At 38.5% G+C, this 72089-nt stretch overlaps 1 protein-coding gene across 1 annotated transcript; it reads left to right on the plus strand.

Moving 5' to 3' along the window:
- Window positions 1-11242: 11242 nt before the first annotated feature.
- Window positions 11243-55929, plus strand: LOC135710957 (uncharacterized). The gene is made up of 4 exons (XM_065233682.1): window positions 11243-11289; window positions 55310-55411; window positions 55485-55769; window positions 55853-55929. Exons 1-4 carry the CDS (start codon window positions 11253-11255, stop codon window positions 55882-55884), a joined length of 456 nt encoding a protein of 151 aa, XP_065089754.1. The 5' UTR covers window positions 11243-11252; the 3' UTR covers window positions 55885-55929.
- Window positions 55930-72089: the final 16160 nt, after the last annotated feature.

The raw sequence follows: 72089 nt of genomic DNA on the forward strand, positions 1-72089 counted from the left end.
ACCTTTTAACCAAATGGCGTTACACTTATTTCCTATGATAACTTTTTAAGATGTATGCGGTAAAAAGCAATCTTTGTGATCAACTGCTTGTTTTCACCATTCAAACTCATTTAAGTATCAGATCGATAGGTAAAATTTCTACATTAGGTACAGACAGATGTTTTTGGTGTTCACTACTACAGTGTTGAGTATTTGACTTATTATCGTATAGATCAATGATACAACTATGCAAAATCGAAGACAATGAATATAATGGATATAAAAGGTGGTATGAGATGTAATGAATCCTAACGGCGCCAGTGGTGTAGTGGTAAGCGTGATTACCTCTCATCCCAGCAGGCCTGGGTTCAATCCCAGTCGGCGCCACCGGGATGTTCTGAGGCATAACATCTCTGATCACGCCTTCCTTCGGATTGGTCCCCGGTCCCCGGTTCATGAGTTGATGGGTTGATAGGAAGGGTCCAGGTGTAGGAGCTGCCTTCCTGGCACGTCGGTAGCATTGGTGCTCAGCACGGAAAACAAGATCGACGGAAAAAACAAACCAAAGGAAAAAATGTAATGAATCCTTACTTTTCAATAGGGCCTGTGTAGAAAAACACTAATGAAATAAACATCCTATATTGCAAAAACGGCTTGCTTGATTGCAATGGTGTCTTGGGAAAAGTTGTGCAAAATTAAAATGCGATTCTTGAAGAAATATACACGGTTGAAAAATATGTGTTTTTAATGAAAATGTAAAAATCGTGAACATTTCAAAAAATCATAACTTTTTTTTGAGTTTACCATCACCAAACTTTGCCAGTTTGTAGCAAACATCATGAGCTTCAATGAGGCTTAAAACGAAAATTTTCAAAAATGTTTTTTTTGAGAAATTAACTTTTTTAATAACAAATGTATATTTTTTTTTTCATTGAAACGAACGAAAATTTTTACAGTGTATATTTTTAACATTGAAACCAAAATAATATCTACAACTTTGCTCAAGAAACCAAATAAATCCAACAAATCGTTTCAGCAATATATATTTTTTAACTCATTAGTACTATTTTTACACAGGCCCTGTTAGAAAAGTAGTCGTGATTCAATTTGAAGAATTGACCAAATCTTTCACCTGGGAAGAAAGAAAATGAGAATTGATTTTAGTTTTTCCTTTGTGGTCTACAACTCCATCTGACAAGTTGTTTGTTTCTGAACAACACTTCAAGTAGAGATCAACAATACTTGAAATTTGTTATCCATGGTCAAAAAATAACTTGCTTTTGCTCTGCTTGATCTGGCTCGACAGTTTGATTACGCATCGTAGAATCAAATTGAATATGAAAAATCGACGCGACAAGATGAAATTTGCAGATGTCTGCGGACGTGTGGATCTAGGCAAGCTTTTTCCGAGATGGCTTCTCCGATCAATATATTATGGTTGATACCTGCTAGTCGTATAACACCGCTTTTTTTTCTGTCAGGGGAAGGCTTATGTTTAGTTTGTTCGTCATCATTTGAAGAAGAAATCGTACGCATTTGTACTGTGTCGTCGGTACCAAGAGTTTTCTATCTTTCTAATGTATTCCAATAAGACCAGTTGGATTTTTCTCTTTAAATTTGGTAACAGGCCAATGAGATCAACCCAAATTTGAATTCATTTTATTCTTTAACGGAAAAAATCCCAAATCTGCCGGAAAATGTTGAAAATTGACGAAAAATTTACTCAGTTTAGGAGTAGTAAAAATAAACTGAGAGAATCCAATGTTTAATTTTCTCATGTTCGAGATTTTTTCCTGGAAAAACTTGAAAAAACATTCATCGCTGAGTTCCTTCACTTTTTGCGATTTATGAGAATACAAAACTCTAATTTGGGTTGATGTATTTGGTCGTGTACAGCGAGTTTTTTTTTTTCATTTTTATTCACACGTTATTACTACATAAACAATCTAAATTTAAGTAAGATCTACTCATTTCCATTAGTAGGGCTACCCAAAATTGATCCAACAAGGTTGTAGCTGACAAAATAACAAATTAACATTAGGATTCAGTTCGATGTTGTTCATTCTTCATTTTGTCAGTCCCAATTTTGTTTACTCAATTTTGGCGGATATGAGTAGATCCTACTCAAATTTGGATTGTTTAGAAATAGCGTGCATCCCGCGCTGTTTTTGCCCGTAAATTGAGCAATTTGCATAACCTTGGACTATACATCTAAAACGTACGTTACACAGGTCAACATATTCAATTTCAAAGTCTTCAATATTAGGAGATTGGCAATAATAATGACAGTTTATATCTATGTCATCAATATTTTTGACAATATATATCTCCTAATATTTTTATCAATATAAATGATAAGTGTAACAGGTACTTTACATCTTGGTATATACATCATCCTGGTACATCACGAATTGGATTGAAACATTCGGCTGAATATTGGATCCTGATTGGCCTTCAGTATCTAGTAGAAGATGGACGCTTATTCTGGAAAAGCATTTTTCCATTTGCCTCTGCTTTTATGGGCACTAACGATGTAACGAACATACTTTTGTCGGAAATAGTACCATCATCTCCTTCAAAGTTCAGTTTTGCCTAGACTCTTGTTCATTTAGTCTGTTATTGTCAAATGAACTTACTTTCGCAGTGCAGCGAAGATGTTCGATCCAAATTCGACTTTTGTTGATTGTTCACTCGGTTAATTTAAGCGCATGCACATAGATCTGCGCACGTGGATGTCAAATTTATCACTGTCGGATGTTTTGTTTACCCATCAATATGGGTATTTTGGGAATCGGGGTGACATCTAGAGGCTGGAAATTGCTATCCGACGACATTTAAAAAATCCATGATGGCAGCTTCCGATTTCCGAGAAAAAGCGGCAAACACTAATGCCGACTCATCAATATGGAATCGGGGTGACGTCTAGAGATAGAAAATATATATGCGACGCCATTCTTAAATCCAAGATGGTGGTCGCCATTTCAGAAAAGTGGAAAAAAAACTGTAAAATACCCTCAATATGGGTATTTTTGGAATCGGGATGACGTATAGAGAATGAAAATCGATATCCGACGCCATTTTGAAATCCATGATGGAGGCTTACGGTTTAAAAAAGTGGGAAATTCTATCAAATACCCATACATATGGTTTTTTAAGAATCAGGTGAATATGTCTTATGGTAAATGTGTCATGTGGTACCAATGTGGGTATTTTCAATCCCACTAACATCTAGAGACCAGCAACCGATGTTTGACGTCATTTTAAAATCTAAGATGGCGGATTTGGTTCAGAAAAAGTGTGAAATACTGTCAAATACCGTTTTCATCCACACGTCGTCTTTATTCCGAAAATAAACAGATCTTAGGGTATTTGACACTTGTTCTGAAACCCGATGGCCACCAGATTGGATTGAAAATTGGCTCACTTTCACTGAAAATGTGAATGAAACAGACAGTGTGTTTCCATCCTATCCATTCTTTTTATTCGAGAACACCCTCCCCCGGATGCAGTTTTAGCAACCGGTGGAAACTAACGATTTTAAATTGGCACTACTTGACTAGCCTATTGGCCCCAAGCAAATCGATTAACGTATCCCATTCTAGTTGAAATTCTAGTACTACACTATGTTTGTTTTGATTCGCTATGAAAGTTTGAAAGATTAAATGAGGGGCTCGTGGATTTTCCTATGTTTCGATTAGCTTGGGACCGAAGATAGTACCAGGGCTGAGCCAAAAAGTTCAGCACGTTTATTCGGTACCTTCTAGTTACCTCTATGGTTTAAGTGCTGAACGAAGCGGCCATTTTCGCCGATTTGTACCTGAATAAGGGTCATAAAAATGTGGAAAAAAGGGGAAAATTAAAGGGAACCCGAGAGGAAACCCCATAACGAACTTTTTCAAAGGATCAGGTAATCTATAAGTTAAGGAAAATCAATATAAACATCAATCTTTTGCGAATTCCCCAGTGGAATTTGGAATCCACATTTTTTTCGTATCACCTTGGTGTACGAGAAAGGCAAAAGGGTTGGTATCAGCAAATTCTGTTATATTTAGTTAAAAACTTGGTTAAATCAGGTGTGTAATTATTTTGAAAAATGTTATGAATATGTTGCTTATATATCTATTTTAAACTGCATTCGTAAAATCGTTACAAGAGTGTTCGTGTTTAGCGCCAATTCATCGTACTTGGCTTTGTTGTACAGTACTCTCCATTTCTCGATGATCTTTTTTTTTCGATATTCCTTCCTATCCCAATCGTTTCAGCAACCCTGATCCTGATTCATCAATACTTTTTTAGCACGAAGTGTTAAACGTGTAAATTGCTCTTTTGAATGTCGATTTTTCCATACTTAGGTGGTGTAAAGTTGAATCTCTCACTAAGATGTGGTCGTTCTCCGCTGCTGGCGTGAAAAAGGACCAGTATTATGAAACTAACGGATTTCCACACTATATGGCATATAAAATCTACTCAAATTTAAGTTTAAATTACTCAAACTCTATAAAACGTAGTTTATTTGTATACTGAGTAAAATTTTCCGAACCTCATAAATCTTCTCGAATATGACAAAATCGACAAAAATTTTACTCATTTTAGAAGTAAACTCTCAAAGAATAAATCAAATATCCAATGGAAAATATTCATTCCAATTTCACATAACTTTCATGGGTTATCATAATTGGGAATTTCACCACAAAATTACATGAACCTTAAGTGTCAAATGAAATTTAAGTGATTTATCATATAGAACTCAGCATGACATGAATTTTATTTGAAATATAGATAGATATCAATGGTTTTGTTAATGGAAAATTATTATGTTCATTCTCAATGGAAACTACATGAAAACTTCTTTTCCGTGATAAAATGTCATATGTGCATCGAGATGTTGCTCATATAAGAAAACAAATTGGATGCATTCCCATCTCCAATTAGGTTCAATTCGTTAAAGTCTTTTTTGTCGTCAGGTCTTTTTTGCTTGCTCAATTTCGAATTTCGCATCAATGTTCAATAGCGACCAAAAATATCCATTAGTACCGTCTTAATGATGCGTTCATCTAGATAAAATTGATAAATAGCAGATTTTTAGCGATGGGCCCAATTTTAGATCCATAGGTCAACATTAGAGCCATTTCCCCTATAATCCATCCAAAAAATGATGGGTTGCTATTGGAGATGAAAAAGATGAACAGAACACTGAAGAGCATTCAGACCCGGAAGTCGCCAGGAACGATCTAGATTTGGAGGAAAAGTTCGAACCACAAAATGAACAGGTCTGTGGTACAGCGTGTAACGAAGGAACTCATTCGGGCTCAAGGATTAGAGCTAGTGAGAAGAAAAATTCATTCAAGTTGCTCAGGTATAATAATAAACGCGTAGGTAATATCATGTACCGAAATGATGTGGGAATCCCAGAGTATGATGTTTTGAAAAAAACATAAAAATTTCAAGAACCCGAACCCGACCTGACCCCTGTAATTAATGGAATTAATTTAATTACGGCTACTTCCTGTGCCGGAGTTGAAGTTTTTGCGTGCTCCTCGATGCTACCCGTACCCAAATATACCCCTTACCCGATCCGAACTCAAAAATATTTTCTTCGTATACTCGTACCCGACACGAACCCGAAAATTTAGAGTAACCGTAGCTGAATATCTCTACAACCCCCTCCATTTTGAGAAAACTATCAAATTTACGATATAACATGCTTGATACACTACAATTTAGCTAAATTACAAACTGATTCCTGAACTGAAGAAACAAAAATTTTGCTGTGCAAATTGTTTTAAAGCAAGAAAATAATTTGTATTCGATATCAATACTTCCCATTGATTGATGTTTTGTACTGCTGGCTCCCACTGACAGTTTGTGACAGCTGATTTCTGGCTTCACTTGACATTCACATTTTCCGAGTCTGTTTCTCCCTCCCAGGTTGGTAGTAATTTTTGTATTCAAGCGTTACGGACACAACGGACGGGGGAATGGACACAACAAATAAATGCTAAATTAAAACTTACTATTGTTGGTTTAATAAAAGAATATTGTTATTTTTAAAATAGTTGCAATTAAAAAGTAGCTTATTATAACAAACATAATCTTATTTTGAATTTATATGAATAAGAATGGAATGGAACAATAAAATGCAATATAATTGCAACCAGAATAGTTTATTTAAATACAACTAAAGATTTTTTTTTTCAATGCAAACATTTTTCTGTCCTTGTATGTCGCTGGATGCGTACCTTACAGATGGCGGTTGCGCCGTGGTTTCTGTTGATTTACAAAAGGTGGGTAAAATATGATTGACAAATAAAATTATACATTTCAGTATACTATATTAACCACAGTATATGGTGTTTTCTAGGTGATACAACTACCAAGGCTTGATGGATAAAAATGCATTGTATTTTCTCAACGTTTGTTGGCTTACGAACTTTTGCACCGGTGAGAAAATACGTAAAGATTCTTCCTGTGATAACATGTCTATGGGATGAGTCGACTACAGGACGTCAAGCTACCGATATAACTAGCTGTTTCCATCAAGTAATCGAGCGATTCAACGACTATGAGGAAACTGCAGCGCCCAAAACAAAAATTGGAATATGTTCCAACACATGATACATGATAGCGTCCATGCTGCCATCGAAAAAAGCATGCGCAATAGCAAACCAGCTCAAACATTTCCAGATTTTTCAGCATTGGTCGAAAAGGCCAAGGAAAACGTGGAAGTAATGAACATGAAGTTCAGAGACTTTTTCTGCACGACCATAAACACCAGCCAGTACGTAATTAATCAATGCAAACCTCGACCGTATATTGAAACACACTATTTTCAAGAAAGGCTTTCTTACAGCAAAGCTGTCGACGGAAGCCCCGATGAATCGATGTACCCTATTTTCGAAAAAGCAAATGAAGCAGATTCAGTGTGACGGATTTCTTTTGGAAAACTCCTTTAAACGACAGGCTTCGCTCAAAGGAATAACTGAAAACAGAAAAGCTGCCGTGCTTAAAGTTATTACACCACTCATCAAATCGTACTGGACTGACATTCTTCTTAACCAGATATATGACAATTAGTCGTAAATGCATAGAAACGCTTCGAAAACTTTCAGTTGAAATGCTTTTTTAAATCAAATGTTATCGAACATTCTTATTACTTAATATACAAAGCTAAAAACAAAGTTATGACGTTGTTCTCTTGATTATTTCGTGAAATCCGTATTTTTTTTTCTAATGGGACTGACTTGCGATTACTTTCCCCTATGGGACAGTTTGACTTGGTGTTGTTTTCCACTTTTCTAGAACCAACTTACTTTTTTGAATAGCATAGCAAATACATGAGAAGTTAAGCTAAATGACGACCTTAACTTAAAATTGATAAAAATGCAGATGGGACTGACTTGCGTTGCCGGCAGTATATGTTTTAAAACAAATTAATTTTCATGTGTAAGCCGGCAACAGGAGAGTGCAATAAGCAAAGCAGAGCATCGCAGAATATAAACTATATCATACTATCCTTGTTCAGGTAAATGATCAGCATCAGCAGAGGAACCTATTTACCAGCTACACAGCAAAAAAATAATTTTGATATCACATCAAAGTGGATGCACTACAATCATGTCGAAAATTTCATGTAATTTTTATGACCACATAAATAAACAAATGCAGTAAAAGCAGCGTAATGTCAGTTCATGCATTGTATTAATGATAATTTTGTCCTTTTTAGCAAGTAATATTACACCATATTTTCGACATGATTGTAGTGCATCCACTTTGACGTGATATCAAAATTATTTTTTGCTGTATATATTATTACGTGTTAGAAAAATAATTCACTGCTAGCATCGCCGGCTGGGCGTATCCCATGGCTTGTCCGACCTACTAACAATATTCCACCCTACCCGTGACATTTATGAGAGGTCGTAGAGTTCTCTGCATCTCTTTTAAGTAAATGTAGGACTAAAATTCCTTCCCCATGCCCACCAGTTGCAAGGACATGGCCAGCACAGATCTGAGCTTTTGGAAGAAGACACATCCTTTATCTAAGAGGTATTGATTAATCCCTAATCACTTGCTTGCAGCAACGGATAAATGTGAGCCTTCTTTTTAACATCAGATTAAAACTCGTACCACCTACGATTGTGTGCAACTTGAATTATGCTATGCTATGCTATGATATGACTGTAAATTGTACATAATGGTCTACATCTGATTGACGACAATACATAAATTTGAAAATATTAAGTTATACTCAATACTTTCTTGGAATTAAATATTCAATTCATCAGCCTTCCAAGAATTATATTTCGGTTCTTTTTTCAGTTAACGATCATTTCGGATCAGTACTGCCTAAGAAAGCTCTCAATTAGCAGCTTTACTCAGCTAAAAGTAGTTCGGACATGTGGAAATGGTGAATAAGCTTTAGTGTTTAACAGATAATCTTACTTGAGCCATTGAGTCAGCATCTTGTAAAACCTCAGATTGAAAGGAACACATTTCTGACAAACAAAGACAATCTCCTTTGTAGGGTTAAGAGCAGGGCATGAAATCCAAACGACCGGATCGATAATTTTTTTACCATTTGAATCGTTGAGCATTCCAGAATAATCAAATTTAACTTGGCAACTGAAGCAAACTCCAAAATCAAAAGTCATGTATATAATTAAATAAATAAATAAATAAATAACACGTTTGAGAAAAGCTGAAAAATCATCCTACCTTCACCACGGACCGGCAAAAAATTAAACCTGTTGTTCCTCAAGAATACAATCCGCAAGCACTCAACAATGTAAAGAGTTGGCCTGGTCAGTTATTGTTAATCCAGAAAACCAGTTGCGCGGATAAAATCTCCATAAACAACAAACAAAAAATGCTTTCGAAAAGTTGACTTTTTCGTCTTATTTCCAAACACAAACCAGTGCAGAAGACAGCGGCAAAAAATCAGACTAATCTACACGGCCGTTATATTTCACTCAGAGAGGGAGTAACTGCTACTCAGATGAAAGAGAAATTTATAAAAACGTACGTCACTCAGTGCTGAGTAACCTACACTGAGGCAAATAAACTTAAGAATTCCATATGAGCTACTAATGATTATTCGCCACATGGATTGATTGTGGACATCATAAGTTTGACCTATGAAACATAATTCATAAGTATAAACAATGAAATTCATAAGTTGGCTTTTGAAACATAAATTTTTTTTAAGGATTCAAACCTTGAGCGTTGAGATTATTTAGTTCGTGATTAACGGTCACGTATATCAACACCTCATGTAGCATAGTAATCATGCATAAGTAACGCTTATTAAATCCATAAGTTGAAACTGTCCAGGTTCATTAGTCGTGCCTTATAGAATACTTAAATTGATTTGCCTAACTGTACGTTTTTAGAAATTTATCTTTGATCTGAGTAAAAGCTACTCCTTATCTGAGTGAGATTGAACGGCCGTGTATATTCGGTTGCTGGCATGGAAACAGTTTGGACCATTCCCATGTTCATCTCCGCTCACCCATAATTTATTATAACAAAAAGATCAACTTTCAATCGTTAATCGTTGCCACGTGCTGTCATTATTTGATATCCGATCTGCTTCTTGCTCTTCCAGGCTTTACATTCCGTCTGGGCATTAACGCCTGCTTTCAACATCCAGTTAATGAGCTTTTAGCACTTCCGCAGCAGTTGATTGAGAGTTGTAAAAATCCTAGGTCCAAAACGGGAATCGAACCCACCACTTCCAGCATGACGTTGATTAAAATCCTTGCCTATACTTCCTGAGCTAAGGGAGGTCCCCTCACCATATCCGATCCAGTCGCATAATAAGCCATCGATGATGATTGCACGCCGAAATCCAGTCGTTAGGGGCTTACCATAAACTACGTAGACCGTTTTTTGAAGTTTTAGATCCCCGTCCCCCTGCATTTACAATCGCCAACCCCCCTCCCCCTAATAAAGTGTCAGCGTGGTTTATGAGCACCCCCTTAGCGGATTGTCAAAGTTGACTTGGGGGAATCTTTTGCTGGACGCTTGATTTAACTTTACTGGAACACTTCGGAAGAAGTATAAAAATCATATCGAAAATACTGATGGACAACAATATGTTTTCACCATCGGGATTGCTAGGTGAATCCAATCGACTTTTTACTGAAATTCGACTATACTAAAAATAAACTCAACCTAGAGAGGTTGGTCAGTTACCAGGCGAAGCAAATTGAAATCATTCCAAGCGATTAACATCAACAACGCCTCTTGTGTTCGATGAAGAGAGCAACATAAGGGGCAGCAAAGTGGTCCAACTGCTAGCAGCGGGGCACTTCCAAATCAGTGTCAATGTTTCGAACAGCGGGATCAGCGTCGAATAAAAACATTGCACGCCAATTTGCATGGCATCAAACGTGCAATCACAGTGATGGCAGTTAATTAAGTTTTGGATGCCGTTGGGCGACCTAATGAATCGTTCTCAATGTTCCCGGATCTTTTCACAGAATGCATAAAAAAATTCTACAATCATTGAAAACTGGCAACCCTGTCAATCGGTTACGTATTGCTCTGTAAATCGCCTATACTGAAGTTGCTATTCAAATCTCTCAAGAACTTCCTGCTCAAGAAGCCTCCACGTGCGGCTATCATTGGCTGCGTTGTAAAACTGCACCAACACCCGGTCAGACAAAGCTCATAAACCACGCCATTCAGAAGCCGACGCCGAGTGCGGTGGTGGATCAGAACAATACCGTTGCCAATGGAATGGTATTGAGCTCGGGGAGCTTAGCCGCTTTGCTCCGGGGCTTTGATGGGAGGTCTTGCTCGACCAATTAACCAGTTCAGCAGAGTATTCAGCATCGCTTCGCATAAGTCATCATCGTCATCGTCAGCCAGCCAATTCAATCATTCAGTCTGACTAGTCATCAGCAAGTTGGCAGACTGGCTGACTTGCTACCTATCGGCTTGATACGTCATTACATGATCATTAGGAAGGAAGGAAGGAAGGCTTCTTGGTCACGTACGGAACGGATTAAAATTAGTTTACGCTGGTCCTTCGCTAGCGGTGGACGCGATCGGGTGATTTCGAAACCATTATTATTATTTTGATATAGTGGCTCGCCCAAAAACTCGTCAGAGTCCAGTGAGGTGTTAAGTGTTTGGGGTTCGACAAGGGCGGTGGTGAAAAAGTGAGAGTGCGATATACAGTGCAGCTAGTCGACGCCGCGCCACAAATTTTCACCCAACCGTCGGATTTGGACAACACAGCCTTTCATCGTGCAATCAGATCAAGCAAGATGAGACAAATCAATTTAGCCGCCGTGCTGGTGATGGGTGAGTAGAGAACGAAATAATTGCATATTCTTAACGAAGACAGGTGTTTGACGCTTAACCTGTCAAATGAACTTTAACAGCATGACGATCGAACGGCGTTCTTTTTGTGTGGACAAGCGTCGCCGGTAACGGGTAGACGTGATCTGTGGCACGCTTTGAGGCTGCTTCTGTATCGATCAATAAGGCGTGAACAAATTAGGTACATTGATCTGTAATTATCGATGGGAATGAGTTCACGTTGAACAATCCGCTCGTCGAAGAAATATTTCCACGGATTGGATTTCATGTCAAGCTCTGTAGCTGTTGCAGGAGGGAACGCTTATTAAGGATCCTTTGTTTTGATTTGTTTGATGTTTGATTGAAGGAAGTAGCTATCATGAATCAACGGTTTTGTGCTAATTATATGTATAGTTTTATAGTAGCGCAGCCTCATGATTACGTTTCAGTTTGAGTTTCATGGTGGTTGACGATTGCATAACACGACATTGTGTGCTTCCTGATTAATATCATCGTTTATTTTTTCTTTGAAACCAGCAAAAGCCAATCGCGTGGTTTATATCTTTTCTGCTTCATAAATGTAGTAAGTTCAATATTCGGCAATATTGAGGTCTCAGATAGCCTAGTCAGTAAAGGCACGGTATTAGCAAGCTGGCGGCGGCGGGTTCAATACTCGGTCTGGACCACAACAGGGCTGGCTAATGTCATTTTCAATGAAAGATCTCACGCGATCTGTCACTATCATTGGATGAGAAAACGATGCTAGAGATTTTCTTCAAAATCTCATCGATTTTTTGACATGACAGAACGTTGTGATCATCGTAATTACTGGCTCATTTAATGCTATTAAAGTTATTTGTACCGCACAAATCCTAAAAATATATTCGTTCTACCGATTACGAACTTTTGCTTGCCTAAGTTCATCTAAATCAGTTAGAAATGTAGATGTCAAAACCGCAGAAGCATTAGTCTCATGAGTTCTTGGTCATTGAGGAATTACAAGAAAGCTAATGATAGGTATTTCCATCTCGTGATAGTGAGAAGACCTGTTTTCTCATCGTCACATGACGGCCGTGATATATACCAGCTCTGGTCTACAACCTCGTTCGGATTGGAAGTGTTCCCGACTTCCCTGAGTAGAGTTAATTGTGCTTGCCACACAATATATTAAGTCATGCATTGGTTGCCAAAATAACAGTTGAAGTGCATCTAGAACACTTAGTTTGAGAATCCCCAAAACGCACGCTGCAGTAGCAGAAAAGTCCTAGAAGAACAAGAAAAAGAAGGAGAAGGAGAAGTCAATATTCGGCAAGTAGAAGAAGACTGTCGCCCTCTGGATTGTTAAAACAGTTAACTTTTGAAATAAAAATAAATCCTCAGCAGGTTTTTGTTAATTAACATTCATTTTAACTTGATAACATATGAAAAGTTAAAATCAATAACAGGACAAACCACGCAGATAAAAAAAACTCTAAAAATTAGAGCAGGTTTTTTTTTTTTAATTTAAAACTATACATTGAACAATCAATAATTCAATTAAATAAAGCCGAAATTTACCCACTCATGTACATTAATATAATTTTTCGATGAAAATTCATTAAATTTCTGTTGAACTTTTCACTGCTATGTAAAAACCCAGATGCATGTAAAATTCAATGCGAATGCATCTATTATTAAGTACTTAAGTTGATTATTAAGTACCACGTAAAATTAAAGTTTTATTGCTGCATGTTTCAACTACGACAAGAATATATATAAATCAGTGTTGTCATGGTAAAGTCAGATCTGGTTACCCACTGATTGTTCATATATGCACCCCCTTTATGGAGCGCCCATTATTTTAATTTCGAAATGTACACACAATTCATTTCTCTAGTGAAAACAAGGATACGGTTAAACTTGCCCGGTATCAGGTCGCCATAAAACTTAAAAAAAACATATTTTTTTCTGATTATGGCTTTTCAGTTTGGTGGATCAAAACGCTAGGATATTTTATGTCCAAAGATTTCGTCTTTTGACTTCGCCTTTATAGGATATATGAAAGTTGTGCCGTCTTTCGTTCAGCTCAAAAATCTTAAATTAATACTAGCTCTAATGAAGTTCCCCTAACCCCTAGACCCCTTGGACCCGTGGACCACTGGACCCCTGGAAACGTTGTAGATGTTAAAACTGTAAAAAGAAAATGACTTATTCTTAAACATCATCAAACTTCCTCGAAAACCTAGACTTTCTGAAGTTTTCGGAATTTTCCTAAAGTAATTGGAACTGCTCTACCCCTGAATTTCTAAGCGGACGCAATTTTCCTGGTGATAATCGAAATGCCCTACAGATCTATCCGGAGCTCCTACAATTTTTTGACGTAGGACTACGCCTGTGATTTCTATATGGGGGTACACTTTGTGAATACCGAAAATGGAACATGTAACAAAATTATGGAAGATTTTGAACATTAATAACTCAGCTGCCCCTGAACCAATTTCAATAATGTTGTCACCAATCGATCAGAAATATTTTTACGCATCAATAGCAATGCTAATGATGATTTTCAACAAGAAACTATTGAAAAAAAGTGGTAATGTCAAGCATTTTCCAATGTACAAATAAAAAGTGAAAATTGTATCATTTTTTTTCATAAAATAAACGTTCTTCCCAAACCCAGTCGTCAAAATCGAGTACCACTTGGTTGCACATCATTCTGCTTTATTCTGAAAAGATATAAAAGAGCACTGCTGATTAGCCTCAACTTATTTTCGCTTCGGACTAGGATTGGACAATCTTCAGAGAAAGATCGATCTTGACGGATCGATCTTATATTTAGCTCTAGAATCGATCCACTGATTAAATCGGTACCAAATAATCGATCTTTGAGAGATCGATCCTATGGTTTTTATTTTAATTGATCTTTCTGACGGTTATGACTCGCACACTTGCGTATTTTCAAGTGCTTAGTTTGCTATCCTCACTTTTGCTCTAGCCAAAAATGTTGGTTTGTTATTGCTATCCTCACTTTCGGACCATCAATACTCTTGGATATAGAATGAACTATACACTTGTTTACGTTGGTACCCCAAGAAATTCGGTAAGGAACAATGAGCACAGGAGGGAGGTAACAGATACCTTCAAATGTTGCTGTATTCGTAAATCTAGATATAGCTGGAATGAGGGCGTTACAGTTTTTGTAAACAATGACTTCTCTCGATGATTTCTCGTAAGTCATGGCTCTCCCTGGCAAATTGATATCACCATCAAGTAGAGGAAGACTTCTCCTACCCGATGGATATGTTGGTTTGTGTAGGCGTTTCTTGAATTCCGAGAAATCAACAAGAGAAGTAATTGTTTACAAAGGCTGTAACGCCCTAATTCCACCTATATCTAGAAATATAGGAAACGCAAATAGTGACGTCATTGTAGGGAGCGATGCTAATGTTGACTTTTTAGATCTTTTCGTGAACAAAGAATCGATTCGAAAAATCGGAAATCGGGATGAAAAAGATCGATCTTCCACAGATCGATCCAACATCGCCCAATCCTACTTCGGACGGCGTGGTGACCAGGCAGCAGAAGCAGCAATAGCAGCAGTAGGAAGGTGGTGGCAGTGACTGGTCGTGGCAAAGGAGGAAAAGGTCTTGGTAAAGAAGGCGCTAAGCGTCATCGCAAGGTTCTTCATGATAACCGCCATCCGTCGTATGGTTCGCCCGGGCGGTGTCAAACGTATCTTCGGTCTGATCTACAAGGTGTGCTGAAGGTGTTCCTGGAAAATGAGATCCGTGATGCTGTCGCCAAGCGTAAGCGGCCATGAATGTCATCTACGCTTTGAAGCGACATAGACGCACTCTGTACGGTTTCGGAGGTTAAAACATTACCAACTTTGGCAACAAAATGGCCCACAAGCCTATTACAGGAAAGAGTGGTAATTGAATTTATCTGTGCCTGTTTGTCTATATTCAGAACTACACATCCCAAACGACCACACAAAATGCTCTCCAGAGTTGTAATCTTGTAACCAAACTTGGAAGCAGGGGTGCAAGTTGTCGTGACTGGACCAAGATTTCCAGCCTCAGTAACGGTTTCACGAATCTGCTGCTCCCTCTGTTGGTCCACTAGTACCGCTATCCCTTCTGTTGGTGGTCCTTTGTTAGTCTTCCGCTCTCTCCACAGTCTGTCATAAGAATGCCGTCAACGAGCTACTACTAAAATAATGTTTATTTCTGTTTGTTTATGATTGGACATTGATTTCACAATTTTAATTGATAAGCCTACCCGGCTCATCATCTTTGTTTAATTTGTTATCCCAATTTAATATGTTTGTTTTGCAACTAGTTTACAGCATACCCTTTTAAGGGGTGTGTTTTGTTTGAATTGGAAAAAAAGTGATAACCTACCTAACTACAAGCATAACTTAACCTATCGTGCTAGATCACGTATGACCTGGTGACTTGATCTCAGACAGGTGTCTCTGAACCTTTCCAGGATGAAAACTCTCCGTTCTTCTAATGTTTGAATTCCAGCCAGAAGGTGGACCTCAGAATTTCTAGTTCGCGAGGGACTGAAAAAAAAGCATCCTAAGGATCTTGAGCCGTCAACGAGCTAAGGTATCTCATATTTATACCTCTAGCTGTATCAAAATTCCCGAACCAATCAGATTCTGTTTACATACGGTCTATCTTCACGCTCACTCGATTCTACTTTTTTTGCAATTCCACGCTTACTCTAACTACTACACAAGTGATTTTGATCGATTTTTTCTTTTTCTTTGAAAAAAATACTACAAATTTGGTACGCCTACAATTCAAAAACGGAAAGAGTTAAGATAATAGATGATCGATCAATGAAAAGAACTTAATGCTCATCACATTTGTTCCGTCCGCTAGCGGTCCTACGTCAAGCTTCCGTTCGTGCCCCTAGACACAGACCTTCTACTTTTCTGATGTTTTTGATATTTCCTTGATGCTCAAGCTTCCACTGAAATCTAAAAAAAAATCGCTGACGTTTCCTTAATTTTCAAGAAGTTCAAGAATTTTCTCTAACATTTCATAATTTTTCAAGTAGTTTTCGGAGCTTCTCTAGTTTTTCAAATGTTCTCCTTATAAAGGTTGAACACGAAAAAATCCGGACACGAAAATCTTGTTGAGGGATAAAAGTGCGTTTTATTTTCATAGTTCAATGTAACAGCTAAACATTAGTAGGTAGGCATTGCTTAAACTTTTCTTCGTACACGGCTCATCATCTTTTGCAACAGCCCTGTTCCCACTTGTTTGGCTGCCAAAGTCCATATCCGCTTGAAATCCTTCAGGTCAATTGCAGTTGCCCGATTTTGACGTAGGACTCCGTATGTGATTTCCATGGAAAAAAACCCGAATTTATCCACCTATGGTGTGATCAGACCCTTCTTACTTATTCAAGTTTATTTATTTTATTGTCATTATCAGTGACCAAGCCCCCCACCCCCGTGTCATCAAGTGACGCTACGCCACTGCCTGGGGGTACCCGGAATATATCCGGGTGTAGTCTATTTGGTGAGGCTACCAATCACCTTATCATCGTATTCTAATGTGATTTAATGGATTTTAATTCAATTCATATTCAAGCAACTTCCCCGGGGTACCCGGAACATGTCCAAGTGTGTCCAATGTGGTCTGGAACACTTAACACGACTTGCATTGATCTTATTTTTGAATTCTGTAGTAATTTGATGTGTCGCATGATGGTTTTGATACGTTTTCCGTTAAATCCAGCGTGAAGGCCCATATTCACCGGATCTTATTCCGGCCATATCTCCGGAACCGGTTCACCGATTCCAAAACCGTTCAATAGCGTTCAATGGGACCCCAAGACCTATCATTTGGCGCCGAGTTTGTCAAAATCGGTTGAGCGGTTGCTGAGAAACGTGAGCGCATTCATTTCGTTACATACACACACACATACACACATACACACATACACACATACACACGTACACACACACACAGACATGTTCCGATCTCGTCGAGCTGAGTCGAATGGTATATGACACTCGGCCCTCCGGGCTTCGGATCGATAGTCGGTTTTTCAAGTGATATCTATACCCTTCTTTGTAAGAAGGGTAAAAACGGATCATGTAATGAAATTATGAAAGATTTTGAACGTTTATAACTCAGCTGCCCTTGGACCAATATCAATAATTGTATCACCAATCGATCAGTAATATTTCTACGCATTGATAAAAGTGCTTTTTATTTTTAACAAGAAACTATTTAAAAAGTGGTAAATGTCAAGCATTGACCAAAAGTGTCGAAATAACTCAAAAAATCTACCAAATACTCACATGCATATGCTGCTTACCCAACACAGTCATCAGAGAATCGTTTCTAGACGAAACATGTCGATGTAGCATTGCTGTTTCCCTAACACTGTCATCAGAGAGTCGTTAGTAGCCGAAAAAAGTCGAAGTGGCATTCGCCTCCGATCTTCGGGCGTGTGCAAATAGGGAAGATGAAATTGTGTAACATTTTACACACTAATCGCCATGTTCAGAACCACACGCCCCAACGACCACACCAATGTTCTCCAGAGTTGTAATCTTGTAACCAAACTTCGTTAATAACTCGATGGCAAACACATTCATTGATACGTTTGTTGTTCTGCATGATAGAAGAGCATAACAGAAATAGTACGAAATATGTTAGTGAAGCCATGGTCATCAAAAGAGGAAATCGATGAAGACAATTGACTTTCACCTCTCTGCTTCTAAGCTCCTTAATTCAGTCGTCATCATAGTTGCTAGTTGCAATTCTGCTAGTTGCAATTCTGCTGTTCAATATTTTCAAAGAACCACAAAAAAACATGAAATCAAACTATTTTCTATGGATCCAATTATTCGAGTAACGATTAATCGTAAGGTTTTTTTTCCATCTGTTCGATTAAACATTTATCGAATTTTCAATTATTCGAGCGCGTAACCAACATTGCTTCTTATTTCTACTCGTTTGATTTAGCACAGTAGAGAAAATAAATAAGAGTAATAATTTATATGAAAAGGCATAGAGAAGGTCCATGACGTGGAACAGGATTATAAATTCACCGAAAAAAGTGTTAAGCGTCTTTCTGCTAAAGGCTAAAATTTACCAACTTGTTGAAAGAAGGAGTTTAACCAGAAAACATAAAAGGGGAGGAGCTTTAGCTGGGTTGACACTGATATTCTACCGGCTGTTTCTATTCAACGCACAATTTAGTGTAGAAAGGCACAGTAGATGAAGTGTATGATCAAATACCCAAAAAGAGTGGGGCATGATTTTCTAGCTTTCGAAAATGATTTTTTTTCATGTCCGATTGACAAGCGACAAAACCGTAAAAGAGGAGGAACTCCAGCTGATATGCCCTCGATTGTTGCTTTCGTCCATACAGTAGCTGACCGAAGCTCCTTCCATTTGGTGATGTCTTTAGCATCTGTGTTCGATGTCCAGTGCTGTATTATTTATTGAATCGTATCATAGGCTATCCCTGTAGTATCTTTGCATCTCTCAGGTGATTCACATTTCTTCGTCATTATTATCTTGAAAATTTTGAAGACGACAACTACGACTCGCCGATTGAGAGGAAGTCGTTCTCCTGTCAATTCTAGTTCCTGCATTTCCAGGAATCAAATTGCCGCTCTTTTGAAGTCTTTTGTGGACAACCGATCAAGAGGAAGCCGTCCGCATGCTATTTCTGGTTCATGCAATTGCAAACAGCAAACTGCTGCTCTAAACAAGGCTTTTGTGTATTACCAGGAAGCAAAAGACCAGCCGAACTCGCCAGAGAAAGCGGAGATCAGCAAACTATTCATGGACCGAAAAATTCGAGTGCTTGGTAACAAACTGTTTGTTACCTTCAGCGCGCCGCTCATTTCTGTTCACTTGTCACATGTGAACCGGTTGAATCACTGGTTGAATTAACACAAACGGCCTTTTTCAGGACCACCAATTTATCTTCAAGAGAGAGGATTGCCACCAATATTTTCCAAAAGAGTTAAATTTCTGAACATGTCCCAACTAAAATTCATGTCAGAAGATTTTTTTCGGAGCAATCATAGTCATACTAAAGAGTATAAACAGAGATAACCCCGCTCAAATACCTATTCCTACACAAAATGCAAGCTCCTGCTGTAAAATTTATTATGTAAGACCACGTAGTCCTACGTCACCGATGCGTACAACCCCATAGGGCTGTCCCTTGTAGTTTTTCTTCAGCACGTGGTTCACAATCGACCAGTATTCCTCAATTGGCCTTGGTTCCGGAGAATTGGCCGGATTCACCTCCTTGGGAACCACTGTGACGCGATTTTCGCTGTACCACTTTGGTGGAATTTGAGTAGTGGCAGCTTGCCAAGTCCGGCCAGGCAATCCACCTCATGCTGCTTTAGAAAAGGCAGTAGTCTCTTCCATAGGCACTCCTCCTGGTATATATGCAGGTTCATGGTTCCAGAAGTAATGAAAGTTTCGCTTTTCGCGTAATTTGTTCTCGAAACATCTGGAAAGTTCTTGCAATTAGTATGAAGTTGATTGAACGCACCTGCGTTCTCTAAATTCTCCAGAAGTTTTTGGAAGTTCCCCCAATTTTTCAATTCTTAGAGCTTTCCCGAAGTTCTCTGATTTTTTTAATAATATTTGATTTTACCTGAATTTTTTTGATGGTTTTGTTAAGTTCCTTAAATTTTCTTGAAGCTGATGTTGTGAAGTTTTCTGATGTTCATCTAAGCTCACGTAAATTTCCTAAAGTTCATAGAACTGAACTGAATTTCTCGGAACCATCCCGTAAAGGACGTTAATCTTCCCCAATGTTCTGGACTGCCTGTAGTTCTTGGAACTTTCTTGCAGTTTTTTAAACTTCTCTGAACGCTTCGGATATTCACTAAAGTTCTTGGAGTATCACTAAAGTATTCGAAACTAATTTGAAGAGCTTAGATCTTTTCTATTTTTTCTAAAGTTCCCTGAGATTATCAGAATTTCTTTAAATTTCCTGTTATTTTCCTGAAATTAACGGAACTGTCCTGAGATTCATTGATAAATGGTGTTACGGTCAAAATTTGATAAAACAAGAACGGGTGTAAATTATTTTTTTTTCAATTTATCTTATTTTTCTTTTTTAATAATCGATTAGTCTTAAATACAGCAACAAAAAAAATCAGCTATCCTTCCGGTTGACTGAATCCAAATTTCCAGTTCTTTCATTTAACTCCTGCCATCAAATTCTGTACAGCTACTTCGTCCACTTTGTTTGCCGCAGAACGCCAGTTTGTCTTAAACTGCTTTTCGCTTTCAACAGTTGGTTGGGTCTTCTTCAGGATCCGCTTGGCGATTGTCCAATATTTTTCGATTGGGTGGAGCTCTGGTGTGTTGGGAGGGTTCTTGTCCTTGGGCGTTGGCACGTTGTTGGCGGCATACCACTCCATGGCCTTTTTTCCGCAATGGAAGCAGACGGTTTCACGGTCATTTTCAAGCCACAGGTACAGATAGCCTGTCTAACCAGATATTTCATAGCGAGCTTCAACAGTTTCATACAGTGCTGTAAATTCTCAAAATCATTTGAACATTTTTGATGAAAATGAGAAAAGTAGCTATTCGCTATCAAAGGGGACCTCCTCCGAATGGGTGATATCAGTTGCTTAGTCATTTGACGAAGGCATGGATCATTCTCATTTGAGAAACGCTATATATCATTCGATTGAGTGTAACCTACACACAAACGGAGCTCTGGTCGACATTCCGGCGAAAAAGCTAAGCCAACCCGACACCAACCTGACTTCTATCAAACCCCAACCCGATGTTGACCTGACATTGACCCGACATAAACCCAAAATTGACCCGACATTAACACGACATTGGGTCGACATCGACCTTAAATTAGCCTTACATTGATCCGACATCGGGTCGACTTGTCTGTTCGGGACCATTTTCCTGGATTTCTTCCATACTCCACTGTCGTATATCAAATGATACTGAGTGACTCAATTGACAGTGACAATGAGCTTCGAATGAGAAAGGGGCTCATTAAAGTATGGTCATGTGAGAATTCGTTTACACAGAATTGATTGAATGGTTGTAGTGGTTCATCTTCAATCGAATGATATGAAAATTTACAGCACTGGATGCTTGAAAATGTCTGCCATCTTTCCCCTTCCGGTTGCCGTATAAATCTCCTGTCCAGGAAGCTGTTTGAAGTCTGCCTTGACGTAGGTTTCGTGCGAGTAGTTCGGATTTTCGCGATGCGTGTGCATAATTGCTCCTCTTGCTTGGACGTCATTTTGATAACTGAAAAGCAAATGTCAAAATCAAAACAGAGGCGTCATTTTGCACGCACACACACAAAATGAGGGGTGTTCAGGTTTTTTAAATCCTCGATTAAAATAAATGCGTCAAGGTTAAGTCAACCAAATTTCGATCATTTATTGGAGCACATTTTTACGATTTTAAGTCAAATTTTCAATGACGTTATACTGGTTAGAACTGGTAACATGCTTCTAAGTTTAATGATTATATCATGGAGATCGTTTCACTGATCAATCAATGTATTGAACTGGTTGATGAAGTGGACGAAATAAAACAACCGATTAATAGTAACTTTAGATTTGAATTACATTAGATGCACTTAAAAATATTTGAATGGTGTATTTACCCCCAGATCAACTCATTGGTTCACTTTTTTGGGTTGTATCCAAAATAAATGCGACTGACGAGATCGTGGTTGTTGGTGATTTCAATCTTGCTTCAGTCAATTGGTCATCGAATGAAGCAGGGTTCTTTTATCATCGCTCTAATAGCTCATATATTACACCTCTAGTAGCATCTCTCCTAGATGGCTACAATACTGCTTATCTTCTGCAACGGAACGTGATCTCCAATGAAAATCATAGACTGCTTGATCCGCCTCTAATTGCTCGGTTCAAGAGGCACCCAAACCACTGGTTAAACGTTGTACACACCATTTACCTCTGCAGTTATCATTACGCTTACATACATCAGGCTTGTTCTTTTCGGGTTACCGTGGACAGCGTTTCGTATGACTATCGAAGGACTGACTTCGAGGGAATGGCAACCTTTTTCGAAAACATCAGCTGGAACGATGAACTCCGAGATCATGACGCGAATGCTACATCTTCTGTTTTCTCGAATGTTATCGTTTATGCGATCGATCAGTTTGTACCCATGACAACTCCACCCATATCTAGTAACCAACGTTGAACCAACCACCGACTCAAGCAACTAAAGTCATCCAAACGAGCTGCCTTGAAGAAATGTTGTAAACTTCGAACGGAGGCATCCAAGAGGAAGTACAACCTCATTAACAAACAGTATAAGCAGTTCAACAAAAAACTTTATCAAGCCCATCAGCGTCATTTACAAACTAAACTCAAAGCTAAGAGCTTCTGAAATCATGTGAACGATCAAATGTTTTCAAAATTTTCTGTTCTTGACTTGGATCGCAAAAGTTCGGATTTGACAACATTCATGACGCCATTTGGGCGATACCGATGGAATCGAGTTCCATTTGGTTTGAATAACGCACCTGAACTGTTTCAGCGCAGGATGGTGCAAATTTTTGGCGATATTCTGGGTATTGTAGTTTATTTCAACGATGTGTTGATTGCACGTGAGGATGAAAATGAGCATGACAGAGCCTCAGCTCAAGTCATTGCGCGAGCTCGAGGAAATAACAATAAGTTCAATGTTGATAAACTTCAATATCGTCAAAATAAGGTAAAGCTTATGGGAAGTATTATTGGTTATGGGGAAATGCATCCCATAGATAAGAATATTAGGGCAACTACGAAAATGCCTAAGCCTTCGTGTATTGCAGATGTCGCCAGGTTGTTGGAACTTTTCAAGTATCTTGCTAAATATATCCATAACTTATCAAAACACACAACCCATTTGCGTAAACTAACTCAGCATGGTGCTAAATGGGAACACGAGATGCAGCTGAATGATTTGCTCTCAGCCATCAATTTTACACCAACGCTGATAATCTATAATGCCTTGTTTTGTTCAGATAGCTCAAAGGATGGACTTGGATATGTTTTGCTGCAGGATCACAGACCGGTAGCATATGCCTCACGAACTCTGACCAATTGTGAGCAGTGTCAACGGTTCCAGTATTTTTTGTATGGGCGAGAGTTTGCAGTACAGTCGGATTAAAAACCCATAGAGACACTCGTTAAGCGCGATATTGACGATGTCACTTCTCGTTTGGAGCGAATGTTTTTGATTCTGCTCAAATATCCGGGACTATCGATCTTGTATACTCCTGGAAAAAGCGTGCCTGTTGCTGATTGTTTTTCTCGAGCACCACTACCTAAAGTCGATGAATCAAATGCAGAACTTGAAGGTGTTGTGCATTCTTTGACTAGGAATGCCTGTATGTCAAAGGAAAACTATGATCGAGATTTGCAAACTCTTGCTTTGGATGAACGTTACATGCGTATGGTGATATATGTAGAAGATGGTTGGCCACAATTTCACAACCTTGATGATCTCAGTCAACTCTTTTACAAATACCGTTATGAGCTTCATTGCGAGAATGGTTTGTTGTTCAAAAATCATCGATTGAGTCTTCCAACTGCATTGCAAAGACTGATTTGTAAATGGTTACACGCTCCACATCTGGGGATCAAAAAACGCTCGCTTTGGCGAAAACTTCCTCTTTTATTCAACGTGTGTTCAGTAGTGAAGACGTTACTTTCGTCCGTTTACTACCCAACCCAAAATTTGAGCTAAGTGGCGTAAGAAGCGTATGCGAAGGCTGAAGCGTAAGCGCAGGAAGATGCGAGCGAGGTAGTTACATGAATACAAATACTATCTGTCTTTGGCTGGAGTTCAATTTTTATGGCCTGGAATGAAAAATGACTTGACGCAAATTGTTTCTACATGTGCAACATGTGAAAAATTTCGGCATAGGGTAGATAACTACTTCGGCCTAATCGCCCATTTTGGGTCTATCGAACAGAAAACTTCAAATAAATCCATAATTTCAGAGTTAACAAGTCAATCATGCACAGCAAAAAAATAATTTTGATATCACGTCAAAGTGGATGCACTACAATCATGTCGAAAATATGGTGTAATATTACTTGCTAAAAAGGACAAAATTATCATTAATACAATGCATGAACTGACATTACGCTGCTTTTACTGCATTTGTTTATTTATGTGGTCATAAAAATTACATGAAATTTTCGACATGATTGTAGTGCATCCACTTTGATGTGATATCAAAATTATTTTTTTGCTGTGTGCGTTTGGTACGATGCTTTAGTTAATAAGCTACGGAACGAACTCAATGAGAACGCGTGATATGAAGGTTTGCACCCATTATTCCCAAAAACAAAAGAAGCGCTCCGACCCAATCAATTTTTATCTACATCCTATAGGCCGAAGTGAATTCATTGGCGTTTCAATGCGTTAGGCTGAGTTTAGAATCCGTAGGCTGAGTTTGGCGTCAAGAAGCAGCGTTAGACTTTTGACAATATCTCAACGATTGGTTTCTGTTTATCAAATCTTACGGAAAGGTAAATAAATTTGGAAGCCATCAGTCATAATAACATTCCGTTTGGTGCTAAGCTGCGCTAGGTTAAGAAAGACTAAGTGCGGGTTGTGCTTAATAGGCCGGAAATGGGGTAGTTAACCCTATTAATTGCAAAGAGCCATTGGTATAAATCGAAATTCCAGATTATCCTTTTCAAAGAGTTTCAACCGACATCTGTGGCGGTCATGACTGGTTGATGATAACAGACTCTTATTCTGGGTTTATTTGCTCAGATCGGTTGCAAGATAAGACCATGTCCAGTGTAAGCAAGTTGTTCGAAAAATTCTATAACTTTCTTTCGCTATGGATATCCAAATGTGGTCCATAGTGACAATGTATCGTTTAACTCCCTTGAATACGAAAAGTATGCAAACAGGAATAACATCAGATTCGAGTTCTCTAGCCCTCTTTATCCACAAAGCAATGGTCTTGCTAAGAAGGCAGTAGTCATAGCCAAAAACATACTGAAGCGATGCTATGAAGTTGAGGAAGTCGATCAGTTCCAGTATCGTTTGCTCGAGTATAACACCACTCCAGTCGCTAGCATGAAACTTTCACCCGGTCAGCTGTTTTTCGGAAGGTAGATCAAAACTCGCTTGCCAATGGATAAATCGCTTCAAATTTGCAAGTCACTTGATCAACGTATTGTTCGAGATAGAATAGATAAGAAGCAAAATCCTCAAAAACAATACTATCATCGGTCCTCAAAACAACTTCCACTAGTGAAAGTTGGTGATCGAATTTTTTTCAAGAAAAAAATTCCAAAGAATGGCACTATGGCGAGATTGTACGTGAGTACGGTAGTTTTTATGTGGTTAAAGATAACTTTAGAAATCACACACCGATTTATGACCCAAACTGCGAATAATGAGTTCAATAGCAGTGATTTACCTCTAGAAGATGATCCAGTGAAACATGAACATGTCACTGCACGAAAATCATCAGACTCTGGACATTTAATTCGAATGAAGGATGATCTCAGAGTTCTTCAAAGCACTCAGGCTCTGGTGAGATATTGGATAGTTGTCGGTCTCCGAATGGCTTCGGTGTGTTGGATGAAACGGTACTTGGACTCTTCGAGCTCCCCACAAGTTATCCATGATGCTTTGCATTGCCATCATTTTTCTCAAAGTAGTTCGTCCCTTTTAGTATGTGCTCGTGTAACACGTAGTGGTCGTTCTGTGGTTCCCCCAAAACGTTATGGTGAATGGGTAGTTTAATAGCTCACTAACTCCGAGTAGACTGCGGGTAAATGGTCTATAAAATACTAACATTAGTCTGAGACTCAATAAAACAAGAAGAAAGCGTGTAATAATATGCTATTTTTAAAACACTATTCCATATGGTCTCATTCTTATATAAACCTTGACACCACCATGCATTTGTCTTAAGCAGCGTTGCCAGATATACCGATTTATCGATTTTAAGATTTTATACCAATTTATACCGTTTTTTTAAATAATCAAAATTGTTATTGCCTGCCCGCGCTCCAATTTTGGAGAAATTTTTTGTAAGAGACTTGTATCTTTTTGAATACCTCATATTTTTTGAACCTTCAAAATTCTAAATAAATATCTCTAAAGATGCCTTATGCTGGATACTCTTTCGACTAATGTTTGCATTTCCTCACCGTTTTTGGCTACCCATCAATCAAGAAATAGTAGATGGCTCTTTCCAGTAATTCCAAGGGAATCGAGAAATATTTCTTAAACATTATTTAACTTCCGGAAGTTTTTATTCATTTTTTAACTTTCTGAAGTTTATCCAACTTTCCCTGGAATTTTCTTCCACCTTACCTTGGAAGCTTCTTCAGCATTCGCTCGAATGATTCTTTCATCTTCTCCCGCCAGTTTTTTTAACTTCCCTGGAACTTCAAGGATGCTATCAGATTTTTATTGCGGATCCACACTAGTTGCAGGCACATTAAAGACGTTCTGTAACTTCAGAAAAGTTCAGAATTTTGTGTAAGTTTCGATAAATTAAAGACAGTTTAATTAAATTCTGTTGAAATTCAAAAACCTGGGAATTTCAGAAAGTCCTGCGAACTCCAGTGAACGTAAGGTAACATCAAACATATTTTGGAAACTTCACAAGTCCAAAGAACTTCAGGGAAATTTAATGGTTTTCAGGAACTTTAGTGAAGCTCAGAGAACATCAGGACAGATCAATTAATTAATAAAATTGCTTAAATTATAAAGAAGTTCCGAGAAATTCAGGCAATTTCCGAAAACTTCAGCAATGTCCTGAGGGGCTCAAGCAAATTAAGAAAGCGTAAGGGAAGTAACATGAACATTAGAACATTGTGAGAACATTTTATGAGAAGTTATTTGCTTTTAATGGCAGTGTCGATAACCTTTAAAAATTAAAAAAATTGGGAGGATCAGCGAACTTCAATGCTTATTTTACTATAAATTCAACAAAATTGTGAGAGCACTTAAGAGATTTCGTAATCTTCAAGAAAGTCCAGAGACCTTCAAAGATGTTTAGAGCTATTCCGGTAGTCTTATTATTATCAGGGAAGTTCCGAGCCCCTAATTTCAGGAAAATTACAAGAACTTTTAAGGAATTTTGAGGAAATATGGAATATTTCTAAGTGCATTTCAGGAATGTTTCAAGAACTTCAGGGAAATTGCAGAGTCTTCAGAGATGTTTCATGAATATTAAGAAAATTTTCTGGATCATTAGAATATCCCCCAGGAATCTCTTTTTTCCGGAATTATGTCCTTGTTTCTTTCGACTGTTCCGTAAGTGCTCCGGCTTTCGACTTTCTTCAGATGTTTCTTCCAATCTACTTTAGGAAGTTTCTGCCAGCGTCTCCAGGAAGTTTCTTTCGTCTTCTACAGGAAGTTTAACTAATTCTCCTTGAAATTTCTTTCGTGTTTTTCTTGAAGTTTGATTAAAAGCCAAAGGTTTTTTTTTATTCGACTTCTATTGAATGGTTTTTCCGAGCTTCGTCTAACTTTCCCTGGAAATGACTACTTTTAAAAAATTACCTCTGGTTTCCGAAAGTTTGCTGGCTTCCTTTAGATGTGACATCCGATTTTTTTCCCGATAGTTTATTTGAATTTTCGCCACAAGTTTCTCAATTCGTGTCTTGGAAGTTTCCCGGATGTTTTTTTCCAATTTTTCTTAGAACTTTCTTCGAACTTCATGCAGGAGAGCTTCTTTCGTCTTTCTCTGGATGTTTTTTCGGCTTTGCATTCCCCGGATTTTTTTCTGGAATTTTCCGATCATTGTACAGAAGCTAAAATTTTGCTATGATTAACATCTTTCTCAGAGTTGGTTGGAAATGCTAACATGAAGCTTTAGTGTGATGATTTATTAGCTAGAAAATGATCTTTAGAAGAGGGTAGGTGGATAGTTCCGTTAGAGTACGGCAGTATGAAAATTGAATAGAATTTGAAAATGAGCGAAGGGCCTTTCTTTCTCAGTCTTAAAACACTGCAATGACTACGATGTAATCTGCTCAACATTTCGGCCATGAGTTGTGGCCTTTTTCAAGTGAAAATATTGTTTGTCGTTATTGTCAATAGTTTAGTCGTTGTTGTGGCTGATTTCCATATTTTGGTTTCATTTAAAGATATTTAATTGAATAAAAAAAATACTTTCTCACTATTTTCTCCACTTGAGGACAACGATAATTGTAAAAATTAAATTAAAAAAATTAAACACTGTTTTAAGACTGAGAAAGCCGTTAAACAACGCAAATCCCCTCAAGTCCCTGTCGTCCAAAATTTAAAATTAATTAAATAGTAAATACCGATAATACCGATTTTTTAATAAATTTGATACCGATAAGCTGGCAACGCTGGTCTTAGGGGCAGCATTAATTAAGCCTCACATCTAGCTAGCAGGTAGGCAGCGTTGTAGTAAATTTAGTGCTGTACACTAGTTCGGATGACTAAATACTATCTTTTAACAAGAACACCGCATCAAATTTTTCTATTAAGGCAGAGATATATCCAAAATTATAACTACTTTACCCTACCAGAATCTTAAAAACTTTTGAAGTATCAGTATCTGAAAATTTCTTAAAGTCAAACAGGCACACATTTTGCTTTCGTTATACTCTTTTAAGTAAGCTATTCTAGTTTCTTTAACACTATTAGTATTTCAACTTGCGAGCAAAGCTGATGGTGGCTGAAACGAATACTACTGAATTGGGTGCCATACGATGATGTAGCACGCTATGCTACATAGAAATACGACAAGTCTTCATGTGGTTACACCAATCAAGTTTGTAATCGCTTCGAATCCCTGAATGAAACCAGGGGCCACATTATGGAACCAAGTCGAAACGACTGTTTTCATACAAACGTTCATACGGAAAACGCTTTGCTTCGACTTCTCCAAAACGATTGAATGCTGAGGTTGAAAAGCATGCATTTTCAAATCTTAGATCAGTGGGGATGCTCTTCAACGACTGCTTTTCATCATTATTCGGCCAAAAAGTCCATACTCCACTACAACTTGGTCCGTCCAGTCTGAGTGATCTTGCACTGTTAATCGTGGTAAAATGAGAAACCTACACCGGTCAGCTTTACCAGCCTTGAAATAACGGAATTTCCTCCTAACGCCGAAATGTCCTTGAACCTGACCACATAGCCCCGCGGTAGAAATACGGTAGTAACATCATCAACAACAGCTACAACTACTACGACCAATCGACCGGCTCGAAGTTATGAATGAATTCAACGATGCCGGGCGCACGCATGTTGATTGCTCGTCAAAGCGTGACGGCACCGGAGTTACAACACCACGAAGGCAACTTATTCACGGCAAAGGCAAAAGGAAAGAACCTCGAAACAAATAGCGCATCATGAAAATGGTGTCCTACATTCTGTTTTTGTTTGTAATGTTAATTATTCTCATGACAAACCAGATAAAGCTCATGCAGTCTATTTAAATCGTGGTGGAATGCTTTGATGGATATTCCAGTAAAATGTAGGAAATGGTAAAGTTGAAACTTAACTAAATTGAACTGATCGGTACCTTATGGTTTCGTAATTTCACTTAACAGTTATGCGATATCAATACGTCTATGAACGTCTGTTATGATGCACAATGAACACTGATACGATAAACGGCAGCATCCGTCTACGCTTTCCACAATAAATTATCAAAAACTCTTCTGGGAAATCCGAACCCATCGACCAATGTGCACTTCGGAAGCTTTTACCAGCAGATAAGTACTTTCCACATATCAATTAACCCCATGTATCGTAAATCACTCGGACCATGGCAAGCCCCTCGGATCAAAACGGACGGTGGTGCACCCCAATTGAAGGAGAGATTTCATTTTCATCGGCAAATCACCAATTTCACCTTCGATGGTGCAAATTAGCCACCAAGTGAAGTGACTGATAGTCGCCCGGCCGATGCTACCATACACCATCCGACTATGTAGTTTTCCAAAAAACCGTAGCCGCTTCGGTTCATGATCCCCCCCTGCTTGACGTTGGCCATGCTTTCTAGCGATGGGGCTGATTTTTTCTTTCCCGAACCGATGAATAGTGCAAGTGGCAAGTGGCGCGCGATCTGCTTTTTCTTTCGATTGTACTGCCCAAAAATAGCAGAAAAGCAGTGGCTTTTCGACTGCAAATAGTGATTAACTGCGGCTGCGAAGCCACTTGTGATAAGGTGAAACTTCCAATCTCATTTCACGCTGCTATCAAGTGGATCCGGTGTGGTGGCTCTGATAAAGAAGAGCAAAGTGAGAGCGAGAGTTTTATGGCACTTTGCTTTGCTTCGTTCGTCTCGATTGTTCCTGGGTGTGGTTGGCTGCTGCACCCGGATCGAAACCGGAGCGTGTTCGATAATTATTTTCCGTCATTATCACCGAAAATCGGGTAGGTTTGTGCATTGTTATTATTTGCAACGATTTTAGCAATGCTTTGATCATCAAAAATCGAGTTAATTGGATACTTGGTGCCTAAATATTTGAAGCATGAACTTGTTACTTTCCAGGGTTGATAATGATTGCGTGATCGAATGGTGTTATTACCAAGCAGGGTTGCTTCCACTCACTTGCTTTAAAATATTGTTTTCGGAATTATGAAATCATTAGATGTTATAGACGCATTTCGCGCCAAATCGCAAAAAGCACCCTCTCAGATTTCAATGAAACTTTCTGGATGTGTGGACCTTGACTAAATAAGCCAGTTTGCATATACTTAGTTTTTTTTTTATTTATCTAGACTAGCCTTTGAGAAGTGCCCAACTTGTTTTGCCGATTTGTTCAATAAAATATTATGGAAAAATGACAACTCCTACAAAAATTTATTGTATGAAAAACTAAACCAGTGAAGCTCAAAATCATCTCAGAATCCAATGAAGCTCAATTTGCGATTGAATTTTGTCAAATCAGCACTTTGATTAATCGAAAATTTCATATGAAAAGGGTTAATGGTGTATTTCTCGCCAAATCGTATTCGGAATTGGCAGCACCCTCTCAGAGTTCAATAAAACTTTCTGGAAATGTAAACCTTGTCGAAAAAATATCATCCCCTTATTCTGTTGTCTACTACAAAGGCAAAATCATATAATATGTGAGAGAAAAAAGACAAGATTTTTCAACTATCATTTATTCTTATAAAACAGCAAAAGGGTTTATCTTCCATTTAATTCCACTTAATTAATTTTTGTATCCATGACAGATACGTATTTCGACTACAATGTGCAGTCTTCATCAGTGTCATTCCCACTAAAGAACTTATCAAAATCTAACCCCCTTAAGTACTCATCCCCTAGGTAAAAAAGTCAAGATCATAGGTATAAAAATGAAACTACAATGTGTTGAATCGGAACCTACCTAACTAATAAAAACCAAAGATTTAAGTAAGCTAAAGGAGAAAAATCTATACAAATCTCTAATAAGGAAAATCCCCAAAGGCTTGGTAGCCATCATAATGAAGTAATGAAATTGGGTTGTTAGCGGAATGCTAAATAAAACAGCAAAAGGGTTTATCTTCCATTTAATTCCACTTAATTAATTTTTGTATCCATGACAGATACGTATTTCGACTACAATGTGCAGTCTTCATCAGTGTCATTCCCACTAAAGAACTTATCAAAATCTAACCCCCTTAAGTACTCATCCCCTAGGTAAAAAAGTCAAGATCATAGGTATAAAAATGAAACTACAATGTGTTGAATCGGAACCTACCTAACTAATAAAAACCAAAGATTTAAGTAAGCTAAAGGAGAAAAATCTATACAAATCTCTAATAAGGAAAATCCCCAAAGGCTTGGTAGCCATCATAATGAAGTAATGAAATTGGGTTGTTAGCGGAATGCTAAATAAAACAGCAAAAGGGTTTATCTTCCATTTAATTCCACTTAATTAATTTTTGTATCCATGACAGATACGTATTTCGACTACAATGTGCAGTCTTCATCAGTGTCATTCCCACTAAAGAACTTATCAAAATCTAACCCCCTTAAGTACTCATCCCCTAGGTAGGTTAGGTAGGTTCCGATTCAACACATTGTAGTTTCATTTTTATACCTATGATCTTGACTTTTTTACCTAGGGGATGAGTACTTAAGGGGGTTAGATTTTGATAAGTTCTTTAGTGGGAATGACACTGATGAAGACTGCACATTGTAGTCGAAATACGTATCTGTCATGGATACAAAAATTAATTAAGTGGAATTAAATGGAAGATAAACCCTTTTGCTGTTTTATTTAGCATTCCGCTAACAACCCAATTTCATTACTTCATTATGATGGCTACCAAGCCTTTGGGGATTTTCCTTATTAGAGATTTGTATAGATTTTTCTCCTTTAGCTTACTTAAATCTTTGGTTTTTATTAGTTAGGTAGGTTCCGATTCAACACATTGTAGTTTCATTTTTATACCTATGATCTTGACTTTTTTACCTAGGGGATGAGTACTTAAGGGGGTTAGATTTTGATAAGTTCTTTAGTGGGAATGACACTGATGAAGACTGCACATTGTAGTCGAAATACGTATCTGTCATGGATACAAAAAATAATTAAGTGGAATTAAATGGAAGATCAGAAATGGTTTAATTTACACCAAATTGAGGAATTAGAACGAAATCACATATGTCATATGATAGTTATTTGATAATTTTCTTTTTGCTCGAATGTTGTTCAACCGTTTGCGTTATGTAAGAGAGACGACGCTCTCTTCCCTGTCAGCTCAATGATGATCAGGCCTTCAACGTGTTCATCAAAAAGCACGTAATCCATAAGTCGTCGTACTGGTCTGGCTTTATAAAGGAAACTACGGTTAAAGCGCGGCTTTCTTATTAGATTACGACACCACTGTACCACCGCTACGGGATCACAATTGATCAGATCGCCAAAGATGGTCTTGAAACCTCTGCAGTGGATCCTCAAATTGAGCTGGAAACCATTGCCGTGAATAATGAGACAGAATTGCTGCTTGGGCAACAGGAAACGCTCCTTTGGAATGAGGACAAATGCCTGGAGATCGCTCCCGCGCAAAACAGGGCTCCTCTGTCATTAATATATGACGAGCACGAACTACGATGTTTCTCACACTCAGTGCAAATGAGATGAAGTGGTCCCATTTGTTGAATCTCCTACATCGATTGTCAGAAGGACACAATGGCAATGACTTAACAGATCAAATCCAGGAATTGACTGCACTACAAAGAGCAACTCTGGTCAATGATGATCCAGTCACGTGCTGTGTGTACTTCATCAAGCTGGTTGACAAGATTCAATTTCAGCACCGTGGATTAACTATGGATTAACTAGGATCCCCGGGAAGCAATCAGTGAAAGTTTGCCCAAAACTACAGGTGCAACGGTATCATGATAGTCATGCCTGTACTATCATCGGCCTTTTCAGGGCCACCAAGATTTTCCAAAAGAGTTAAATTTCTGAACCTGTCCCAACTAAAATTTATATCAAAAGCTTCTTTTCAGGGCAATCATATTTAGTCATACTAAAGAGTACAAAAAGAGAGAACCCCACTCAAATTCCTATTCCTACACAAAACACAAGCTCCTGCTGCAGTTAACAAATAACATTTATTATATAAACCCACGTAGTCCGACGTCACCATTGCGTACAACCCCAGAGGGCTGTTTCTAGTAGTTTTTCAAATGTTCTTTCCTCGATTTATCATTTAACGTAAAATAACACCTTAGAACTAAAAATATAACCATCGACTAAAAAAAAACCGTAGAAATCCGTAGATTTGAATAAGTCTACGGAATTGCATAGACAAAAATCTGGCATCTCTGGTGCGTAGTCCACTGCAACAGCCGAACGTACGAACGAATAGGGTGACTATAGCGCATTTTATGAAAACGTCACAAGTTTTTATGGCTGTTTCAAATCAATAATTACGAAGAAACCATAAAACCTACAAGGTTACTACCAAACGCACAAATCTAGGGAACTGCATGGAAAAATTTTTGTAGAACAACTAAATAAACAGAAATGAAAATTTTCAACTTAAAAACACTAAAATGTATGAAATTTCACCAGTTTTTTCGGTACTTTCAACATACTTTTTAATTAATCGAGTTTTTTTTCTAGAAAGCATTGATAGCTAAGACATTAATCTTTCATTTAGTATGTTGAAATCAGAAAACCACATTAACATTAAAAAAATATAGCTAACCAAAGTTGGCAATACAAAAAAAAACATAAAATGTTGAATAACTCACTTAGCAGTCATTTCCGACCCTATGTTTCAAGGGGATTTTTTCATAACTTTAGGAGCCCTATCTACCCTAAAAATATGTAAAACCCGGAACCAAACACCCTGTATAGTTCTTCGAGTTCTTCTGACATTTCGATGTACTGTTCAGTGGATATGTAGCCGAAACGTAGTTTTGTGATATTTTTATTTGTTTGTACAACAGCCCAGTTATAAAATTCACGTGGAGTTGTTATGGTGTATCCATGAGGAACCTGTCGTTTGTTTTTTTCCGTGGAGTTTTTTTTTTCTATAATCGGTTGCTGATCTGGCCAAATCCAAGCCCAGGAGACAATTTCTAGTTTCTCAGTGAGTTCGCTTAGACAGAAAAAGCCCTGCGAGAGCTGCATCTCATTGTATCAAGTTCTACGACCCTGTTATTTCCCGCTGATAAGCTGTTCCGAAGACAAGTAGAACCTCCATGAGGCGTTCCATTTTTTTTTCCTTTATTTAACGTCGATCTCTGTTCCGCAATCTAGTGCCAATCACCGACGGAAAGGCGTTCCATGTCAAGCAGCCTTTAGGTTCAATTGGCTAAACTTGGTGAGTTCGTTCCATTTTGTAAATTTTTATCTTTTCAAACCAGTAACGTTGGGAGATCACCTTTTTGTGGTGCGTTACTAGTAAACATAAGATCTACCACCGAACCCTAGTCGTGACAAATTCAAACTAGGGAATTGTTACTTATTATGACTTGATAATAGTGACAAGACTCGGATAGTGACCACCACCGATATGCCTTTCTATATTGTATATTTCAAATCAAAAATATTGTTTATGTTCATAGAGTTTACATAATCCTTTTCCCTTTGTCCTTCTCCTTTTCCTTTCCCTCTTCTCTTTTCAGAAAGCGAGTAATGGCGCTATAGCCATAAGCCATAAAAGGTTAGGACAAGAGTTAGTGCTCATGTCCCAACCATCAGAAGAAAATGGAGCATCACTTAACCTTTTCTAGCTTTGATGCTTCCAACGACCAACCAATCATATAATTACGAAAATCGGAACGTACGGTACGAGATGTCCACGTTTCATCCATGTATTGAATTCTGAAGCATCGTGTTTAAATCTTCGATTCAAACAGGCCCGATGTTTTCTGTATTATCTTGCCCCTTAAATGCTGCACAGTAGGCCTGGCCGTTTTGATGTGTGTGACGTATCTTCGATGTGAAACATTTATCAAATAGACAAGAAAAATGATGGGTGTATATCCATCATTTTCCAGGATGCTTTCAAGAACTGGCTGTGTTGGTTTTAGATTAGATAAGATTAGAGTTGTTATGGTGTATCCATAATCTCGATCAATACTAGTTATCTTTGCCATTCGCTTGAGAGTGCCACTAATGGCATCACAGGGACCTTTCCATGAGACGTTAAATTAAAAAAAATTAATAGGTGCAATTAGGAGGATGCACTTAAAAGTTGATAGAATCATCAGGATGACTATTCTTACCTAGCTCATCTACGGATTGATGGCCACTCATTGATGGACCTCGATCATCACTATGCTGCTGCCCACTAGCTGACGGTTGGATATTTACTTCATTTCCAACCGATCGGCGTTTTTTAATAACTGGACTTCTATTATGAGATATCACGCTACGGCATGACTCGCAAATTCTCATCGTTTAATCAATGTTGTGGTTATATCCCATAGAATGTATTTTTTCAACCATCGTTGACGATATGGCCCGTAACTTATTTCGGTTGCATCTCAGATTATTTATATTTGCTCAACATTTCAATCCTTTGAGCCTTAATTTACTACTTTGGTCCATGATAATAATTTAACTAAAACTTGTCGTCACAACTTCCTTCATCAGATTGACTGCTGCTTGTATAAAATCAACCTAAGTTTTATACTGCTCATAGGTAGAATCAAGTGGTAGGTATATAATGTTAATGGTATAGGTATTAATAACAGAAGAGCATGTAGAATTATGATGCGATAGGTTGACTTCTCAAATCGTTGTTGATATGAAAGAAGATCTCAATTTAAATTTTATTCATACCTAATTCTTTATGGAAAATTTAAGCTAAGAATGGTAAGTTGCTATAGAAGTATCGGATTTGGCCTCAGTAGTAGACAATATAATCAATTATATAATTTCTAATGATATAAGCCCTTTTCATATGGAATTCTCGATAAATTCAAGTGATTAGTTGCTGATTAAACAAAACTGAATCAAAAATCGAGCTTCATTGGGTTCGGAGATGATTTTGAGCTGCACTGGTTTAGTTTTGTGTGAAAATCAGTTCAGACATGAAAAAAAATTTGTAAGAAAAACTTTTTTCCCTTAAAAGTGCCCATCTCGCAATTTATGGACGGATGGTTGTAAACATTATTACCTATCCTGAGGCAAAGTTGCATCAAAATCAAACATGGCCTTTTTTTTTTCATTGAATTTAAATTTTAATAATCGTTTTTTTTTCAGTGTAGGTCTCAAATTAAATTTTTTTTTTGGTATTTTTTTTTTAACCTTAGACAATTTCCTAAAAGTTATCCATACAACACATTTTTTGTAGGAGTTGTCATTTTTCAATAACATTTTTTTGGCGGAAAAGTTTGGCCTTTCTCAAATGTTAAACTAGATGAGTTTTGGAAAAACTGAGTATGAAAAAGTGCTTATTTAGTCAAAGTTCACACATCCAGAAAATTGCATTGAAATCTGAGAGGGTGTTGCCAGCTTCGATTCGATTTGGCGTGAAATGCGTCATAATGATATGTTGTACTTGTAAGTTACAATAAGGGGTTGTGAAGTATTAGTTACTCATAAAACCTGTCAATTTTGCTTTCAGAGCGTCACAATAAGCGATTTTATGATTCGTGAGCGTTCACTCAGTGTGAGCACTCATGAATCGTAAAATCGGCAATTGTGACCAGGCATGGAAAAAATCATTCACGTAACGTTCAATTTTAAATCACAAATGAACATTTTTCTGCTGTGATAAACAATCTCTGCGACCCTGCCTGTGAAGAGTTACGTGTTCACTCAACAGGAGAAGATAGAACTCAAACATGAAAAGGTTTACAGCGTTCATTGATGTTTATGTTTATCAATTGATTCATTCCCACGTTACTTGCTTCGCATTCTGAATGATTGTTAAAAGGATGGCAAATGAATGCATTCTTTCGTTCGCAAAGATTAACGGGTGGCAACTAAAATTTTGGAATTTTTTCGAGGCCTCTATGCTCAACAACAAACGAGCTCAGAGAGAAATAAGTGTGTGTATGTGTTAGCTCTCTCTCTCCTCTTTCTGCTAGTATTTTCTGTTTTGTTTATGCTTGCTCAGTTTTGCTCAAAATGCCGTCGAAACAAGAAGTATTTCGCGAGCGCGTTGTACAGTTCTACGAACTGCACAGAAATCTCGGCAAAAAGTATACGGTACAACATTTTAAAAGCGAAAATGTTGCGGCTTCGACTGTTTACCATATCCTTAGATCCCCAACAACTGCTCGCAAGCAAGGTAGTGGAAGACCAGCCAAAATTATGGACGAAAAAGGACAGAGAAAGGCATTTCTAAGCCATGGTTCAAGCCCTCTGGTTTGGCAATCAATCAATATGTTTGAAGAAAATTTTGATCCCGTTTCTACAAAAACATCATGCTGATGGACAATACGTGTTTTGGCCGTCATCGCATTACGCCAACAAAACACAATCGTTCCTGAATACCCATTAGATCCCATTTGTACCCAAAAACCACAACCCGACAAATCTGCCTCAGTGTCGCCCAATCGAAGATTTCTTCGGGGTTTTGAGCTCCTTGGTGTACAAAAATAACTGGAGAGCCACGAATTGCAAACAGTTGATTGGTAGAATCAAGAGATGCATTCGCAAAGTTGACATGAAGGCCATACAACGCTCCTGTTCCGACATCGAACCGAAGCTTCGCTGAACATCCGATTACGGACCGTTTTCAAATGCGCACTAATTTTTTTTCAACAATGGACAATGTATCTTTAATTTCAATAAATCAGATCTTCTTCAAGTATGTTTGTCTTTTTTTGACAGCTTGAGAAAGAAATTCCAAAATTTTAGTTGCCATCCGTTATTTGCGAAACATTCGGATTGCATAACGTGGCTGTGTTTTATTTAGCTAAAATTGTACTTTTACTATTTTGATTTTACTAAATTATCAACACGTGATCACAAAAGCCAAAAAAAGTAAAAGATGATAGATCTCTGCCATTAATATATACCATTGCTGACATTTCTAGAATGAAACGACGTCGCACGCAGAAAAAACATCCTACTGCAGGTTATCCAGGTGGATAACGGGAAGTTCTTCTGCAAAGCTCGTGAAAACTGCAGTTACAACAAGCAAGATACGCTTATGTCGGGGAATTTTAAAAGTCATGATTTTAAAATGCACCGGGATGTTTACATGGCAATAACTTTGCCTGCCCTGCCAACTGAGGAAGCAGCTGAACCGGCTAAGAAAAAATCTAGAAAGCTACCGAAGGTACAAATAGATAAACCGTCCTGCTTATCACCTTGCAGGTCAATCATCTCCCACATTTGTTCCCGGAAATGGATGGATTCAAAACATTGGTAGGTCATCTTTATGATGCCATCGAAAACACTGCCAATCGTAAAACTATAGCCAGTTTAGTGGACAACTCAGCATGTACAGCTCGATAGCTCATATCAGCAGGAAAATCTCTTCAAAAAAATCTAGAAATTTTCCAAGAAATTGTCTTGGAACATCACTAAACACTAAGCACTGACTTTCCAATTATCATCAGAATTGGACAATTTTACAATTCATAATATTTCAAAGTGTCATTTTTTTTTTCCTTTGGTTTGTTTTTTCCGTCGATCTTGTTTTCCGTGCTGAGCACCAATGCTACCGACGTGCCAGAAAGGCAGCTCCCATACCTGGACCCTACCTATCGACCCATCAACTCATGAACCGGGGACCAACGGCTTTACTTCTCATCCGAAGGAAGGCGTGATCAGAGATGTTATGCCTCAGAACATCCCGGCTTCGCCGACTGGGATTGAACCCAGGCCTGCTGGGGTGAGAGGTAATCACGCTTACCACTACACTACCGGCGCCGTTCAAAGTGTCAATATCAATGCTAATATTCATAATCTTGAAAATTGCTACCCCAGAATGTAATGATAAAAGTTCTCATAAGAATTATGAATACTTCCTTCATCTAAAAGTTATGATGAACATTCCCCTCCCTATCTTCAAGTAACACCTAGAGGCGACTACGGACTTTAACGGCGCCGGTGGTGTAGTGGTAAGCGTGATTACCTCTCACCCCAGTAGGCCTGGGTTCAATCCCAGTCGGCGCCGCCGGGATATTCTGAGGCATAACATCTCTGATCACGCCTTCCTTCGGATGGGAAGTAAATCCGTTGGTCCCCGGTTCATGAGTTTGATGGGTCGATAGGTAGGGTCCAGGTATGAGAGCTGCCTTCCTGGCACGTCGGTAGCATTGGTGCTCAGCACGGAAAACAAGATCGACGGAAAAAAACAAACCAAAGGAAAAAAAAAGACTACGGACTTTCTGTTAGGTTTCACAATATCTTGAACAATTTTGTTAAATCTGAAAAATATTTTTTAAGATGCGTTCGTTTAACTGTTAAAATATTTTTTTAAACACAAGTACAGAGCCCAAATTGGTTACGGTAAAACTGGTACTTCCATACGTACACGGGAAAAAAAGAGTTCCCATATTCGTGAACCACAGCCGTGAACCATAGTTCACGGTGTATATTTGAGAAAATTTTGTTCTGGATAGCTGGCCGTGATTTTTAGTTCACGGTCCGTTCCCGTTTTCGGGAACGGATTTTTTTCCGAGTAGGAATCACCGGTTGAATGATGGCCTACAAGAAATGGGCTTTCGTCCGTATGCAGCTGATCCCTATTTGTACCATGAATGCATTCGTAAAACGGTGCAATAGCTGATCTCTCCAACACAAGCTCAAGAATGCAATCGTGCATTCATAGATAACAAAAAATCGATTCACGTGTGAACGTTCACGAAACAATCCTGTGAATCCCATCCCGGCGTAAGAATAACAATCATGCGCAATAATCTGCTTTGATGTCATTCATTTTCTTGACTCATTCCTTTGGGGGTTCATCTGTATCGACGTTCAGGTTGGTTCATTTGGAAAGATTTCATCAGTTTGTAAGTGAACGGAAATAAGCTGCCAAAACAATGAACTGAGTTACTTCATAGTGAGTTAGTTAAAGAGTAATGGGAGTGAATGTCTATTTCCATCCTTGATTGTGACTATCTGAAATTAATATTGACCGGTTTTATGAGTTAAGCACATACTTTACAACCTCTGCTTGTAACTTACGTGAACTTATTATCATTTTAGCGTCTCATGGTTTAATATTTACACAAAATCATTTTTTACAGCAAGTGAGTGGAAGAAACCCTGTTTCCAAGTGCCATTTACATTTATTCCACAATCGTTCTCAAAGTTGGCAGCAGATCTGCTACACTAGAATTAGCAGGAATTGTATCCATTGACACAGTAATACAGGCTGACGTTAATATAGCCCAAAGTGTATTAAAGCACAGATAAAATTCACTATAATACAAGGAATTGCATCCAGCAGGAAAAAAAATAATATCGCTTTAAGATTGCATCCAGGTTGATAGTTCCGCTGGAGTACGTTTTGATAGTGATTGAAAGTTACTAGAACTATTCCACAACCGCAGATAGTATATGAGCCAGTAAAACGCGCACTTTTTTGCCCGTAGATTCGAAGAAATACTTCAAGTCTCCTCATCCATTAATGTATGAGTGTATTGTATGTATTCCATGTATAATGGAGTGTGAGTTTGACTGGTACTGTCGCATTAATGGCCCTGCGCTCATTTTCAACTTCTATTCAATTTGCATACTGCCATACTCTAGCGGAACTATCAACCTACTCTCTTCAGAACCTTCTCTAGCTTATAAATTATCACACTAAAACTGCATGTTAGATAGCATTTCCAACCAACTCTAATTATTAACTTTCCAACAGAAAGCGAAAGTAACTTCGTTACTATAGCAGAAACATACGCCATCAATAATTCTTAAAGTTTCTAGAACAAACTTTCTGCGAGAAATCAATGTATAGAAAGTTATGAAAAAAATAAATGATTTTTTTAGGCGTCACCTTAAGTAACCTTTTTGAAATCAGTATAAAACGAGAATCATTACAGTTAAAAAATGTGTATGTTGTGCAAATTTGCTTCAAATGAATTGTTCTACAACTTTGCAGGAAATTTCGCTGGTCTGTCTCAAATAACTAAAAAAATGATATTTTGAGCTCTGTAACCACTGTAAGGGACCACCCATATTGATCCACCGGGCAGCTGAATAGTACTTTTATTATACAGTACTATCTCGTTTTTGGTATTATCCATAGATATACGAGGTCTTAATGGATGTGTTTATTTTTATTGGTCTAAGTTTCTGCACTACTCAATGGAACAGCAATTGCTAGTTTGAATTGGAGTCCAAATCATAATTAAATAATTAATTGCTTTATGTCTTCACGCTTATTTCCTAACATGACAATAATTTCAAGATATAATTGTGGCTTATCTATGTGGAACTGATATAAGATTTACGTAGTGCGAAGTGTATATAAATCACTGTCTTTTTCTTGGCTTTATGACTTTATACTTAATCTGTTCTATTGTGCTCTACATACTTTAAGCACAATCTTATTATATAAAATATTATTTTTTTCCATTCGATCTTGTTTTTCGTGCTGAGCACCAATGCTACCGACGCCAGGGAGGCAGCTCCCACATCTGGACCCTACCTATCGACCATCCTCATCTCATGAACCTGGGACCAATGGCTTTACTTCCCTTGATTCCCGTGATCAGAGATGTTATGCCTCAGATTGAACCCAGGTCTGCTGAGGTGAGAGGTGATCACGCATACCACTACACCACCGGCGCCGCTGTTAGTTTGCGTATCTTAGGAAAATGGGTTCCGCAAGTTTAGTTCGTAATACCTGATATGCTCTTTTCTGTTGGTGGTCGTGATTTGCTCGATTGGTTCCGCTATTTGACAGCTCAATTGTTTCCCGAGATTCTCTCCGCTAGACTATGAATATGGCGACTATGAAGCTAACATCATCTTCTGTCGAACTGTGTGCCGCACAGTGGGACGAATTCAAAAATAGTGGGACATGGCTATTTGTGACGAAACTATTGAGTATAGCTTTTTGTTGTCTTCTAGAATGTTTCTTTATTTTTTAAGTACTTTATTTTAGTAGTGAAAATTTTTGGTTAAGGAGGGTATACACTCAGATAAAAAAAAATAACTTTTTTATGTCTTGTTATATTTGATGAACACCTATGAAAACATTGAAGATGAAGTCTTTTTAAGAAACTTTGTCCAAGGTGTAAACTTTCTATCTCTCAAGTGGACGAAGTTATAGGGTGAAAATAGACTACAAACGGTACACAGCAATAAAATAATTTTGATATCACGTCAAAGTGGATGCACTACAATCATGTCGAAAATATGGTGTAATATTACTTGCTAAAAAGGACAAAATTATCATTAATACAATGCATGAACTGACATTACGCTGCTTTTACTGCATTTGTTTATTTATGTGGTCATAAAAATTACATGAAATTTTCGACATGATTGTAGTGCATCCACTTTGATGTGATATCAAAATTATTTTTTTGCTGTGTAGTTCTCCCTTAAAAAACGTTTTTTTACCATAACTTTTTTCCATGAATTTTTTCGATTTTTAAATATTCTACAAAGTTGTAGGTGCTTAGAAAATGCACAATTTTGCAGAAAGCAAAAAAATCGTTATCTCTTTGTTGAAAGGATTTACGTCAGTTTTTACAATTTTTTTACACTATCTTTAAGGGGGTCACCTTGCAGGTTAGCAGGTATTAGCAGCTAATGACAACGTCATTTCATTCAGCAACTTATACCCTACTGTTTCATATACAATTCATAGGGGGATCCAAGGGGATGGTTAATAAATTTTCACAAAATTTACCTCAATGTTTTGTTACGTTTTGCTGTTTTCATGAAGATTTTTCCAAGTATGTACATACATGAAGACAAAAAACGTGTTTTTTACCGTTAATTATGACAAAAGAAATCATTATGATGAACATTTGCACTAGCTATCAATATTAAATGGCAATACAGTAGGTGGTAACACATTTATTTGAACTTATTTGCGTTTAAATCCCGTAATTGATGTTGACACTAACGAATCCTGGAATTTTCCTGATTCACGGCGCAGACATTATAAGAGCTTCTATTCTTCCTGTTGGTACTCTATCAGAAGAACCTCAAGAATGCCGAAATAAGGACATCAAAAACTTTCGAGAACATCAGGCAAGGAAATGTTCACGGTACAGATATGTGCTTTTTATATTTTCTAATCATAGTTATGCTTTATGTTTTGTTTTTGTATTCAACAGTGTAGCCACCAATCAAGACATTTTAAGCCGACTGATGGTGTCTTCAGACCCATTGATTTCATCAATGCGAAAGATTCCAAGAAGGCAAAGCATTCCATTCAGAGGGATGCATTGAAATTTTTGAAAGAACCGAGTATTTTAAAGAACGAGATGCCATGTTCATCCAGCGATGAAGATTAGGAGGAGAACGATCAACTATAATAAAAATTGTAACCAAACAAGAATCAAAAGAGTTTGAATAAATGTTTTGTCACCTACTTAATTGCCGTTTACTTTTAATAGCTAGTGCAAATGTTCACCATAACGATTTCTTTTGTCATAATTAACAGTAAGCAACACGTTTTTTGTCTTCATGTATGTACATACTTGGAAAAATCTTCATGAAAACAGCAAAACGTAACAAAACGTTGAGGTACATTTTTTAAAAAAATATTAAGCATCCTCTTGGATCCCCCTATGAATTGTATATGAAACAGTAGGGTATAAGTTGCTGAATGAAATGACGTTGTCATTAGCTGCTAATACCTGCTAACCTGCAAAGATAGTGTAAAAAAAAAAAATGTAAAAACAGGCGTAAATCGTTTCAACAAAGAGATAACGATTTACTGTCTTCTGCAAAAATGTGCATTTTCTAAGCACTTACAACTTTGTAGAATATTTAAAATTCGAAAAAATTCAAAGAAAAAAGTTATGGTGAAAAAACGTTTTTTAAGGGGGAACTACCGTTTGTAGTCCATTTTCACCCTATAACTTCGTCCACTTGAGAGATAGAAAGTTTACACCTTGGACAAAGTTTCTTAAAAAGACCTAATCTTCAATGTTTTCATAGGTGTTCATCGAATTTAACAAGACATAAAAAAGTTATTTTTTTTATTTGAGTGTATACCCTCCTTAACCAAAAAATTTCACTACTAAAATAAAGTACTTGAAAAATAAAGAAACATTTTACAAGACAACGAAAAGCTATACTCAATAGTTTCGTTGCAAATAGCCATGTCCCACTTTTTTTTAATTCGTCCCACTGTGTGCCGTGGTAAATCAAAGAGAAAGTCGATAAAGAGAATCGATCAACGAGGATAGGCCCTTTTCAAATGTTACACGAGATTACATATTGAAATTCGAAAAAAGGTGGCATCACTGCTTAAGGAACCCCCATAAGCTACGCCAACGGGATTGATTGGTTTTTTTTACTTTAAATGATCTTTATTTCTTGTGTTTGTGTGGTTTACATGTATGAATTTTTCAAGTGACACAGATGCGTCTTTTCAACTTTAGTACAGTGAGATTTTAATTATTATTTACAGTTTCTAGTCCTATCAGGCCTATTTTAAAGTATGACCACCTTGGTGGGGTTGGTTTGAGGGATTTATTGGTTAGACAGCTTCCAGATTTCTTTCACGATGTACCAGTTCTAATAGCGATTGAAAGAATGAGGGTGATGTATAGACCAAGATTTAAAGCGCTGGTTACACTTGTGAATATATTGACATGTGTAACGTCCATTTTAGATGTATAGATGTTTAGATTTATGGGCAAAAACAGCGCAGGGTGCAAGCTATTTCTTAACTACCCAAACATGAGTAGGATGATCCTACTAGGATCTACTCATATCCACCAAAATTGAGTAAACAAAGTTGGGACTGACAATATGACGAATGAACAACATCAACCTGAATCGGAATGTTAATTTGTTGTGTTGTCAGTTACAACCTTGTTTGCTCAATATTGGTAAGCCGTAGGGCTTTTGATCTAATATCCGTCCTACTAAGCACAACCCGCGCTTTACCTCTCTTTTCTGAACGAGTTTAAACAAAAAATGGAATATTTCTGTCCAAGATAACTTCTAAATTTATTCACCTTTCCATACGTACCGTTGGATTTCATAAATATTCACAAATTGTTGAGATATTGTTCGAAATCTAATACTGCTTCTTGATTCTAAATTCGTTCTACGAGTTTCAATTCCGTCCTAACGCATTGAAACGCCATTAGATTTTCTTCGTCCTACGGATGAACGTAGAAAAAGGGGATTCGCTAGGAGCGCTTCTTTTGTTTTGAGAACAATGAGCGTAAATATTCATACAATGCGCTGTAAAAGGATTTATGTTGTAGCTAATGAACTAACGCATCGGAACAAATCTATTTTTGATTTGTGCACGGTGAAGTCATTGATATTATTGGTCTTTACTGATCGATAGAACGGAAATGGGCGTTTACGACGAAGTAGCGCTCTACCCTATGTTGTAGCTAATGAACTAACGCATAGGAAAAAACCTAATATTGCTTTGTGCACGTTGAAATCATTAATATTATTGATCTTTTCTGATCGATAGAACGGAAATGGGCGATTACGACGAAGTAGCGCTCTACCCTACTGCTGATGGAAATGAATAAATCTGAATGAAATTTGGATTGTTTAGAAATAACGTGTGCCGATTGGTGGAATAATTCGCTGTTTACGGCCAATGAGATCAACCTAAATTTGATTTTACTTTACAGGTGCAGTAATTCAGAACGATTTGCTTCATATTTTCTCAGTTTTTTCGCGCTTATTCATGGAAAAAAATACCAGAATATGATAACACAAACTATTGGATTTTCTCGGTCGATTGGCACTACTACTAAACTTAGTAAAATTTTCCGTAAATTTGTCGATTTTCCAGCAGTTTATTGAGATTTTTATTTTGGTTGTTCTCATCGGATGTGCACAAATTTGAAGGGACAAAATCCAACGATTTTGCGTACGATTTCTTCTGCAGAAGAACTAAACATTAAACCTTCACCTGAAAAAGGGGGTATCAACGCAGGTATCAACCATATTGATCGGATAATCCATCTCGAAAAAAGCTTGCATAGATTTAACGCGTCCACTGACGCACATACAGGCATCAGCAAATTTCATCTTGCCGGGTCGATTTTTCATATTCAATTTGTTTCTAGTTAAGATGTCGTAATCAAACTGTCGAGCTAGATCGAGCAGAGTTCTATCGATTGGGAATGTTTTATACCTAGATGAAATAGCTTGTGTGCATGGCTTTCGGTCACAGACGGCAATACGTGTGAAATCCGATTATAATATCTATGTTACGGTAGTAACAAAGGTAATACGACTTTAGGACCAGTTTGCAATGGTTTCATGATTGATCTGAATCAGTGAAATTTCACATGGGACTTAAATGGGACTGGAAGTGGCTGCCCTTTCTCATCCCTCTAGTATCAGTGACCCCATACATTATTAATGAATATTCTGCTTGGTAATCAAAAATGGTCACCACTAGGCCACCGAGCTCCATTCATCGCAAAACACCTGTTAGCGTAGCAAGCGTTGGTTTATTTAAGACAAATGCTTATAATTATTATAATTATTATTTTTATTACTGTGATGATTTTTTTTTATATTGATAATAATTAAAAATAATAATAATAAAAGACGAATAAGAGCACGATACCTATAGTGGTGGCCATTAAAATAGGACAAAAGGCCGATTTTCATACAAAGTAGCCAACTTTGGCATGTTACTATGTTTTGTTATGATCAATTGAGCTGAAATTTTCACACAGAACTACAAATATGCTGAATTTTGCGTGTACGTAATATCAAATTATTGGAAGCGCTTGCCGGAAATTGACGGGCTGGTTGAAAATGACCAATAAAATGCACATTTATAATTAGAAATTTCCGAAGTGTTATACTTTTTAGATTTTCAACTATATTGCCAATAAACAATGGCGTGCTTAAGAAAGTTATTCACGAAATGTTCAAAAATTTTCGGCAAGGGCTTCTAATAATTTGATATTACGTAGCATAGCATAGCATATGCGGTTGTACAAATCGTGGGTGGCTATATAATGGTCAACTAATACGTTTTGCAGAAAATATCGAGTGTTGACGCAGAAAATATCACTTGGGATTAGTGATTTTCCCCACACGAAAATAAAATCTACAATACAAGCATCGCATTATACACCTGGCCACATCCTTACAATCGCAGGGGAAGGGAGGGAAAGTTAATCCAACATCTACTTAAGAAGGTGCAGGGAACCCATACTACCTTCATAGGTGTCACAGGAAGGAAAGAGTTCTGTTAGTGGGAGGGTGAATGATTTGGCAACTCTATTCGTCAATATAGAGCATTTGATAAATCAGTGACAAAAAATAAAATATAAATAGATAAAATGGAAAGATCTCACCCGATTGGCCTAGAGACTTTGCAGCGTCATGTTTTCAGAAATGCTTTATTTAATTTTCTTTGAACCACCGCAATCACTGATAACGCTCTTCTAGCTCGTACGTACAAACTTCTAATAATTTGATATTACGTACACGCAAAATTCAGCATATTTGTAGTTCTATGTCAAAATTTCAGCTCAATTGATTATAACAAAACATAGTTGCAATATGCCAAAGTTGGCTAGTTTGTATGAAAATCGACCTATTGTCCTATTTTAATGGCCACCACTGTAGCTATTTAGCACTGTAATGGAGGAAATACCATTAATAAACCCGTAGCTTCCGCGAAAGAAGCAACACCAACATGGAGTTGAGGACAAGAAGATTAAGACCAATACGATCGCCCGAAGAGGGATCCCCTACTGCAGCTGGTTCTGGGACGGGGCACAGAGCGAGCGGCCAGTGGCTGGAGGAAGATGAGGTGCAAGATCGGCCCTTCAGTCAACGGACTCAGCCCGTAACTCACACGGCGAGAACGAACAGGCAGCAACAGACAACACCAAGGTAATGCTGCGCCTGCTAAGGATACTGTGGTTGACCGGCGTCAATCACTCACTTTGGCAGGCCGCCAAAGGTAGCCGATCATGTGGACGAGGGAGATGAACCAGTACGTGATGCGCTGCTACTACGCTTGCACGACGTTCGAGACGGATATGTCCGGCAGATCAAGGATGCTGGATATGTTCAATGAGCGGTTCCCTCGATTTGCCAACCAGCTTGACCGGAACAAGTTGTACACTAGGCAGCGAGCAATCATGTCACACAACTTGCTCGCACCTGCCGAGGTAGAATGCATCAAGCTAGAAGTGCGAAAGGAAACTGTGGAGGGCAGGGAATGGATAGAGCGATACGTCGAGAAAGAGTTCTGTTGGGCTGAATGCATCACTTGCGAGTGAACACGTCAACGGAGGAGCTAACCGCTTCTGGACAAGAAGTGGACTAGCAACGACACACAACGGGATGAGCTAGCTTTTCGTATGGACGCAGTGGCTACACAGTTACAAAGGACATACACCATGTCCCGGCACAAGATAGCAAAACTGCAGTATTCCTACCGGCTAACGAGTGCAGTAAGTATTCTCAACGAGGATATTTTGCCACAGCACTTGGAAGCTGTTGAAAACCTTGGGATTTCAAACGTACCCGCAAGGAGACGTCGAAAGTCGTACATGTCCCAACGTTCATAAACCCGCATGGATGCGACGCTTGGAGGGCCGAATCGTCACGCTTCGGACTAAGGTTGGTCTATTGACAAAGTACAAGAGGGGAAACCGATCATCGAAGCTAGTTCGTCACGTTGCTGAAATTGTCAAGCCTGCAAGTCTCATTGAAGCCGATATTAGTGACGTCCTCGACACCCATGTACAACGGTTGAGTGCTCTTGCTAAACGGATGCGACGTTATGGAGAAAGTTCGAAGCGGAAGAAGGAAAATCGAATGTTCAACACTAACGAAAAGGAGTTCTACAACCACATCCGTAACAACAAAACCGACTTTAGGAAAGGACTTCCGGAGATTGGCAATGTAACACAGTTTTGGGCCGATCTGTGGGAGAATCCTGTTCAGCATAAGAGTCATGGGATGTGGTTGGCAGAGGAAGAGGATAGGAATAAGGGAATTGTAAGCATGCCGACGATGGTTGTAACCACCCTGGATATTTGGGAGGCTACGCGGTACACCAGGGGGCTGCACCAGGGCCAGATTTTGTATAAAAAGTACACCTCAATCCATGGACGGAAGCCAGAATGCTTCAATATGGTACTAAAAGAGCCCCAACACTAACCAGAATTTATTACCAGAGGAGTAATCTTCTGCTCATGGACCAAAACACGGCTAATCCAGCCAAGTACAGGCCAATAACATGTCTCTCGAGCTTGTACAAAGTGCTCTTATCATTAATAGATCGGAATATACAGAACCATTGCAATGTAAACAACGTTATGACCGAAGAACAGAAGAGCTGCTGGCGAAACAATCAAGGCTGCAAAGATCAAGTCCAGGCATACCAAAAGTACCGCCTCATGACAATATTCCAACGGCTGTCGCTTTCTTTTTCCTACGACAGCCTTGAGAATGAGCTATAAGCGACAGCCCACAGTGAGGCTGTTATACGACATGCAACGTTGCCGTCTTGTGCAGTACACGACAGCTCGTTCTTAAGCAAACCCCACACGTATCAATATATTGACGCGAAGGGGAATTATTAACATTAATATTGATGATGTGAATACAGAAATATTGTCAATACCGATGCATTGACGACAATATTGAATGTATTGACAATACGATTATTGTCAATAAAAGCAATGGTGTACGGTCCACATTAGTCATGTATTTTGTTCGTTCGGCTATGACAGCCTCGGATGGTCATTCGTAACGTTCCTCGTACATACAAAAAGCAGTCCGTCAAACTGCCGATTCGTTGCTGCTGGCTTTGAAATTTTGTTTGTGTGTCGTAAGACTGCTACTACACTACCAGTGTGGCGCCGGAGCTCGTTCGGTTGCTAGGCAAACAACGGTTGCTTAAAGCAAACCCCACACGCATCAATATATTGACGCGAAGGGGAATTATTGACAATAATATTGATGATGTGAATTCAGAAATATTGTCAATCTCGATACATTGACGTCAATATAGAATGCATTGACAATAGGATTATTGTCAATACAAGCAATCGTGTAGGGTCCACATAATACAGCTTTCATTCGTTGGTGCGTGCGCTGTTACCAATACACTTCGAATTCAGATCTGAACGTACGGTAGCAAGCGGTTGTAAAGCACACAAAGCAACAGTCAATTCAGATATAAACCAACTGTCGTGAGGAGGCTGTACTTTTTGGAAGCCTATCAGGTCATCATCGATGCAGTTATTGCCAGTCAGGCGAGCCAGAAACAGAGAAACCTGAGCATGGCGTACATCGACTACAAGAAGGCGTACGACTCAGTACTGCATTCGTACCTTCTGAAGGTCTGCAAGGTGGACGGTGAAGTCATCAACCTTATGCAGCACGCAATAGGAATGTGGAGTACATCTCTTCACGTTACTGACAGAGCCGTGGTGTTACGGTCCAGAACTCTCAGCATAAGAAGTGGGATTGTCCAAGGCCTACCTTTAGTCCTCTGTGGTTCTGCCTTGCGATGAATCCCTTGAGCAGAGCACTCAACCAATGCAACTATGGTACCATCCATACCAAATGTGGAGGAAGAAGCACAAATGTTACTCATACACCTTCTACATGGACGACTTGAAGCTGTTTGCGGGAACAGTGGAGAAGCTGCACCGTCTCTTGTATCTTGTAACGGTGTTCAGTAATGACATCCGGATGGAGTTTGGAGTCAAATAATGTCAACATCTGTCGGGGTCAAGTAGTGTATACTGGCAGTTTCCGCATGAACTAATAGGAGGAAATTCGGAACATGGTTGAAGGCTAAACCTACAAGTAGCTAGGGTTCCAACTGAAAGGGATTCACCAGACAACGATCAAGAAGGAGCTGCAGGAAAAGTTCTTGTATCGAATCAATTATGTTCTGAGGTCGTTCCTGTGGGCCGGCAACAAGATAAAGGCGATAAACACGTTTGCCGTGCCCCTGTTGACTTACATCTTTGGGGTGAAAAAGTGGACCAAAACAGACTTCGATAAGGTACAGGCATCACTGATATCCAAGCGCTATGTATTTCCCAGATTCAGCAGTTGCGGAGGTACCTCGTAGAAAGTCAGTACCGTCAAGTAGTCTACCAACGGCACCAGTGGTGTGGTGGTAAGCGTGATTACCTCTCACCCCAACAGGCCTGGGTTCAATACCAGTCGGCGCCGCCGGGATGTTCTGAGGCATAACATCTCTGATCACGCCTTCCTTCGGATGGGAAGTAAAGCCGTTGGTCCCCGGTTCATGAGTTGATGGGTCGATAGGTAGGGTCCAGGTGTAGAAGCTGCCTTCCTGGTACGTCGGTAGCATTGGTACTCAGCACGGAAAACAAGATCGACGGAAAAAAACAAACCAAAGGAAAAAAAAAAAAAAAGTGGTCTACCGTGCTGTTTGTGAGGCAGACCACAGGTTCAGCGCCCTGCATCTGGTGCAGGAAGACTACCAGTTGAATTGCGACTTAAAAACTGCCGAAGATAAAGTCGCATCGTTGAAGCTGAAGAATTCCCATCAGATGGAACAAGCGCATGTCGACAAAGTGGAGTCGAATACGACGCTGGTGCGAGGTGAATTCTTCTCAGAGACTGAAGGTTTCATTGGTAGAATCCAGGATCGGGTTATTGCGACGAAGATCTACCGTAGCTACATATTGCACGAAGAAGGAGAAGACCAGTGTAGAAAGTGCACTACAGTAGGGGAGACAATCAAACAGCTTTGGCAGAAGTAGCGTATCTCGGTCGTCACAACGATGTCGCTAAGATTTTGCATCAACAACTTGCACTGAAGCACAACTTGGTGAACCAGTAAAGGGTGATACGGTCAAAATTTGGTCAATATCAACTTGACGTATTTCTTTCAATTTTGCATTTAAAAAACCTGAACACCCCTCATTTTGAAGGTGTGTGTGTGTAGAATGTTGCTCCTATTTTGATTTTGGAATTCACTCTTCAGTTGTCAAAATGCCGTCCAAGCAAGAAGAGCAGCGTATCAAAATTTTGCTCGCGCATCGCGAAAATCCGAGCTACTCGCACGCAAAGTTGGCAAAATCGCTAAAAGTTGCCAAATCAACCGTTACAAATGTAATTAAATTGTTTGGGGAACATTTGTCGACAGCCAGGAAGTCTGGATCGGGGGGAAATCGAAAACCGGAAGCCGCTGAGACGACAAAGAGAGTTGCCGGTAGTTTCAAGCGAAACCCTAACCTCTCTCTCCGAGATGCCGCAAATAAGCTGGGTGTATCGTCTACAACCGTGCATCGAGCCAAAAAACGAGCCGGACTATCGACTTACAAGAAGGTAGTGACTCCAAATCGCGATGATAAACAAAATACGACGGCCAAAGCGCGATCCCGGAGGCTGTACACGACGATGCTGACGAAGTTTGACTGCGTGGTAATGGACGACGAAACCTACGTCAAAGCCGACTACAAGCAGCTTCCGGGACAGGAGTTTTATACGGCAAAAGGAAGGGGAAAGGTAGCAGATGTTTTCAAGCACATGAAACTGTCAAAGTTCACAAAGAAATATCTGGTTTGGCAAGCCATCTGTACCTGTGGCTTGAAAAGCAGCATTTTCATAGCTTCCGGGACTGTCAACCAAGAAATTTACGTGAAAGAGTGTTTGAATAAACGTCTGCTGCCTTTCCTGAAGAAACACGGTTGTTCCGTACTGTTTTGGCCGGATTTGGCATCTTGCCATTACGGTAAAAAGGCCATGGAGTGGTACGCCGCCAACAACGTGCAGGTGGTTCCCGAGGACAAGAACCCTCCCAACACGCCAGAGCTCCGCCCAATTGAGAAATACTGGGCTATTGTCAAGCGGAACCTAAAGAAGACCAAAAAAACTGCTAAGGGCGAGCAGCAGTTCAAGGCAAACTGGCTTTCTGCGGCGAAGAAGGTGGACAAGGTGGCTGTACAAAATCTGATGGCAGGGGTCAAGCGTAAGGCCCGGCAATTCGGATTTGGAAAAGCGGAAGCCTAACTGAATATTTTTCCTGAATTTTATACTAATTGAACTTGAAAAAGAAATTTAATTTGATTTTTTAAATAAACGATTTCACCGATTTACACGCGTTTTCCCTTGACCAAATTTTGACCGTATCACCCTTTAAGTACCCTACTACAAGTACCTGCCAGACCCGGTACAGGAAAATAGTTACATAAAGCTGCACTGGGATCGCGAGATCATTACGGATGTCCACAATCATACCAATCGCACTGATGTTGTGATATACGACAAAAGGATGAACCCGGTAACCCTCATCGATATCGCTGTACCGTTAGATCGCAATGTTCAGTCAACGTTCTCGACCAAGATATTGAAGTACCACGATATGGTGGAGGAGTTGAAGCAGTTGTGGCACCTGGAGGATGTGCGTATAGCTCCGGTAGTAATCTCGGCGACCGGAATGGTTCCCTGTACCCTTATACGTTTTCTTGAAGAGTTGGTATTACGAAGAGAACTGAACAGCATTCAGAAAGCAGTGAATCATGGAACCTGTAGTATTGTCCGGCGGTTATGTTCCGACTGAAACAAGCATATTAGGATTAGGCTGTTATTTCGAGAGGTAGTGATTTTTTCTGACGGTTTGAGTATTCTAAAGACAGATGAAATCCGGAAGAATTGATATCACGAACTCGACGTACAGAAGACAATATCGAAGATGGCTCGAAAGACCAGACAAGTGGAATGGAAGCGCAAAAGGGAATCAAGCCGCAAGCGGATTAGCATTTGGCGTCTGATTACCAGCTTTAATTGCATGCTGCGGTTGTCAGTTGTGTTGATTTTTTCCCTTGAAAGTGCAACAATGATTCGTGAAGGAACGCGAGGGTGGTGACTCTATCTACGATGCAGGAAAAGTTGTGCTTTGCTGTGGTTAGCGCGCACGCTGAGTAGATAGAAAGAAGATTGATGACGATTCTGAAGATTTCCTGCAAAAAAGGAATAGGATTCAAGCTGAACGATGAGTGGCTGTCGCTGATTCTTCTAATGGGTTTACCAAGCCAGTACGAACCTATGAAGATTCTACAGAACGTAACGTATACGAGCGGTACAGGCTCCAATAGCTCCACTGGTGCATCACGGACATGGATGAAAAAAGACTACAGCAAAGAAGGACAAATCAATTCGAAAAAAAACTAGGTTATTATAAATCGTAGTGTCAGCAGTAACCGATTACATCAGGAAAATCACCATAAGCAAATGCCATTGCTGGCATTTTAGAAGCAGATGAGTAAGGCGCTGGAATGGAAAATGTTTTGAAGTGATCGCAATAGAAAGATAAAAATAGGACAGACAAACTCTAATACAACCTTGAGTACCTATTTATTGAAATTATCAAGTAATTACATTGATTGATAGCACGAATGTAGAAGTCAAAGTAAAGTCTGAGCTAATTAAATAAACCCCATTTTGCACTGTAACGGAATTAAACTAATTGATCGATTTCTTCTTTCCAATTTTCTCCCACAGCACTGATACTTTCGGTGAGCATATCCGAAGCACGACGCATCAAGCGACAGCAATCGAATCGCAACCCTTTCACAACCTATTTTCCACCGAGCCAGAAATTCAGTAAGAAATAATGACCGAAAGGTTTCCAAATCCTGCAACTTTTTTTTCGATTTAACTCTTCCATCAATTACAGTCCGAAATCGGCCATCGCAGTTCGGCAGCACCAACCAACCGGTGCGAACGACTTTCCTGACCGAGGGATTCAACGATGTGACGACGACGGTGCGGGTGACGCGTCCCCAGAACCAACAGCCACCGCCGCTGGAAGCCAGGAAGCCATCTAGGTCACGTGAATTTTATATCTGCTTGAACAACTGCCTGACGCTGAGCCACTACAATCCGGTCTGCGGAACGGACCACACCACCTATAACAACGTTTACAAGCTGGAGTGTGCGAACCGGTGCGGCGCAAGGCCCAGTAAGTGAAATCAACGTTGCGATTGACCGGATGGGTTGCAGCCTTATCATTGATTGTGGTTTTTTCTTCTTTTATTTTTTCAGGAGTTCAAATCCGAAAGCCCGGCGTTTGTTGATTAAGCACACGAGCGTCCGTCTCGAGAGCCGCCATCAGTGGTAGTTGGAATGATGTTGGATTGTTCAATAAAGTGTTTTTAATTTATTGATCTGCGTGTCGTTTGTTTTTGGCCGGAGGTACGGGAAAATGAGAAACATATTTTGCATTTATAAGAAATCCTACGACGGAAGTCACGCAAGACAAACATAATTCAGCGATTCAGGTTCAGGTTTTTCAGTTCGAATGGTACCCAAATAGAGCAGTTCCACGCCAAATGACAAATCGGATAAACTCGACTTTCTCCGATTTGGATGAAACTTTGCATAATTGTTTGTTATGGAAAAAACTCAGCCATTTTGAATCTAGTGATTTTTTCCTAAACGGCGACTGATATTTTTCATTATATTGTAGCCCGTAAACGTCACTGACGATCGAAATGACGTCTGAGACAACGTTGTAGAGAAACATAATGTCTTTCCTGAAAACCACAATAGTTTTTAAGCAATTTTTTAAAAACTTTAAAATTTAAAAATGACATTGAACAAATCAGTGTCAACATTTCAAAGGGGCGTAATTGTATTAGTATACAATGGTTTTAGCCGTCGATTTCTCGTGAATAAAACTTTACTCATGAAGAATCATGACACCATCAGGTAGAGGAATGTTTTCTTTACCAGCTAGCATTGTTAATTTGGACGGATGGGCTTTTATTTGCGATAAATCGATAGTTAAAGCCATTGTTTGCTAAAGCAATCACGCCCCTTTGAAATGTTGGCACTGAAATGGATTTTTTTTTTAAAGCTCATACAAAATGCATACTTTTGTGCAAAGCCATGAACACTTTAAATTTGATAAAAATCGTATAACTTTACTAAAATGGTTAAAACACAGAAAACAATAATATAGACGTTTACGTGCTACAATTTGCTGAAAAATGTTAAAGACGCTATTTTGAAAAATATTACAAGATCCCTAATGGTTGAATTTCAGCAAATATGTGAATGATTGCCCTTAACAAACAATTATGAAAAGTTTCATGCAACTCGTAGATGGACGCGACAAAATATTTTTTTTTTATAATTGACCTGGATCTTAGCTCAAAAGTGCATTTCCTTGATTGACTTAACTTAACGCATAAAAGTCCTGTTTAAATAAAAAATCAAGCAAAGATGTGACTGTAATGGTTTTATAAATTCGTTTGTGTTAATTTCACTGGCATAGCAAGGGCGGGAGGTAGGGTTCAAACTTCCCTCTTTCGCTCAGAGCTTTGAGGTACAAAATGTGGGTCAACTTTAACACTTTTTCAGGAGCGCTAGTCACTTCAAATTGAACAATTTTAATTATTTTGAATAGGGTTAACTACCCCATTCCCGGCCTATTAAGCACAACCCGCACTTAGTATTCTTTAATCTAGAGTAGTTTAGCACCAAACGGAATATTCGTTTATGGTTGAAAATGCAAAACTGCTTCTGTGGGGTCAACTTGGCCTACGGGATTTCTTGAGCTTAAATATTATCCATTGAAACGCCATAGACATTTTCTTTGGCCTATCTAACGTAAAAAAAAGTGACTCCGCGTGTGCCTTTTGCACACATGTATATTAGAGATGCTGCAGCGGCGCCGGTGGTGTAGTGGTAAGCGTGATTGCCTCTTAGCCCAAAAGGCCTGGGTTGCAGCTCCCACACCTGGACCCTACCTATCGACCCATCAACTCATGAACCGGGGACCAACGGCTTTACTCCCCTTCCGAAGGAAGGCGTGATCAGAGATGTTATGCCTCAGAACATCCCGGTGGCGCTGACTGGTATTGCACTCAGTCCTGCTGGGGTGAAAGCTAACTACGCTTACTACTACACCACCGGCGCTGCTATCGGTAGCATTGGTACTCAGTACGGAGAACAAGATCAACGGAAAACAAATCAAAGAAAAAAAAAATAGAGACCCTACCCGAGCAAAGCTGAACATCAAATTGAAATCAAAATTTGCTGTTATGATGTAACTTATTTTGAATACTCCAGTTGATCTCATTTTGGTTGACTTAACGGTTAACACAGCAAAAATGAGTGCAAAATTTTACACTGTTGAAGCAAACGGAAAACTAATCCTGCTTTCAATGAAATCAATTTGATTACTGATTTTGCATTCATAATGTTTAACTGAATACGGGCCTAGAGTAAATGGTTACCATTCATGTTTCTCAAGCTGAAAGACTTAGGCTCCAATCTCACCGCGGGCAAGTCACGAATGACCTAAAATGTGTTAAACAAATCAGATAAACGATTATCATTAGTTCAACGACAGATGAATTTCAATTAAATTTGCTTTCATTTAAAACGTCTTGACTGCATATTGAAAGCACAATATGATATCAGACTTATGTCGCAACATTTGAAATCAAAATGAGTTTTCATTATGATAGGAACTGCACACTTTAATATCGATTTGCTTTCATTTTGTTAACCGACTTTGCTCGGGTAGTTATTGGATTGGATTGCTCTTTTTTACCCAAGGAAAATGGCTCCAATGTTGGCCTATGGATCTAAGATTGGGCCCATCGCTAAAAATCTGCTATTGGGCCCGCGTTATTGGGAAGGTGCGAATGAATATTTTTTGTTCGCATTTGAATATTTAGTCGATTTCTGAATTTATGTATGGGACTAAGTTAGGGGCATTTAAGTTAGGGGTATTTAGGCCGACATTACATCCATGTCCCCTATTCTGTAAACTTTTTTTTTTCGGTTTGGAGCTAAGTAGTCGTCGACTACCCGCGACTACCCACGACCACAGCACTGGATATGAACAGAAGCGAAGACAGCAAACTAACCTTCTCCGGGATAAGAAGCGTCACCTGGAAGAGGCAGAGTGCGAAGAAATGGAACAGCTGTATAGTTCACAGACCCGCAAGTTCTACAAGAAATTCAACGGATTCCGCAAAGGCTTTGTGCCGTGAGCCGAAATGAGTCGGGATTAAGATGGAGGTATCTTAAAGGACGAACGTGAAGTGATCGAAAGGTGGAAGCAGCACTACGATGAACACCTTAATGGCACAGAGGCGGAGAGCCAAGACAGCAGGATGAACGGCTTCATCGGTGTGGCGGACGTAGTACAAGTAACAACTCCCACAATAAGTGAAGTTAAGGATGCTATCTAACAGCTAAAGAACAACAAGGCAGCTGGGAACGATGGTATCAACCGGTGGAAACTAACGATTTTAAATTGACTCACTACTTGACTAGCCTATTGGTCCCTAGCAAATCGATTAACGTACCCCATTATAGTCAAAATTCTAGTACTACACAATGTTTGTTCTGATTCGATATGAAAGTTTGACAGATTAAATAAGGGTTCATGGATTGTTCTATGTTTCGAGGGGTGCATCGATAAACTTGGGACCGAAAATAGTACCAGAGCTGAGACAAACAGTTGAGCACGTTTCTTCGGGACCTACTAGTCTTAGAGTTACCTCTATGATGGTATCGGAGCGGAACTTAATAAATGGGCCCGGAAAAGTTGGCAACATATCTTCACCGACTGATAGTCAGGATCTGGGATACGAAACAGTTACCGCAGCAGTGGAAAGAGGGAGTAATATCATAGAGGTAACTCTAAGATCAGAAGGTCTCGAAGAAAAGTGCTCAACTTTTTGGCTCAGGTCTAGTACTATCTTCGGTCCCAAGCTAATCGATGCACCCCTCGAAACATAAGAAAATCCATGAAACTCTCATTTTATCAGACAAACTTTCAAAGCGAATCAAAACAAACATAGTGTAGTACTAGAATTTTGACTGGAGTATCCCAGTTAATCGATTTGCTTGGGACCAATAGGCTTTTTTTTTCCTCTGTTCGGGACCTAACACCACTGCGACCAGTAATTTCATCTATTGTAGTATATCCCGTGTCCTTAGTTTAGTGCATGTCGTATTACTTCATTACTATTGAGAAATGATACAGTATTCGATTTTTTTACAGTTGTCATTCTTGCATTTATCGCAAGGATCCGACTCTAATTGAAAGGTCCCGCTATTTATACCCTTCGGAGTGTTGAAACACCCTCCAAAGGCGCGCCCATTTCAAGAGCCACATGTGAAAAGGGCATACAAGCTTTTTGTAAACAAACCTTTGTAGGCCCTTTTCTCGCCAACCGAGGGTCGCCCACGCAAACCAGCAATTTCATCGGGAAGGGGAAAGTTTCCCCTACCCGGTGATGTTAAAGGTTTGCGTTGGTGTCATATGGGTGGCGAGAAAAGGGGATAATAAGGTTTGTTTACAAAAAACTTGTATGCCCTTTTCACATGTTGTTCTTGATTTGTCAGTCAGATTCCTTAGCAACAAAATTAAGGAATGACACCGATAATGACCATGCATCAGAACCCTAGTCTTAACCAACTCAAACTAGGGCACAACGAATAGAAGATTAGGAATCAAATAGATGACGAGTAACTAACTCATTTTTTCCTTGTTTTCCTTGTGACAGCCGAGTCTTGTCACTATCAACAAGGCATGAAAAGTAACAAGGACTAAGATGTGTTCCTTGGATTACTGAAAAATCCTGTTCCCCTAGTTTGAAGTAGTCAGGACTAGGAATCGGTGGTAGATCTTACATCCCGTATCGTACCACGAACAGGTGATCTACCCACGTTACGGGGCAACGGACCAATAGGCTAGTCAAGTAGTGAGTTAATTCAAAATCGTTAGTTTCCACCGGTTGGTAATATGCCCAATATACAAGTACCCAGTATCCAGAAAGTAGCTAAAGCTGGAAGGGTACAATGGGCGGGACACGTTGTAAGAATGCTGGATAATAATCCCGCAAAAATTGTGTTTACATCAAATCCGGCTGGAACAAGACGCGGAGGAGCGCAGCGTGTAAGGTGGTTGGACCAAGTAAAGCAAGATCTAGGAAATGTGGAACGCTTGGGGAATTTGGGCCAAGCAGCCAGGGATCGAGTATGTTGGCGCAACATTGTTATACAGGTCAAATCCTGAGGGAGCTCGAACCAATGATGACGAATGATCTTTAGGGATGCTCAACGACCTTTAGAGCTGGTCCAATGATTTTAAAGACATTCTGAGTACATCAGGAAAGTCCAGTCCTTCGGTAAATTTAAAACATTTCTAAGGGTAATTTTCGATAAATTCAGCAAAACTTTATGAAGATTTTAAGAGCCTTTCAGAAGAAAAGAATATTTCGCTGAAGTCTAGAGAATTCTAGATAAGTTTTGAAAACTTCAAAAATATTTTGGAAACGTCACCGAATTTCAGAGAACTTTAAGAAAGTTTCCAAGTCATTAGGAATATTTCGTTTACTTCAGGGCAGTACCACGAGTGTCAGGAGGATTTTGAGCAGAGCACGTGAAAGTTCTGAAAACTTCAGAGAAGATCAGATATCCACAGAGCAGTTCCATTTACTCCTAGTGAATTGCAAAAACTTCAGGGGTGCTCAGGAAGCCTCAGGTTAATGCCGAGAGCTTCAGACAAAAAAAAATCGAAAACTATTTATAGAATAAAAAAAAATAATCGAGATCTTCAGCAAAGGTAGGAGAACTTCACGGCATTTCATAAATTTCAAATTTCATAAATTTCAAGTTAAGAAATCTGCAAGGATGTTTGTAAAGCTTCTAATAAGTTTAGTGTTTTAAATTCAACGATGCTCCGTGTACTTCGGGTTTCATAAAACTTCATATAAATCATAGAACTTCATTACAGTCACAATCAGAAATGGAAAATCATTTTCATTCATTTTATACATTCATTTACATTCATTTGCCTCTAACTTTTTTCATCAACAGCATTCCGCAAAATGATGTATAGAGCTTTTGTAGGTTTTGTTATTAATTATTAACTACAACTTGTTCATAGCTCAAATCTGTATATCTTATGCATCACGAACTAGAGCGGGCACACGCTATGTCTGAAGGCACTTTTTTTGCAACATTCATGTACCTCAGATTTTCCTTGACAGGATGTTAGTATTGATCCTAACAATCAAATCTGTGATGGTTTTAAAATATTTCATCTTGGGTTTTTTGAGAAAAAGTGTTTTGAAGTTTACAAAGCCGATTATGAAGGCGTATATGGACTATTGACGATTCAAAACTATTACGAATTGAACAAATGCAGTTAAACAAGGTTCAAATGATGATTGAATCAATCTAAATGGCATTAAGGAGTTCTCTTTGACTCTCAAGTAAGATCCGTATTGATTATGTCGACTTTGACCAAAATCAATTAATATTTTTTGCTAGAACAACTTCTTAATTAGTTTCTCTTCCCTCATAAGAGTAAAAGAGAAAGAAACGAGCAGGACAGTCTGAGGCAGCCACGTAATCGTAGAAGGCATTGATTTTTGTCCTGTTTCGAGTGTTTTTGTTTTTATTGGAGGTATCGTGTAGAAAATCTGGAAAATTTAAAAAAAAAGTTCATGAAGAAAATAGAGAGTTCGCTTGTTGTGCTTCGAAAAAACGACTTTGTAAAAAAATCAAGCTACTTTAGTAGCGACGATCGTTGTAAGATTTTACTGGAGTTCAATAAAGGAGATAGTAGGTATCTAAAAGTTTTGTGTCCCGTACTCAGCAGGTGGTGAAGGTGGCCACCAAAACATCCTGAGGAGTGGAAAACTTGCTTGGATTTAAAAAAAAAATAATATATATGTTTGACTCAATGGCGAGATCGAAAATAAACTCTGGCAACCATTACGAATTGGTTTGAAAATCGGCTTTCAGATAATACAGGAATGAAACTCACATTAGGTTAGCTACTTTTGCCCAGCAACATTTCAATGATGTTCTGCAAGCAGTTCTTTTTGGCCCAGGGCTGAAAGTCTCCTTAATAAAGATATATATAAAAAAAAACAGTTCTTTAAACGTGAGGAAATTTTCGCAAACTTTAGGATGGTCTGTAAAACACATGGCAAATTTAATAACATTAGGACAGTATTATGAATTAAAAAAAAAAATATCTGAGAATTTCAGGAAAAAAAAATCAAGAACATCAAAGAAAATCATGAAAGTTTGAAGAATTTCATTGAAGTTCAACGAAATCAAGGAAAAACTTATGAACAGGGATTTGAATTTGAATGTAACTTCTATAAGCTGTATCATCGGGTCGTTGGTGGAACAACTCCCACTCCATGTCTTAGAAAACAGGTAAAATAGTGAGAATTTGTTGCGATATCTCTTTCTCTTTTACGCTTCCTTTATTAAATGTGATCGAGGGCATGAGCAGGTTGGAAGGGCGTAAAAATGAGAGTTTGCTCCTAAACAAAATCGTGAGTACGGCTCACGCATGTTACATTGCCGTTTACCGGTATAAAGAAAGGGAGCAGTTTATGAAAATTTAGGTTCATAAATATCCAGAAGAAAGATGTTAACAAGAAGCTCAAACCAGACTCGACAGTCAAAGTTGTGCGGGTGTGTAAATATTTATAAGAAAAAAAAACACCACAGAAAAAAAGGAATTCATAAAAAATTTCAAATTATGTCGGACGCAGGTTTCTCCTGAGAAACGTCATGCATATAGTGAACACCGGAAACTTCAGAATCTCTCCAAATTGGCAGATGAAAGGTAGCATCACTTTGTTGCCAAAAGCATTAGATAGTTAGCAGGCAGAAAACTAGCCTAGGTTAGTTTTTCAAACGTCGCAGGAAGATCAATGGGTTTAAATTTGAAACAGTCAGCAAAAAAAATCTAAGATTTCTCATGAAGATTTACTCAGCTTTAAGAAAGATCTTAATCAGAGTGTTAATAAGGTTAGTATGTAACAGTTATCTTCATAACTTTATATTTTACATGACTTTAAACTATACTTTTGTTATATTACAGACGCTAAAATTGGCTAAATGTATGAGACATACCGGCCGTCAAACTATCCAGCCCGGCCTCAAATAAGCTGTGATAAAAGACAACGCAGCCAAGAATGATCCCAATAACGCAATATGGTGGCTGCCGCAAATGCGAATCAGCATACGCAATTTGGATTCGCTGGTCGCCATTGTAGGTGCTTGATAAACGCCATTGCCTGATTGATAATCATGCAGTTTTTCAAGGATGAAATTTTAATCATCAGCTAATGAAAAACAACACATCGCTGATTTTCGATATGTTGTGTAAAAAGCCTATTTTTTTTAAGAAAAATATAAACACACCCTCTATCTACAAACCATGAAAACCATAATAAATTAATACAATCAATGTTTTCAAATATAAAAACTAATTTTTTTAATATCATTATACTTCATCAGTACAAGCACTTTTAATAACCTTTCATTTGATATTTTGATCTTTGAAATTGGCCCAGTTGTTCAAAAGTTATAAATTTTTGAAAAAAAAAATAAAAAAAATAAACGTTTTTTTGGACTACCCTAACGTTGAAATAGTCACCCTAATGACAAAATAAAAAACATATTTTGCGATAAGGATCAAAACTACCATTTCCTACCAAATTCTGAGAACCACTATATCGTTTTGCAATGGAATGGCTCAATAATAGTAAATTTAGAGACTAAACCATTGTTTAATTATTTTATTAATTTACACATTCTGACATTGTAACGATATCTGACGGTACCGAACAGGGAATTTTACTGTACCATTGAAACTTAGTGTTTTTACAACTTTAATCCCCTTTTGAATAATTTTCAGCTGAATTTGTTTCGATCCGTAACAGTTTTGTATAATCAATAGTCCGTATACGCCTTTGTTAACAACTAAGTAAACTTCAAAACACTTTTCCTCAAAAAACCCAAGATGAAATATTTTAAAACCTTCGCAGATTTGATTGTAAGGATCAATACTAACTTCCTGTGGAGATAAAACTGAGGTACATAAATTTTGCAAAAAAAAGTGCCTTCTTACATAGCGTGGGGCAGAACTTGTTACTGTTTTTCAGTAAATGTATTTTACATTCACTGAAAAACAGGAGTTGTTTCTGTTCACTCTGTTTCGTCATGCATCAGAGATACGGATTTGACTTCTTAACAAAAGTTGTAGCTAATAACAAAATTTACAATACATCATTTTGCGGAATGCTATTGATGAAAAATGTTAGAGGCAAATGAATGTAAATGAATGTACGAAATGAATGCAAATGATTTTTCATGCCTGGTCACAATCACGTGAATTTCTGGGGAACTACAGTCAACACTTTCATTCTCGATATTCACGGGACCATCGACTTAGGAAGGTACCGAGCTACAGAACATAATCAAAAAATTTGATGTTTTTTCAAATTGATTCTCTTTAACATAGATATGAAACAGGGAATTATATGTAACGTAACTATTCGTTAAAAAAATACGATTTTTTTTTATTTTTCATTGTTTTTTGTTCAATTTTTAATAACAGTGATAAATTGTTTTGCTACGGTTTTACCTACAATTATAAATAAAAATCTATAAAATCGATGTAAGGAGGGGAAAATGCATGCCAAATAGATCAAAATACATGGACTATCGATTTAAGGACCTATCAAATTAGGTATATATCGAGTTAAGGAGAGAGAATTGTTTGCTAAATGTAAGGGTGAAAGTCCCTGCATCGTTGCATCGAGTAATGGAAAATATCGAGTTACAAAATAAAAAGTAAGAGAGAGTGGACTGTGTTCATAAAAATGTCTGGTATTTTCCGGAAATTTCCACTGAACATTCCTAAGCAACTAAAACTTCAGGGAGGTCCAGTTAACATGTTTGATTAACATGGATTTGTTTAACACAATTATCAGAAAAAAATTTCTACCCGAACATCTTTTATCTCCAAGAGCAATTCAAAACAATCAAATGATCAATGATTTTTTGAGCGATCAATCTAGTTAAGCCCATTTAATTTTCAGTTTTTTTTTTATAACGTGTAGAATCTATACTGACTTATGTCTTACTCGTAATTTAACGATTAATATGATTAAAAAAATCTTCAAAATGCGTGCAAGGTTAGGATAGAAGATGCTGGTTAGTTTTCCAGTCACGATCAAAAGATTTAACAAAGACGATTGTATGATTGTGGCTGTGTTATTAACAGGTTCTTCTATTGGAGTAGCAGCAGTAGTGGTATATGTCCTTGTCTCTCACGCTAAAGCTCACTTGGTAAAATCTCATCCCATGACAAGTAATTAATGGCCTAACATGTGTTAAAGTGACCATAATTAAGAAAAACAAAGCAGAATTTAAAATTTGAGTTGCAACATGAAGCGAAGCTTAACAGCCATGACGGTATTACATGATCGAATGTCAAATGCATTTTTATGGCGATGCATGACTTTCATACCTTTTTTAATGGTAATTTTATTACTTTATTTCAAAATTACTGAAGGGTCGAGCACAATCCGTAAAAATGTTATTCGTGCCATACCTGTGGATATAAATGTCCATCCATTTTTCCAGTCACTCATAACAGCTTTGAAGAGTTAACGCACACTCAAATCAAAAGGTTTATCCATTACATGACTCATAAAAGTTTGACTGCCTAGGTGGCCTAATGTGGCCGTATTGTGGTGTGAATTGCTTGTTAATACAATTCATGCGCTCGTGTATGCTTCGTCCAAAGCTTCAGACTCTTATGCTCTAACCTGTGGCGTAATTGGCAGCATATAAATGATTGTTCCGTTGTTATCCAATAGAGGCTTTTATTGTCTGTTGCGTCATACATATTTCATGTTACTGCCCAAGGTGGATCATTAATTTGTTGCCGGGTCCAAGTCCTACGATGATGGCAGTGTTTAACCGAAAAAGAAGAAAATGAGCTCATTTAGACAGTTTCGAACAGACAATCTTCCACAAGCACGGCTAACGAGAACCGACTAACGGACTTGCTAAATTTATGGACAGCTTTCGAGCCTCGCGGGAATCGAAAGTAGGATGTGCTTCGCCATAAATATGATACCTTACACCCGGCAATCCAGAGCGGTCTAATTTCGTTGACACAATTCGGTGTGAGCTTGGCTAATGACACGTTTTAAGCCCAAGCTGAGGCCAAATCGGTCCAAATGGTGGCATCCATATTTATCTGGGTCCAGTGGGAAAGCTATTGGCTTGGAAGAGTGAGCTTCTTCCACCTGAAAACAGATTTGTGGTGGTCGAGGGTGGTAATTTCGTAGTCGGTGGAGAGAGATCAATTAATACCTTGGTGCTATGATTGCCTTCCGAAAATAGACAAAAAAAAGTATGCTTAATGATGCCGGGCCGACGAGAGCAAGCAACAAAAAGTGAAAACAAAAAATCGCTGTTAATACAACGTGCAATTTGAGTATCACCATACGAGTAACCTAATTTCTGTATGATGGGAAAGTTTGAATGAAATTTCAGGCTATGGCAGAAGAGACAACTTTTGCATTCAATTATTGTAGCAATAATTAGGAGCTATGTATTTTTATGGATTTGTATAGATATTAAGTTAATCAAATATCTCGTATGGCAGAATAAGAATGCTGGATTGGCTTCAAGAACTGTCCCATTTCTCTTTTCAAATCAAAGTATTTCCAGGTAAAATCAGCCAGAAAAAGACAGAATCTTGCACGACCATCTCATATTTGAATGAAATTTTCAACATGTTTTCGGTAAAGAAGATAATGTTTTTTTTTCCACAAGTAAAGAGACTTATTTTTAAAAGGGGCGTATGTGGTTTCATGTATCTATAAAAAAATAATAGCCCGATGTTGATTGTAAAAAAAAATACTGCCTCTCACTCGAACTTACATTTTTTTTTCCTTACTGGAAAAATTTAAGAAATAAGAAAAATAAAAAAATGAAGAAACTTTATATTAAAAAGGCTCTGGAAAAAAGGTTTCGTTTATCTTCCAATAAATATTATTATTATTATTATTTATCTTTATTAGGGAGGCTTTCTTCCAATTAATAGTTTTTATATGAATTTGCATATTATAACAGTAAAACAAAGGACCATTCTAAGGATCTTGTTCTGGATCGTTTGGAATTTAAGGTGATGGCATTTGGCGCAACTCTCCCAGATTGGCATCAGGTATTCTAAAGGGCGAACACGAAATTATTGCGACACATTCAACAAGGCATAACTTTTTTACCATTGGGTAAAAATCAACCAAATTTTGCACACTTTCTCATTGATGTGTATTGTGTACATGCCGTCAAACTGGAAGTCGTGTTTTTCGATTCAACGAAAATGGAGGTGAACCAACGCGAGTTGAGAGAACAAATTCTTTCCAAACACCTGGAGCAGCACGACGAAGCTCCGCTATTTTGGCCAGATTTGGCATCATGCCACTATTCTAAAAGTGTCCTGGAGTGGTATGAGGCCAATTCTGTCCATTTTGTTCCAAAGGACATGAATCCGCCAAACTGTCCGGAGCTGCGCCCGGTGGAGCAGTACTGGGCAATAATGAAGCGGGAACTTCGGAAGAGCAAGAAGACAGTCAAAGACGAGAAGGACATGTTAAGAAAATGGAAAAAAAAACTGAGAAACTGGTACCGGATGACACTGTAAAGACTTTGATGGAGGGCATCAAGCGAAAATGCGTTCAATTTTACACTCAAGTCTCCATCGATTAACTTTTCTTTTGATTTTTGAGGTAAATATATGTATAAAACTACCCTAAAATTTTGGTTTGATTCTAAACGTTATAAGAAAATTGGCATGACATTTTCGGTGTCGCAATAATTTCGTGTTCGCCCTTTAATACGGGAAGGATTATTTGTTTGTAGACAGCGAGCTTATTTTTCAGTAGACCTCCTGTTGATGAATGGATACAGTGATCTTATCAAGATGTTACACTTGCCTTTGGTTTTGTCCACGTGCTCCCTAAAAACCAGCTTGCTGTCTAGTGTTAAGCCGAGGTAGACTACCTCTTTCGTCCATTCCACCACTGTGATGTTCAGGCAGATTTTATTATTCTCCGACAGAACAAGTCCTTCGATGCATTTTTTAAAAATTCAAAAGCAGTTGTTTTCGACGCACTATTTTAGATTGCAAAAAGTTCGCGTCCTTTTGTGTAAAATATCAAAAGGAATCGAATAGTGTGAGCTTTCAACAATCTGAAATAATGTGCCGGAAACAATCTGCTTTTGAAATTTTCCAAAAAGCAACATCATCTTCGATCGAAAATATATTTTTTAACTACACAAAAAAAGGTATTTACAAAAAGTTCAAAAAATTTGCTAAAAGTTGTTGTTTACGAAATGTGTTAATTTTCAAGTTTTTAAGGTTTTAAATATTTCAAACGTATGCATTTTTCGGGAGCTCTTTTTAAATTATAAGCTAAAACATTATGAGAGATTTATGATACTCTAGAAAGCTTTAGCGTGAAACTTCAAAGTCACAAATGTCAAAGTCAAACATACAAATTTGAAATTGCTACTCTCTGTTTGTAGTAGCACAGCTTTGTGAAAACTGACATTTGTGCCTTTAAAGTTTCACGCTAAGGCTTCCTTAGAGTACCACCTTAAGTTTAAACTTTTTGCTAATTTTTGCTTCATTTTGCTTAGCAAATATTACAGTGTATATTTACCTAGAAATGTTATATTTGTGTATACAACTTTGTTTTTGGCGTCATGTCGATCAGAAATGACGTTTATGTCTACAGTTTATTGAAAATGTCAATGGCACCATTTTGAAAAAAAGATTAAAAATTGTCGAATTTTAGAATAAATCAATGATTACCTTACTCATATCAAACAATTATGCAATAGGTTGCATCATTTAAAAAAATAGTGTTTGATTTCTTGCGCGACCACTAAACCTACATCAATCTTTACCATTGTATGCACAGGCGCATATTTTGGGGTTATGAATCAAACTGGGCCTTTAAGAAATCGTACACTTTTGTTTTAAATCAATCTCCCTAATATGCTAATTTTCATGAACATCGGGAGTCGAATCTATTTTATTTTTGTTTTGCTATTTGGCGTGGACCTGCTCTATTGAAATGTCGACTGTCTGTCCAATATAAAATACAAAATATATGTATCTTGATAGTTTTTAAATCCTAAATTCTTTAAAATTTAGGTGTCCCAAATTACAATTTCCAAATTCAATCGCTCATTTTCCACATGTCAATATAATGTACGATTTAGGATGATTTATAATTATACGTGGCATAGGGGAAATTTTGATTCTGTATTTTGGAGGTGTCTATAACCATGTGGATAGTTTAAAGTGGGGAAGGGGAAAGTCCCGAGTACAATAGTTTAGTGTACTGCTTATCGTTTGTAGGTTTTCTTTTCTAATTTATTTATTTTCCAAGGCTCAATATGATAGTTTTTACCGGAGGCATCGTGTTTGGAGTAAAATTCTATGGTCATATAACAATAAAGCTTAAATCTAAAGATAGTACGGAGGCTGAATACTCGCGGCTCACTTGAAGCTAAATCTATTCGACTGCTTGAAAGGGAACTGATGAAACGTTAGTAGGTTACGCGTTTTCATTTGAGTGATATTCAAACACTGGATTCCCGGGACGCGTCGTGGAAAGCACTTTGGAAGCCCTCGATCTCTCCGACACGGTCCTGCATACCTACCTGCGCTCTTTACAGTCGTCCCAGACCCGTTGTTGGATTTAGAGAGGGTCTTCCAACCTGCTCTAGTAGGTAAGTACCACGTTAATTTTGGTTTGCCTCTTCCTGATGTCTGTTCGAATTCCAGTTGTATTGTATGCAGCTCTTCACCTTGCACCATTGCTCCATCGGCCGACAACGAATCTGTTGCAGTTAGCGCTGTAAACGTAGCTCATCTCCTGCGCATATACTACCAGCATGTTCGAGGACTACGGACTAAGGTAGATTCGTTCTTTTCGCCCGCTAGCGAGTGCGATTATGACGTCATTGAATTGACGGAGATATGACTCGATGACCGTTTATATAGTGCTCAACTGTTCTGGAATGCCTTTTCGGTGCAAAAACCGTGGTGGAGGTGTCTTAATGGCTGTTTCATCTCGTTGGAACAGTTATATTGATCCGATACCTTTTTCCGATGCTCTAGAACAGCTGTGAGTTACAATCACTACGCCATGTCGAGTTATTAGTGAAGGCGTGATTTATTTACATCCTGACCACCACAACTATGTCATTAGTATTCAGGACCATGTGAACTCTATCGGTACTATTGTTTACAATTTGGAATTCAATAAGTATGCTCTGCAGCTCGGAGATTATAACCTGCATTTGCTCCGGTGGAGTAAGTCGTACGATAGGCCTTTCTAGGTTGAGCCTCAATTGGTTCTATCGGCTGCTAGTTTAACGCTTATCGACGGTTTCACACAGATCAAGAGGAGTCGAGTTTCAAACGCCTTTGGATACGGTTGTGTTTTAAGTTTGTTCTCTGTTTTGTGCGTGCATTCGCTTTCATAGTTTTCGGCTGCATTTGCCGGATTAGCGCTGGCACTCTACCTCCCGGACGGTTATACGTGTGTGAGTGGTGGTTTTCTCGCTTTCCGAGAAGTTTTAGAATCGAGAAAGAAAACATGATTCATCATGTTTGCAAGCAACAGAAGATTTGACGCTATCTACGTTGTTTGATTTTTTCTCCCGGTCCAGAAAATTGTGGCATCGCGTGTGATAATTTTAATTTTAGTTTATTTACGCGGTGATGATGTTGGTTCACTTGCAACTAAAAAAATTAATTGTTTTCGAACGAAAGTATACCATAAGTGCTTCTGAAGGTGTTTCGCAGTTGAGTGTGGTGAAATTCGTGCATTCCCGTTTGATTTTGGAAATCCGTATCACAAAATTGCCTATCGATTCCTTTTTTTTGCCGTTCGACGACGACGGGTGTACTTTCGCAAGAGTGACGTTTATTGGATCCGTTTCTTTGCACGGGTGTGTTTTTTTATAACTAGCGTAAGTGTGCCTGCGATTGGCATCGAGTGTCGGAGATTGTGAGTAAGCTGAAGGATGTCTCGCTGGAAACGCCCAAGACTAGACGGGCGATAGTTGGTGACCGTGAACGGTTCCTGGGGAAAGCACTAGATGCGAACCTCCTCCCAGATCACCATGGCAATACAGGAAGTATTACGACAAAGGTAAGGGGATGTTCATAAACTACGTAGACATTTTTTGGATTATTGACCCCCCCTCCCCCTGCGTAGACAATTTTCCATACAAAAAAAATTTAATTTGTGTGGGCCATGGATAATTGTCTATCCCTCCCCCTAAACTGTCCACGTAGTTTATGAACAACCCCTAATTGCTATTAGATACTTTGCAAACAGTGACAGATAGCGGGCATGAAGAACCAGTCGAGGTGCCGGGCAAAGGTGTTTATCCTAGA

Source organism: Ochlerotatus camptorhynchus, unplaced genomic scaffold (genome assembly GCF_037179485.1).
Source record: "Ochlerotatus camptorhynchus isolate MF236.1 unplaced genomic scaffold, CSIRO-AGI_Acam_v1.1 ptg000408l, whole genome shotgun sequence".
In the NCBI taxonomy this organism is placed as follows: Eukaryota; Metazoa; Arthropoda; class Insecta; order Diptera; family Culicidae; genus Ochlerotatus; species Ochlerotatus camptorhynchus.

What these genes read in the sequence shown, in the direction of transcription:
- LOC135710957 (XM_065233682.1), top strand. Translation starts at nt 11,253, where the DNA reads ATGAGACAAATCAATTTAGCCGCCGTGCTGGTGATGG. An exon ending in TCCACCGAGCCAGAAATTCA is followed by an intron (nt 55,412 to 55,484) that starts GTAAGAAATAAT and finishes CATCAATTACAG; the next exon opens with TCCGAAATCGGCCATCGCAG. An exon ending in CCGGTGCGGCGCAAGGCCCA is followed by an intron (nt 55,770 to 55,852) that starts GTAAGTGAAATC and finishes TTATTTTTTCAG; the next exon opens with GAGTTCAAATCCGAAAGCCC.